At 45.7% G+C, this 72089-nt stretch overlaps 2 non-coding genes and 1 pseudogene across 2 annotated transcripts; 2 read left to right on the top strand and 1 right to left on the bottom strand.

Moving 5' to 3' along the window:
- Window positions 1–7390: 7390 nt before the first annotated feature.
- On the bottom strand, window positions 7391–7463 carry TRNAG-UCC (transfer RNA glycine (anticodon UCC)). The gene has a single exon. It is a non-coding gene; the product is annotated as a tRNA-Gly (tRNA).
- Window positions 7464–18855: 11392 nt separating this feature from the next.
- On the top strand, window positions 18856–39619 carry LOC100297633 (nuclear cap-binding protein subunit 2-like; annotated as a pseudogene).
- A 22733-nt stretch (window positions 39620–62352) lies between these two features.
- MIR759 (microRNA mir-759) lies at window positions 62353–62448 on the top strand. The gene has a single exon (NR_031380.1). It is a non-coding gene; the product is annotated as a microRNA mir-759 (primary transcript).
- The last annotated feature ends 9641 nt before the right edge of the window (window positions 62449–72089 follow it).

Below are 72089 nucleotides of genomic sequence, written 5' to 3'. Positions count from 1 at the left end.
AGAAGGATGAAAGAGTGTGTGGGAACTCATCGGGGTCACACATGTTCACCTAAGGTGATTAAATTGATGCCAAATCTCAATCCTATTACTTTTGGCCCAAACTTCAAGATTTATTTGACATTCCTCAGAGTCCTTAATCATGTCTTCGGGCTTCTGGGGAGGAAGCAAGCCCATAGGGCAGCCTGTCCCTTCCTTTTTCAGATGGAGAGGAGTGTAGGAGCTTCAGAAGGAACGGGCAGCAGAGAGCTGGGGAGGGAGCTGGAGCTGGCTGGTGGCCACGGTGATGGTGGAAGCAGGGAGTGGGGGCGGATGAAGGGCAAAGCGGAAGGGAAGGTTCCAGTTCAGAGCTAACTCCGGGTCTAGGCATGGAGCAATGTGAGTTAGTTATGCATATATCCATTCTTTTTCAGAGTCTTTCCCCCATACAGTTCTTACAGAGTACTGAGTAGAGTTCCCTGTGCTACACAGTGGTCCTTGTTCGTTATCTACCTTCTATGCAGCAGCATGTGCATATTAATCCTAAGCTCCTGATTTATCCCTCCACCCGCTTTGGTCACTGTAAGCTTGTTTTCGAATTCTGTGAGTCTGTTTCTGTTTTGCAAATAAGTTCATTTATAGCATTTATTTTTATTTAAAATAAAAAAAATCTTGCCATGCCATAAAACACACATGATCTTAGGTCCCCAACAGAGATGGACCCTCGCCCACCTGAAGTGGAAGTGCAGGGTTTTAACCACTGGACTGCTAGGGAAGTCATTAAAAAAAATGATAGATTCCACATATAAGTGATCTCATGTGATATTAGTCTTTGTCTGACTTACTTCACTGAGAATGATAATCTCTAGGTCTATCCATGTTGCAGCAGGCGGCATTATTTCATACTTTTTTGTGGCTGAGTGATATTCCATTCTATGTATGTATGACATCTTTTCCCATCCCTGTGTTGACGGACATTTCGGTTGCTTCCATGTCTTGGCTACCGTAAATAGTGTTTCAATGAACACTGGGGTGCGTGTACTGTTTTAAATTATGGTTTTCTCCAGACAGAAGTGAGATTGCTGTAGTTCTATTTTTCAGTTTTTTAAGGAATCTCTGTACTGTTCTCTATAGTGGCCGCACCAATTTGCATTCTCACTAACAGTGTAGGAGGGTCCCCTTTTCTCCATACCCTCTCCATCATTTATTGTTTGTAGACTTTTTGATGATGGCCATTGGTGATACTTCATTGTAGCTTTGATTCTGGCTCGAGGCATGGATCATTGGAAGCCAAGCCTTTTAATGAGCAGGAGTTGATAGAAATGTCTTGGTTGCTGGAGCAATTAGATGACTCAAAAGGGCTAGCAAGAATAGCTAAGGAAGCAGGTAATGAGAGATACGTGAGTTTGTGAGACTATGACGGAGGATAAAAGTCATCTGCCTACCAGAGGGAACCTGAATATTTAACGCTGTGAATCTATAAATATTTAACCACGTTCAAATATTTAGCTACTGAAATTGCCTCTTTAAATAATGAGATTTTTCTGAATACAGGGCCATTTTTCTCAAGGCACAAGGTAGCTTAAGCAATTCATTTAAAAAATCATTTTTGACAACTTCCCATGGATCACAGAATACAGCCCATTGTGTGTAAGGATCCCTTCTGATACACTGATCAGACGGAGTGTAATGAAAGCCTGATCTGGCTATTTTTCACCACACCCAGGATGTCAGAAAACCTCTCCTGGCTTCTTGACATTTATGAACACATTCATTTCTCGTTCTCCCTATGGCAATCTTGCAAGACTTCCCCTCTGTGCAAAATCGTGCCCCAACATAGAAAATACAAGCACTTAGAGAGTGGTTAACAACGACAAAATAAGAGCTAAAAATGGGAGATGGGCGCTTGGGAAAGGAGAGGTGGGGAGTGAAAACCTCCAGGGTATTTAGCTGCAGAAACAAATTTGGGCAGACTAGTTCCAGGAAAGAGTTTGCACAGCAGTGGCCAGCACAGAACTGCATTCCATCTAAACCATCTGTGCCCACGTGCCCTCTGGAAGTCTTTGTTTCACCCAAGACTCAGGCTCCATGGTAAAGAGGGCTCTCTGCACACACCCTATCTTCAAAGTCCCTCTGCTCAGAGACCATATGCTCCCAAGTATTCATATCATCACTTACACCTTGTCTCTCAAATTCTCTGTCTCTAAGGACTTTCCCTTTTCTCTCAATACCTTCTCCTCCTTCACATTTAAGGAAAGACCCTTTACACAGCCCTCAAGCAAAACAAGGGGGCTAGGTAAGCTTCCATCTGTCTCATTAACCCTTCACCATGGCCTACATCTCCTGTGACAGACAGGGTTCTCCAGAGGAGCAGAACCAGCATGGTAGAGATACAGGTGAATGTGGGCTTCCAAGGTGGCTAGTGGAAAAGAGCCTGCCTGCCAATGCAGGAGGCGGAAGACATGCAAGGTTAATCCCTGAGTTGAGAATATCCTCAGGAGGAGGAAATGGCAACCCACTCCGATATTCTTGCCTGGAGAATCCCATGGACAGAGGAGCCAGGTGGGCTTCAGTTCATAGGATCCTGCAAGAGTTGGACACAACTCAGTGACTAAACAACAACAACAATAGGAGACTTAGAGGAATTGGCTCATGGGATTATGGAGGCTGAGAAGTCCTACAGTCTGCTTTGTGCAAGCTGGAGAACCAAGAAAACCAGTGGTTTAAGTTCAGATCCACAAACTTGAGAATCCCAGTGTGTCTGAATGCCGGATGAACTAGGAGGGCTACTGTCTGACGTCCAAGGGCGAAAGATGGATATCTCAGCTCAAGTACAGACAGCAAATTCTCCCTTTCCCCATTTTTTGTTTTGTTTTGTTTTACTGAAACCCTCAGTGGATTAGATGATGTCCCCTGGCACTGGGGATGGTGATGCATCTACCAATTCAAATGTCAGTCTCTTCTGGAGACACCAACACATACTCTCAGAAGTAATGCTTTTACCAGCTGTCTGGATAGCCCTGAGCTCAGCCAAACAGACACATAAAATTAGCCATCATGCATCTAGCACCTCTCCACGTCCACTGTCCTCAGAGTGATCACAGCTTAGTGGGTATGAGCTGTGATGGTGGGTGTGAGTTTCGAGGAAAAGGCAGGGATGGAAATGTCCAGTGAGGAGCTGTAAGGGTCCCAGTCCTTCCACATACAATTAACCCCCAAACTACAGTTTTGTTCTCATCAGCCACTGCCCTAAATCATAGGTCACAGGAGTTGGCTTGTTGCTTCATCTTTCAGCTCTGTCCTTTCTCATATGCTGACCTAAGTCTGAAAAATCTGATTCCCCTATTTCTTCTGATCCTCAAGACCAACTTAAAATTTATTTCCTCTAGTCTGACAATGTTAGTTACACATAAAATGTCTGTATCTTTTGATCTAGCAAACCTACTTTTAGGATTTTGAACTAGAAAAAGACACGTCCTTTCAAGGGCGTTCACGGCAACTTTGTTGGAAATGTCAAGAAGTGGGAACAACCTTAACATCCATCCCTAGGGGAGAGTGAAATAAGTTACGGCACCTTCTCACAACGGAAGACCACGCACAGTCAGAGAAAAATGAGATTGCTACAGAAGAGACAAATGTTCAAGATGTATGGTCAAGTGAAAGAAAAACACGCTGTAAAACAAGATGGGCTATAAGAACAAATTTTCTTAAAGAATAAAAGCATAGGCAAAGTCTAGAATGCACTAAACTATTGGTAACATGAATCATCTTTGGAGGTTAAGACTGGCAAGCTTTTTCTTTTCTCAATATTTGTGTAATATTTGATTTTTTTTTTACAAAAAGGCAAAAATTTTATTTCCTTAGGGCATCTCCATCAACTCCCCAGACCCTCAGCATGCTGCCTGTACCTAAGTTCTTACATCAAAATTTTTTTTCTTGTTTATGTCCTTAACTTCTTTTTAAAAATAATGTTATTTATTTTTGGCTGTGCTGGGTCTTCGTTGCTTTGTGCAGGCTTTCTCTAGTTGCGGCGAGCAGGGGCTACTCTTCACCGCAGTGTGCGGGCTTCTCACTGCGGTGGCTTCTCTTGTTGCGGAGCACAGGCTCTAGGCACACGGGCTTCAGTAGTTGCCACACCATGGGCTCAGTAGCTGTGGTGCACGGGCTTAGCTGCTCCAAGGCATGTGGGATCTTCCTAGGGATCAGATCTGTGTCCCCAGAATCGGCAGGTGAATTCTTATTCACTGAGCCACCAAGGAAGTCCCAAATTTGGCTTTTTAACAGGGATCAAGACCATCCCCATGCAAAAGAAATGCAAAAAGCAAAATGGCTGTCTGAGGAGGCCTTACAAATAGCTGTGAAAAGAAGAGAAGCAAAAAGCAAAGGAGAAAAGGAAAGATATAAGCTTCTGAGTGCAGAGTTCCAAAAAATAGCAAGGAGAGATAAGAAAGCCTTCCTCAGTGATCACTGCAAAGAAATAGAGGAAAACAATAGAATGGGAAAGACTAGAGATCTCTTCAAGAAAATTAGAGACACCAAGGGAACATTTCATGCAAAGATGGGCTCAATAAAGGACAGAAACTCTATGGACCTAACAGAAGCAGAAGATATTAAGAAGAGGTGGCAAGAATACACAGAAGAACTGTACAAAAAAGAGCTTCACGACCCAGATAACCAGGATGCTGTGATCACTGACCTAGAGCCAGACATCCTGGAATGTGAAGTCAAGTGGGCCTTAGAAAGCATCACTACGAACAAAGCTAGTGGAGGTGATGGAATTCCAGGTGAGCTATTTCAAATCCTGAAAGATGATGCTGTGAAAGTGCTGCACTCAATATGCCAACAAATTTGGAAAACTCAGCAGTGGCCACAAGACTGGAAAAGGTCAGTTTTCATTTCAATCCTAAAGAAAGGCAATGCCAATGAATGCTCAAACTACCGCACAAGTGCACTCATCTCACACACTAGCAAAGTAATGCTCAAAATTCTCCAAGCCAGGCTTCAGCAGTACATGAACTGTGAACTTCCAGATGTTCAAGCTGGTTTTAGAAAAGGCAGAGGAACCAGAGATCAAATTGCCAACATCCGCTGGATCATGGAAAAAGCAAGAGAGTTCCAGTAAAACATCTATTTCTGCTTTATTGACTATGCCAAAGCCTTTGACTGTGTGGATCACAAAAAACTGTGGAAAATTCTGAAAGAGATGGGAATATCAGACCACCTGACCTGCCTTTTGAGAAAGCTGTATGCAGGTCGGGAAGCAACAGTTAGAACTGGACATGGAACAACAGACTGGTTCCAAATAGGAAAAGGAGTACGTCAAGGCTGTATATTGTCACCCTGCTTATTTAACTTATATGTAGAATGCATCATGAGAAACGCTGGACTGGAAGAAACACAAGCTGGAATCAAGATTGCCAGGAGAAATACCGATAACCTCAGATATGCAGATGACACCACCCTTATGGCAGAAAGTGAAGTGGAACTCAAAAGCCTCTTGATGAAAGTGAAAGAGGAGATTGAAAAAGTTGGCTTAAAGCTCAACATTCAGAAAACGAAGATCATGGCATCTGGTCCCATCACTTCATGGGAAATAGATGGGGAAACAGTGGAAACAGTGTCAGACTTAATTTTTCTGGACTCCAAAATCACTGCAGATGGTGACTGCAGCCATGAAATTAAAAGACGCTTACTCCTTGGAAGGAAAGTTATGTCCAACCTAGATAGCATATTCAAAAGCAGAGACATTACTTTGCCAACAAAGGTCCGTCTAGTCAAGGCTATGGTTTTTCCTGTGGTCATGTATGGATGTGAGAGTTGGACTGTGAAGAAGGCTGAGTGCCGAAGAATTGATGCTTTTGAGCTGTGGTGTTGGAGAAGACTCTTGAGAGTCCCTTGGACTGCAAGGAGATCCAACCAGTCCATTCTGAAGGAGATCAGCCCTGGGATTTCTTTGGAGGGAATGATGCTGAAGCTGAAAGTCCAGTCCTTTGGCCACCTCATGCGAAGAGTTGACTCATTGGAAAAGACTCTGATGCTGGGAGGGATTGGGGGCAGGAGGAGAAGGGGACGACAGAGGATGAGATGGCTGGATGGCATCACCGACTCCATGGGCATGAGTTTGAGTGAACTCCGGGAGTTGGTGATGGACAGGGAGGCCTGGCGTGCTGCGATTCATGGGGTCGCAAAGAATCTGACACGACTGAGTGACTGAACTGAACTGAATCTTTTCTCCTGAGCCACTGACTCCTTGAACCCAGGGTTTGTGTCATTCACTTTTGTGTGAAGTTGAAACGTATTAAATGGCCGATGTCTGACCCTGTTTTGCTGCAGAAACAGCAGTTCCAAGTAAGCTAATCTACGCTCTCCTTACCCCGCAGCACAGCACCAGGCTCTCGGATGGACCCACTGAAGTGATTGCGCATTGGCATCTGGTATTTACAAACAGGTCCATTTATTGTCTCACTCAAACATCCTTAAGTGTATTTACATTAATATGACGTGCCAGATAATTTATATTCACATTTTGTAAATACAGTCGAGGTGTGTGTATCATTGGACGATTATTGATATGTTTGTGCAGGGTGTAAACAGAGCTTCAGGATGAACCTCATGTTTCCTAGGAGCAGGAAAGCCTCTGGATGTGAGGAAAAAAATCGGCAAACCTCTAATTCTTTCTGGTTTTTGATTTCTTTTTAAAATTCTCAGCTAAAGAGAGTGAGGAGGCTTGAACGAAGGCCAGTGTAATTTTTTCCACCCAAAGCGAGGCTCTGGCTGCCTTGCTGTGAGGCTGGATGCTGACAGCGGTGTTGGACGGACTGACTGTTCAGCAGATGCTTCATTAGGGACCGTCCATCTGTCTGGAGAGCTGACCACATTTCTTCATGAAGCATCGGTCCTTCTTTTTTTTCTTTGATACCGACAGCTATGATGTTAGCCCTGAGTTACTGATCTCTGACCTCAGATTTTCCACAGGCTCAGGTAAGAATTCTCTCTGTCAACACAAGCAAATAATTCAGGTGGTCCATATACAACTGGAAAAAAAAAAAAATCAAACCTGCAAACTTGAGAACCTAGATGAAACCTCTCCATTTCAAAGGATGAATGTGGTGAAAGATGAGATGGCCTGCTTTCTCAGGTCACCTCTGGGAGGAAAGCCTGAGAAACAGATACCCACACTTCCCAGGGATGAAGTGATGGGAGTTCGGGGCCTGTCTCTGAGACTTCCCACCTGCCAAGCCTGGATGGAGTCTGTCGTTCCACGGGCCCTTGAAGGAGGTCAGCCTTCTGTAGCATGCAAGAGGAGGGCCAGTGTTTAGGACTAGAGGATAATTTAGCTATGAACAGGCATCACATAAGTTTCTTTCTTTCTTTTCTTTCTTTTTGCTACAATGTGTGGTGTGTGGGATCTTAGTTCCCTGACCAGGGATTGAACCCAGGCCCTCTGCATTGGAAGTACAGAGTCCTAACCACTGAACCACCAGTAAAGTCCCAGTGGGACTCAGGTCCAGTTGCCCCCAGTGGCAACTGGCTTAATAATGCCTCCTTCAAGGATGCCCTCCCTTCCCTATTTGCTTCTCAATTTCCTTTCCTTGTTTACCTTCTCTTCCCAAATCAAATACTTTCACTCAAATCTTTGTCTCTTCATCTGCTTTCGGAGCCCCAACTAAAATTGCTGGGTAAAGAAAAAAACCAACAGATTTCTTTACTACAGAACTTTTCAGAGTCTTTAACATGCTAATGTACTTTGTGACTATCCAAGAAAGAGATTCAGTCTGCAGAATTTCCCAAATATTGACTACGAAACCATATTCCCTGCCCCGCCCCCACAGATATCTCTTGAGACCAGTATCTCCAGCAAAATATTTTGGAAGACATTCTCTTCACTTTGCTGATGAGAATGTCATCGGTCTCTGTATTTTACCGAGAAGAGGACTCTCCCAGCAAAGTCCAGGGTTCATCTAATGTGTCACAGTCAACAATGGCAGAATTATACCTGGACTCTAGACTTCATTTTCTCTCTTCCCTACACAAGCTTGCGTCTGTGCACCATTCGAGACCAGCATAGCATCAGAATTCTGAGGTCAGACCTTGGACTTGGGAGTTAGGTCTCAGGGTTCCATCACCAGCCAGCTATGCCTATTAACTGATCTAAGCCATCTTCTTTGTCATTCACAATAATCCTTTGTCTTTCCTGCTTCACACATGAAACTGGGGGATTAAATTGGCTAACCTTCTTTTTTTCCCTGTGGTAAAATTTAAAGAACAGAAAACTCACCTTTTTAACAATTTTTAGTTCCAGTGGCATTAAGTATATTCTACAACTGCTATTATCATCCATCTCCAGAACTCTACCGTCTTCCCAAAGTGAAGCTCTATGCCCACTGACCTCTAACTTCCATCGCCCACTGCTGTAGCCCCTGGCAACTACCACCATACTTTCTGTCTATGCCTTTGACTACTCTATGTACCTCATACAATTGGAATCATGCAGTTTATGTCTTTTTGTGACTGGTGTATTTCACTTAGTGTAATGTTCTGACGGTTTATCCATGTCGTAGCATATTGCAGAACTTCCTAGCTTTGAAAAGCTGAGCAGTACTCCACTGTAAGTACGTACTGTCTTTCATCAGATTTGGGCAGTTCTCAGTCATTATTTCTTCCCATATTTTTCTCTGCCCCTTTCTCTTTTCTTCCTTCAGGAACTCCCACAGTGCGTATATTGATCTGGTTGCTGACATTCCACAGGTTCCTTAGGCTCTGTTCACTTTTTATGTTCCTCAGTTTCGCATCCTCTCTTTAAGTTTGCTGCTTCCTTCTTCTGTCTGTTTAAACCCGCCTTTGAATTACCTCTGCGTGAGTGAAAGACAGTCATGTCCAACTCTTTACGATCCCATGGACTGTGGCCCTTCAGCTTCCTCTGTCCATGGAATTCTCCAGGCAAGAATAGCCATTCCCAGGTAGCCTTTCCCTTCTCCAGGGGATCTTCCCAACCCAGGGATCAAACCCAGGTCTCCTGCATTGTAGTCAGATTGTTTACCATCTGAGCCACCAGATAAGCCCCCAGGTGATTTTTTCAATTATTGTATTATTCAGCTTTGGGATTTCTTTTTGGTTTCTTTTTAGGTTTACTATTTATTTTTTGATATTTCCATTTTATTCTTACATCATTTTCTGAACTTTGAGCATTTTTAAGGTAATTGTTTTAGTTGATTAGTTATCAGGTCTGTCTCAAGAACAATTTCTGTTGATTTTTTTACCTCTTTGAATGGACCATGTATTTGTGTTTCTTTGCATGCATTGTGGGTTTTTTTTTTTTAAACTGGACATTTGAATCTAATAATGAGGTAATTCTAGAAGTCAAATTCTCCCCTTTCTCCAGGCTTTGTTATTGCTTTTTATTATTGCAGGTTGTCTCTGTGGGGAGAAGCAGCCTGAGGTGTAAACTAAAAACCTTCTTACGTCTTTTCTGAGCCTCTTGTAGAGTTTACTTTCTAATTTTCCTCATATATGCAGTTGTTTTTGAACATCCTACTCTTTAATGGCTGGCTCCCAAACACGAAAAAAGAGAGAAATGAAGGACATGGGGAAAGAGCCTTGGCCCTTTAAATTCCCTGGTTACTTTAACTGGAGAGGGAGGGGCTTGCAACAGTGGGGGTGGGGAGGTACAACTATGGCTGCCTGTCTCTTACCTGCACCTCTGTGATCAGAAGCAGCAGTCAGTGACCAGAGCACAGAGCACTGATATTCGGAGGACAGGCTCCTTTTTGCCCACCCTGGCTCTAGGAAGTTGTGTCCAAGCTCTGCCAGGAACACATGCACAGCTGCCTGCCTCATGGCTGGGGTTGGCGGATAGGTAGCTGCTACTGCTGCTGAAAACTGAAATTGACTGCAATTAACTGCAATTTACCACCCAAGTCTGCCCCCAGAATTTGCAAGCCTTCAATCGACTCCAGAGCTCCAAATTAGTTATATCAGATAGATTCTGCCAGTGCTGTTGTTGTCTAGGTGAAGAGAAATATTCCTGGTGCTTCTTTTTTTTTTTAATTTGATTAAAAAAAATTGAAATATAGTTAATTTACAACGTTGCGTTAGTTTCAAGTGTACAGCAAGATGATTCAGATATCTATCGATCTATATAAAAGAATCTAAAAAAGAATCTGTATGTTCTTTTTTCAGATTATTTTCTCCTGATGCCTCTTTGTCATCATTCAGTCGCTAAGTTGTGCCCCACTCTGTGACCTCATGCACTGCAGCACGCCAGGCTTCCTTATTCTTCACTATCTCCCGGAGTTTGTTCAAACTCATGTCCATTGAGTCAGTGATGTCATCCAACCATCTCATCCTTTGCCACCCTCTCCTGCTCTCAATCTTTTCCAGCATCAGGGTCTTTTCCAATGAGTTAGTTCTTCATATCAGGTGCCTCTTATCTCTCCATTTCCCCCAAATCCTCTATGTTTAATTTTTTGAGAAACTACAGAATGTTTTTCATAGAAGCCATACCATTTTAAATTCCTGACAGCAAAGTGCAAGAGTTCCAGTTTCTCCACATCCTTCCAAGTATTTGTTATTTTCTGTTTTTTTTTTTTTTTAAATAACATACCCTCTAACATATATGAAATGGTGTCTCACTGTGGTTTGATTTGCATTTTCCTAACGATTGGTGATAACTGTTCAAGTTTTAACCCATTTAAAAATTTTTGTTGTTACTGCTGTTGAGCTGTAGGAGTTATTTACATACGCTGGGTAGTAACCTGACTTATCTTTCTTAAAGGTTCCTCTCTGTTTTAACCTTCAGGCATTTTAAAATCACACCTACTCTTAATTCAATAAACCTTATGCTCAATCATATTGGAGAAGGAAATGGCAACCCACTCCAGTGTTCTTGCCTGGAGAATCCCAGGGACGGCAGAACCTGGTGGGTTGCCGTCTCTGGGGTCGCACAGAGTCGGACACGACTGAAGCGACATAGCAGCAGTAGCAGTGTGCTCAATCACAGATACCCGAGAACCTGGCTACTCAAAATGTGGTCCTGGACTGGCGGCATTGGCATCCCCAGGAAACCTGGTTTTGGGAGGGTAACAGGCAGAAAGGCCAGGGGTCTCCAAACAGAGGAAATAGCCTGCAAGCGTCAGACATTTTTCTCTCTCTTAAGCGGCAGGAGGAAACAAGCTAGTGATATTTTTTTCCTTCTCTATACAAATTTAAAAAGAGGTTTCTCTTAAAATACTGTGTTGCCATAATGACACCTGGTTTCACCTGAAGTTAACTATTCTCAAACCTAGAGATAACCAATGCATTTCTCTCATGGAAATGTTTGTCTTAAGCTATGCTAATGTGCTATGCATTTACCCCAGACTCTGTCTTCAAGTCGTTTCCGCCTCTTGGCTCAGAACCTACTTGACAAACCAGCATGTTATACTCAGATATTGTTCCCCTAATCTATGTAAATAAAACTATTTATATGGTGATCTGCCCTTCTTCAAGATTCAAGTTAATCATTTTATGGCCCAGGATAAACCATTTGATGCCAAGATTATCCCAAAATGCATGAGGGAAAATGCAAGATTATCCCAAAATGGGTGAGGGGCCTGGTGCCATTCTGAGTTTTAAGACATTCCTTTCTTTTATTAACAGACTGCTAGTGACTATATAACATCCAGCTGAAGACTTGCAGGGGGGTACTCTTTCTGCTCCCTTCTGATGCCCATGTCGGAAGCTTTCTCTATCTCCTTTATACTTTAATAAAGCTTTATTACACAAAGCTCGGAGCGATCAAGCCTCGTCTCTGGCCCCAGATTGAATTCTTCTCATCCGGGGGCCAAGAATCCCAGCGTCTTTGTGTGATTCAACAACAACCTTTCAGTTTCTTTCTGACCTCACAGTCTGGCTTGTGGGATCTTAGCTCCCTGACCAGGGACCGAGCCCAGGCCCTCAGCAGTGAGAGTGCAGAGTCCAACTATTGGACTGCTAGGGAATTCCCTGGGAACAGCTACAAAGGCAAAATCCTGGGTCTTGCTCCACATCTGAGTTGGAATCTGCATGTGAACAAGGTCCCTGGGTGATTTATACATTAAATCTTGAGGAATACTGCTCCAGAACACAATGTGGCTGTGTAAGGTGGAAGATGAACCAGGCATTCGTATGTTTCCGTTTTTGATTCCAGAATGACCTCATGCCAGCATTCTTGCTCTTTCTGCTATTAAAAAGCAAGACTAAGCCATGCATTTCTGATAGCAAGGTCACGAGTATGTGACCCTTCTTAACCGTGACACATGGAGATGAATGTTTTTCTCCAGGGTTGAATCAGATCAACCCATATTCTACATCTTTTTCTATATATTCCCTTTCTTTCCCCTTCTCCCTGCTCCAAAAATAAATGTAGCCAGTGGCTGTACCTTCTGTTTCTTTCCAGAAAAAAAATAAAGGAACAGATTCCCACATTGGTTTTCAAAGGCCCATCTGACATCATGTTTTATTTCCTAGCTGCTCCTTGTAAATTGCTTGTAGGCAATTCTCTTCTTAACCTCTAACTGGGGCTCTGTGTGGCAGAGGTGGTTGTTATCTCAGCCAGCCATCAATCCATCCCCTCTCCCAGGGGACTGTATGCCTTTAATGAGAGCACTCCCTAAGCGTCCACTTCTGAGCTGCTAGGGAGGGTGCAGTTGCTAAGGGTGAGACCTTTGGTACAATGAACCTTTGAGTCAATGAGACTCTTTTCTGACACCTGAATCCTACACATTTCATCTGACACATTTCAGTAGCCTTGAAAGATATCTTTGGCTCAGGTAGATTTCTGGGAAATGACAATAATGAACATGGTACCCATCTTAATAGACACATTCACCTTGAACATGGGCGGGCAGCCTTCTGTGTTCCCTCATGGTGAATCTTGCTTTTAATGGCTTACTAAACTTCCACTTTTTCCATCTAAGTTGCTTTTTTCAAGTGATGTGAGCTTTGTCTTTCTTTTTGCAGATTTCCCTGGTGGCTCAGTTGGTAAAGTCTGCCTGCAATGCAGGAGACCTGGGTTCAATCCTGGAAGATCCCCTGGAGAAGGACATGCATGGCAACCCACTCCAGTATTCTTGCCTGGAGAATCCCATGGACAGAGGAGCCTGGCGGGCTACAGTCCATGGGGTCACTAGAGTTGGACATGACTGAGCGACCAGACCTACCTATCACATGGAGCACACAGGTAGAAGGGACTTGAACACAGGCTCAGCAGCTGTGGCCCACGGGCGTGGTTGCCCCAGGGCATGTGGGATCTTCCCAACCAGAGATCAAACCCATGTCCCCTGCATTGGCAGGTGGATTCTTATCACTCAACTACCAGGGAAGTTCGAGGTTATTTTTCAGTCTCTTATAGTTTCGTTGTACTTTGTTGCTTGAGGAGATGTTTGTCTAGGTGCAGGCACTGCAGCAAAGGGTCCCAGGTCCCAACCCATCTCAGAAGGACGTGGGAGGGAGGCATTTCAATCTAAACTGATACTTGCTGCTACTGCTGCTAAGTCGCTTCAGTCGTGTCCGACTCTGTGTGACCCCATAGACGGCAGCCCACCAGGCTCCTCTGTCCCTGGGATTCTCCAGGCAAGAACACTGGAGTGGGCTGCCATTTCCTTCTCCAATGCATGAAAGTGGAAAGTGGAAAGTGAAAGTGAAGTCACCCAGTCGTGTCCGACTCTTAGCGACCCCATGGACTGCAGCCTACCAGGCTCCTCCATCCATGGGATTTTCCAGGCAAGAGTACTGGAGTAGGGTGCCATCGCCTTCTCCGAAACTGATACTTATTGTTATGCAAAAACCTCAGCCTGTTCCCATGTGACACCTCTCCTGACGTGGCTGTAGGCAGGGGTTTCTTGGGGGAATGACGGACGGTGTAGGCAGCAGATGCTGTGTTTTACAGGCCAGCATCCATTCTCCTCCCTTTGATTAGTCTAAACCCATCACAGTGACCCCATTCCCCCACTAGTGATTGGCTCTGGCGCATGAGGAAACGAGGCCTGCGGGGACGTCTGGGGTAATGTGGGGGCGGGAACATTCTGGCAGAGGCTTCCCTGTTCTCTGGAAAGATGGGATTTCTCCTTGTTCTACAGAAAGACGGCTCCACTTTTTCCCCTTGAACCCATCACGTCTGGAGAAGATGCCGGGAAGTCCTGTCGAAGCCTGAGGAGGAGGCGGCCCAAGGACAGCAGAGCAGAGGGATGGGCCTTGACGTTGCGGAGCTGCTACTTCAGCAAACCGAGACCCTGACCTGTGTTCTCTCTGTTTTGTGAGACAGTAAATATCCCCATTGCCTAAGTCAGCTTCTGTCAGGAGTTTTGTTTCCTGTAGCCAAGAGCATTTTGATGAATACAAAGGAAAAATATGGACAGTGTTCCAGTATTTCAGTGTTTGGGTGGGTTTTTTCTTTTTTTTTTTAGTTTGCAATGTTTTAAGTTCAAGGCATGAAACAGATGCATATTCCAAGGTGTACAGAGACATCCCAGTGCAGAACATAAATTAAATATAACTTTTAATCTGCATTCATTGGAAGGACTGATGCTGAAGCTGAAGCTTGAATACTCTGGCCACCTGATGGGAAGAGCTGGCTCATTTGAAAAGACCCTGATGCTCGGAAAGATGGAGGGCAGGAGGAGAAGGGGATGACAGAGGATGAGATGGTTGGATGGCATCACTGTCTCAGTAGACATGAATTTGAGCAGACTCTGGGAAATGGTGAAGGACAGGGAAGCCTGGGGTGCCACAGTCCATGGGGCCACAAAGAGGCTGAGCGACTGAGCAACAACATTTAAACTACCAATGCCAGGACTTTTCTGCGCTAACACAGATAATCGAGAGCTGGCTATTTTATTTTCACTGAAGTATGCACCTTTTAGGATGTAGAGGGGTCCCTCTGGGTCCAGGCTCTCCTGTCCCAGTCTTTCCCTTTGAACCTGACTGTGGGCCCTCCCAGGCACGGCTCTAACCAGACCTAAGGATCACAATATTCACAGTGTATGTTTCAATTCCATTAGTTTGGGGGCAGAATAAGATTGATTTATAAAAGGAAGTTTTAAAATTACATTTAAATTTTAAATTACATTTAAGCTAACATTTAAAATTAAAAGTTAGTTATTTTCTGAAGAGTTGGTTCGTACATATGGTACACAATTCAAAGGCGGAGAAAAAAGTCTCCCCCTCACCCCAGGCTCCATCTCCCCAGTTCCCCTTTCATCAGCAATCACTGTTACCGTTTATGAGAGGAAACCTGTCTCCCTAATCCTCTCAGGTCTCAGTTCAGCTCAGGACAGGAGCCCTGCTGATACAAAGGGTATTCTGGAAAGTTGGATAGAAACCTAGACTCACCTAGATTGTGCTCTGGTCCTGATCTTGCGAGAACAGCTGGGCCTCTGACCTTGGTTATGTCATCGGGGCTTCTTTTATAGAATGGGGGTAATCATGCTGATTCTTTTCTTCTGATGAGCTTAATTAAACTTCAGCCCAGATATAATAGTCAAAGTTCTCTGGAAAGATAAAAAGGCAACAACAGTGGAATGCAGACAAATGAAAGTAATTTAACCCCTTGGGGGATACACAGTTTTCTCTCACCTATTAAAAATTCTGCTTAACGCTTCCATAATTTCTGCATGAAACAAACTATAAATGTAAAGGAACTCCTCTGGTGCTCCAGTGGCTGGGACTCTGAGCTCCCAATGCAGGAGGCCTGGGGTTTGATATCTGGTCAGAGAACTAGATCCCACAGGCAACTAGAAGATCTGCATGCTGCAGCTAGGACCTGGTGCAGCCAAATAAATAAGTATAAATATGAAAAAAAAATTTGAATGTAATATAATGTAAAAGTAAAGGATGATGAAACCTATCATCAGCAGGTTCTAACTAGATGGCGTCCGTCAGTCCTTTGGACCCCTCTGAGATACAGGAACCTTTAGGACTTGGGTAGGTTTTCATCGTTTTTGTCTTTTTTTTGCGGTCTAGGCATTGAGTACTTTGTGCTGGCACCTCACTGCAGGGAGAAAGGATGTTAGCGCAGGGCAGGGTTTATGCAGTTTCTGGGAGGTGGCCGTGCCCTGGAGCAGCATGGTGGGTGGCGGGTTCCTCCAGTGTGGGTCCGAGTCTTGAGAGTCCCCTCCGCGTGTGTGTACAGTGCTGTCTGTGCCTGGCGATGAGCAGGTGACCTCGGGGACAGGGCGGTGGCCCCAGGACTCCACATGCGGGTCTTAATCGGGGAACCGTTGCTTGAGAGGAATTACAACCGGCTTCCCTGGTGTCTCGGACGGTAAAGAATCTGTCCGCAATGCGGGAGACCCCGGTTCGATTCCTGGGTCAAGAAGATCCCCTGGAGGAGGGATAGGCTACCTACTCCAGTATTGGGCCTGGGAAATCCCATGGGCAGAGGAGCCAGGCGGGCCACAGTCCTTGGGGTTGCAAAGAGTCGGATACGACTGAGCGACTAACACTTTTCTGTTGAAAAGTGCAGGCGTTGAGCTGCAGGGAGGGCTGAAGAGGGGGTCACCCGGGGCTCCAGGGCTTTGCCGGGTGGGGGAAATGCGGGTTGACGTGTAGGGAAAAAGCCAGCATTGTGAGGAGCCGGCCCGGCGGCTGCTGCGGGAGGCCCACGGCTGGAATGTGGGCCGCTCGGAGAGGTGCGCTGTGTTTACCCTGGCAGCCGCCTGGCAGAGCTGTGCTGAGCCCGGGCCTTGGGACTTCCCGGTATGAAAGGATGCTTCACCCCTGCGCAGGGTTCCTCATCGACCTCCGGGCCTCTGAGGTTCATCTGTTTAGACTTGGGGCCCGACGGAGACACTGTGTCTTTGTGGACGGCTGCCGTGGCCGAGAGAGGCTGATTCTTTTCAATTTCATTTTATTTTTCTGAAATCTCTGGCTACTGCCCCAGGATTGGGCCAAGGTTTTGTGGTCGCCATGGCAACGGCGCCTTCTCCTACCTGAGAAGGATTCCTTTTTCTCAGGAGGCCTGCGGTGCCTGCAATCCCCACCCCCAGCCCAGGTCGCTGTGGTTGCAGGCGGTCATTTCTGGAACGTTGCGGGTGGGGTGTGCCGCGGTGCCGGTGGACAGTGTCCTTCCTGTCGCTGCTCGCTGTCCCCTGCCCAGGTCCAAGCTGAACGCAGTCTTTGTGAATTTTGCAAAATGAGACTCTGGCAGTTTACCTCCCTGCTTTTTACATCTGTCCTTTTCCAGTTTAAGTCAGTAAACTCTGAAGCAGCGTGGCACAGGGCTTAGTGTATGTGCCACCCAAGGGGGCGCTGGCATAGCGGTTAGGCTCAGGCTTCCAGAGTCAGGGTTTTGTGCTTGGATTGCAGCTTCAACGTTTTCACTAAGTAGATGCCCTCAAGTAAGGTTCTGAAAAGACCCTGATGCGGGGAAAGTTTGAGGGCAGGAGAAGGAGGTGACAGAGGATGAGATGGTTGGATGGCATCATCATCTCAATGGACATGAGTTTGAGCAAAGTCCGGAGGATAGTGAAGGACAGGGAAGCCTGGCGTGCTGCAGTCCATGGGGTTGCCAAGAGTCGGACAGGACTGAGCGAGTGACCAACAACAAAATGTTCTGAGTCCTCTGTTTTCTTACCTCTAAAATGGGGATAATAATTGTACTTTCCTCACAGGGCTTCAGCGAAGATCAATTGGGATTGTGTGTGCAAAGGTTTTGGCACAGTGTCTGGACTGCAGTAAGAAATAAGCTCTCCATTGTTATTATTATGTGTTAGAAGCTGTGCTAGGTCTTTCAGGCTGAAACAACACAAAGGCAGCCGGTAGAAACAGGTACCTTCGGCCACACGCCTTGCCTGACCGAGTCTCGGGGCGGCCATACACATACATACCTGGATCCATCCACACTTGCCTTGGTTTCTAACCCGTTTCTAGTAGCTGGATCATCAGTTGCTCTTCCTCTGTTTATTGATGGAAAAAAAAAAGCACAACCTGAAAGTTGAGAGTTATGTTTTATTCGGTGGACAACTCTGAGGACTTAAGCCTGGGACGTGGCATCTCAGATAACACTGAGAATCTCTTCCAAGAGGAAGAGGGGCGGGAGGGGGGTGGTGACGGGAAGTCAGGATATATAGGCCTTTTTGCAAAAACACCAAGCGGTCAGAACATCAAAAGATTGCTTTTAATTAAAGAAAACCAGATATCTCAAGTTAAGGAATTGAGCGCTTTTCTATGAATATGGGAAGACCTGAGAGTCTGGGCCGGCTGAAGTCATTCCTTTGGCACGCACCTCAGCTGTCAGGGCCAGTACCCCCAGTGTCCTCAGGGCTCACTGTCAGGGGCGGCTGCAGCGGCTGCTGCTGGATGGGCTTGACAGCGGGCAGCCCGTTTGTCTCGTCCTGAGTTCCCTCAGGGCTTACCATCAGGGAGGCTGTAATGTAATGGCCTGATGGCTGCAACATCCTTTGTTTACTGGCGTGGCGGGCAGTATTTCAGTTCTCCTGTTCTTGGAGTCTAGCGTCTACATGCATCCATCCTGGCTGCCCCTGACCTTAGGGAACTGTGGCTCTTTCCAGGATCCATCCCACACCTTTTTGTTTTCTTTTTCTGATTCAGATTCACTGTTGGCAAGAGAGGCCTCCACAGCTGAGTTTCTCTTGCTCGTGCAGTTGGACTTACCTCTAAATAAGGCTCTTGCTTTGGGCGGATGTGGCCAGCTCAGCACCTCTCGGCACAAGTCTTGTTGACTTTCTCTCATTGCACCACCTGTTCCCAGAGGGCATGACAGAGGCCCTCACACCGGTGCGTCTGCTGTCTCAGCGCAGAGCCACCCAGCTCAGGAGCTGCCCCATTCCCACCTGGACACTGAGCTCATCCCAGACCAAGGCAAACCCGTCTTGGACCTAGGTCCTGGCTCCTTCTTGTGCAATGCCGTTTCTCATGCAGTTTGTGGGCATTTACAGCGCTCCCATCCTTCCCCACACAAAAGGCTGCCTTCGATTCAACCTGGGTGAGAACCAGATCTCATTTGACAGACACCTGATGGACTGGGTAGGGAGATGGAGCCAAACCCAGCAGCAGAAACACAGTCCTCTACTAAGCCCCAAAGTTCATGCAAATAGCAGTACAACAATCTGCTATCATTTATACTCTAGTATCTTATATAGTGAAGTCATTCAGTTGTGTCTGACTCTTTGCGACCCGTGCACTGTATCCTACTAGGCTCCTCCATCCATGGGATTGTCCAGGCAAGAATACTGGAGTGGGTTGCCATTTCCTTCTCCATGGGATCTTCCCCACTCAGGGATCAAACCCGGGTCTCCTGCATTTCAGGCAGACTGAGCCAGAGGGTCTTTGTTGCTGCATGGGCTTTTCTCTAGTTGCAATGAGTGGGGGCTACTCCCTCGTGGCGGCTTCTCTTGTGAAACGCAGGCTCCAGAGTGAGTGGGCTTCAGTAATTGCTGCAGGTGGGCTCAGCAGTTGCAGCTCCTAGGTTCTAGAGTACAGCCTCAGTAGTTGTGGTCCACAGGCTTAGTTGCTCTGGGGCATGCAGGATCCTCCTGGAGCAGGGATTGAACCCACGTCTCCTGCATTGGCAGGCAGATTCTTTACCACTGAGCCACTCAGCAAATCCTGAAAGATGATGCTGTGAAAGTGCTGCACTCAATATGCCAGCAAATTTGGAAAACTCAGCAGTGGCCACAGGACTGGAAAAGGTCAGTTTTCATTCCAATGTAAAAGAAAGGCAATGCCAAAGAATGCTCAAACTACCGCACAATTGCACTCATCTCACATGCTAGCAAAATAATGCTCGAAATTCTCCAAGCTAGGCTTCAGCAATATGTGAACTCTGAACTTCCTGATTTTCAAGCTGGTTTTAGAAAAGGCAGAGGAACCAGAGATCAAATTGCCAACATCCGCTGGATCATGGAAAAAGCAAGAGAGTTCCAGAAAAACATCTATTTCTGCTTTATTGACTATGTCAAAGCCTTTGACTGTGTGGATCACAATAAACTGTGGAAAATTCTTCAAGAGATGGGCATACCAGACCACCTGACCTGCCTCTTGAGAAATTTGTATGCAGGTCAGGAAGCAACAGTTAGAAGTGGACATGGAACAACAGACTGTTTCCAAATAGGAAAAGGAGTATGTCAAGGCTGTATATTGTCACCCTGCTTATTGAAGTTATATGCAGAGTACATCATGAGAAACGCTGGACTGGAAGAAACACAAGCTGGAATCAAGATTGCTGGGAGAAATATCAATAACCTCAGACAGGCAGATGACACCACCCTTATGGCAGAAAGTGAAGAGGAACTCAAAAGCCTCTTGATGAAAGTGAAAGAGGAGATTGAAAAAGTTGGCTTAAAGCTCAACATTCAGAAAACGAAGATCATGGCATCCGATCCCATCACTTCATGGGATATAGATGGGGAAACAGTGGAAGCAGTGTCAGACTTTATTATTTTGGGCTCCAAAATCACTGCAGATGGTAACTGCAGCCATGAAATTAAAAGATGCTTACTCCTTGGAAGAAAAGTTATGACCAACCTAGATAGCATATTCAAAAGCAGAGACATTACTTTTCCAACAAAGGTTCGTCTAGTCAAGGCTATGCTTTTTCCTGTGGTCATGTATGGATGTGAGAGTTGGACTGTGAAGAAGGCTGAGCGCTGAAGAATTGATGCTTTTGAACTGTGGTGTTGGAGAAGACTCTTGAGAGTCCCTTGGACTCCAAGGAGATCCAACCAGTCCTTTCTGAAGGAGATCAGCCCTGGGATTTCTTTGGAAGGAATGATGCTGAAGCTGAAACTCCAGTCCTTTGGCCACCTCATGCGAAATGTTGACTCATTGGAAAAGACTCTGATGCTGGGAGGGATTGGGGGCAGGAGGAGAAGGGGATGACAGAGGATGAGATGGCTGGATGGCATCACTGACTCGATGGACGTGAGTCTGAGTGAACTCCGGGAGTTGGTGAAGGACAGGAAGGCCTGGCGTGCTGCGATTCATGGGGTTGCAAAGAGTCGGACACGACTGAGCGACTGATCTTGATCTTGATCTTGAGCCAGAGGGCTTCCTAGATGGCGCTAGTGGTAAAGAACCTGCCTGCCAAGGAAGGAGAGTTAATTGATGTGGGTTCAATCCCTCGGTCGGGAAGATTCCCTGGAGGAGAGCATGGCAATCCACTCCAGTATTCTGGCCTGAAGAACCCCACGGGCAGAGGAGCTTGGCAAGCTACAGTCCATAGGGTCGGAAAGAGTCAGATATGACTGAAGCAACTTAGCACGCATGTATACCTTATATAGATCTATGTTTAGAAATTAGGTGAGCCGCTAGTCACGTGTAGCTATTAAGTGCTTGAAATGTGGCTGGTCTGAAGAGTGCTTTACATATAAAATATGCACTGTATCCTGAAGACAGTACAAAAAGGAAGTGATATAATTAATATTTTCATATTGACTACACATTGAGATAATATTTTGGATATATTGGGTTAAATAAAATATATTGTTGAATTAACTTCACCTGTTTCTTTTTACTTTTTTTAATATGCCTGATGGAAAAATTCAAATTACAAGTGTCTCCCATGTGTGACTTACATTAGTTTCCTACTGGGCAGAGCTGTTCTAGATTGTTGCTTCTCTGCAATAAGTTAAGGATTAAGGAAAATATATTTCACTCTAGGTATTTGAGTCAGAGAGGGATTTGACACAGGGAATTAGGAGCTTACAAAGCTAAGACTGGAGGAATAAAAATCAACAGCAGGGAAGTGGATGTGGGGGATGGGTTTTCTTGGTTTTCAGATTTATTGCCGACTTTCAGAGAATCAGGGGGTACTGCTTAGGGCAAAGACCAGAAAGCTGCAAGAAAATGCTAACGGTCCCAGCTGCCCCACAACACCCAGGTAGGTGGTTGCTAAGAGCTTCACTGGTTTCTGCAAAAACTCACATCTGACAAAACCCATGTGTCCACTCTGGAGAAAGGAGACTAGGTCCTCTTGCCTCCCTTCTGCCTCCCAAATCTCATACAAACACACGTTGTTGGCAGAATTCACATTGCATCCAGGAGCCCATATGCCATGGAGTTCCCAACCTCCCAACCCTGTAATACACCAGAGAACCAGAAAGAAGTGAATACAGATTTCTCAAAATAAACAGACAAAAAACAAAACAGCCTCATTCTCCAAGTGGCACCCTTGACCACCTCTGCACTGAAGTCAGGTGGCCTCCTGAAGGCACTGCCCAGCAACTTCTATGTCGACCTGAGCCAGGACCAAGACCAGCCCTTCCGGGGTGACAGTGAAGAACAGGGAAAATTACTGAGGAAAAACTGCACGTTGTATGTAAGGAATCTTTCCTTTCACACAGCTGAAGAACAAACCTACGAGCTCTTCAGCAAAAGTGGTGGCATAAAGAAAATCATCTTGGGCCTGGATAAAATGAATTTTATCCACAGCATGTGGGTTCTGCTTTGTGCGATACGATTCAAGAGCAGTTGCAGAAAATGCCACGCAGTACATTAATGGAACTTACTTGGTTGATCGATCACTAGCACAGACTGGGATGCAGGCTTTAAGGAGGGCAGGCAGTATGACCGTGGGAGTTCTGGGAGCCAGGAACGAGATGAGTAGCCTTAGGACTATGATGCTGGGAGGGGCGGCTATGGAAAACCAGCCCCAAACCAGTGGGTGGTGAGAACTCCATCATAAAAACTTGCACTCCTTTGGTCTGTTGAATTTGACCTGTGTTACCCAGGATCTGCACGTCTGCCCATTTTTCACCAAGCTTTAATCAATGTCTCTACTGAGCCGGAAGCCCCTTCTTGGTTTTCCTCTGAAAAATTATTAAAGAACAGGATCCAAAAGAAAGAAAAACAGCCTCCTATTCAGCACAATACTTTAGGAGACTCATGTTCGCTGTGTTGGGGTCCAGCATGGTGCCTGGCGCAAAATAGCTGTTCAATAAACATTGAAAAAATTGTGTTTGTGTTACAATTTTGCTATTGTAGATAATGCTGCAATGGACATTCACATGTATAACTCTTCCTATTGTGGTTTTTTTTTTAATTAATTAATTCGGTTTTGGCTGCACTGGGTCTTCATCGCTGCGTGGGGGCCTTTCCCTAGCTGCAGCGAGCAGGGGCTGCCTTCCAGGGTGGCACGCACGCGTCTTCTCTTGCTGTGGAGCACAGGCTCAGTAGACTCGAGGCACGTGGGATCTTCCCAGACCAGGGATTGAACCTGTGTCCCCAGGATTGGCAGGTGAACTGGACAACCAGGGAAGCCCTCTTCCTGCTTTTATTGATGTATTGCTATGATATATTTTCTAAGGATAGACATTCAGGAGTGGCCTTGCTGAGAATTGTTTAGTTTTGTCATTTTGCTTTCCAAAATTTGCACCAATCTAGTGATATACATATTATATGCCCAATAATGCTATAAGGAGGGTGGCTTTTTATGGCAATGTCACCAACCTAGTGTGTTGATATTTTTTGCAGATATTTGCTCTAATTAGGATGTATAATGTGTTGCTAATTTTCCTTGGCTTGGATACTGGTGAGACAGGTAGCAAAAAGGTTACGGATGGGGCTGACTTGGATGCAGGTCAAGATTTCTCTCATCATTGAAAGCCTCTAGCTGCCAAGAACTTAGCCCAATTTAAGTCTTTCCCACTGTTTTATGTGTCCTCCCTTTAAGATTAACTAAAAAAAAGTGGCAAACTTTGAATCATTGAATTCTTCCCTTCTCCCCGTGAGAGTTAAGGATAATTACACAGACACTTAATGTTTGTCTCAGAGAAGGAAATATTAAATGGTACTAGCTAAATGAGCCTTTTATTTTCTTTCCTGCATCTTGCTGTGTTTCATGATGGAGACCCACATGGTGATGGCTTATGTGTTTATGAATTACATTCTAAGAACAAATACACTCCTTATTTCTCAGTAAGGGGAAGATGATCTGAAAGATACAAAGATGATACAGAATTGGACCAGAGAAGGGTTTGGGGTTCCTTACTGGTAAAGGGAGATAAGTAACAGATGATATCTCATAGGGTTATCTGGTGGATCAAACAATTTAATCCACAGAAAGTGTTTTCAGTGTGCCTGACACACAGCAAGTGCTGGGTAGGTGGTGCCTGTTTTTGGAACATGTGAGGCAATGCATGTTCCTTAGCCTGAGCCCTAATCCTTTCAGCCCTTTTGCATCTTTTTTTTTTTTTTTATAAAGTCAGTAGCCAAATGAAGAGCCTGTTGGCCCTTAGCTGGGAAGTGCAATTATCTGTAAAAGACCTGTGGCCGTTTTAGGATTTATGAGCAGTAACACATGTGCAAGGTGCCTAGAATTACAATGTGTTGAGTCAAAGAATGGCTGAGCTGGCAAGAGTTTTTGACACCTTTTGTGAAATCATTTTATAGTTGAAGTAACGGAGGCCCATGAAAGTGAAGTGAAAGACCCAGGATATTTTAGCCAGTCAAGAGCAGACCTCAGAGTAGGAGCTCAGTGTTCAGATGTGCAGACAGTAGCTTGCCTGTTCCTCGAGGGCACCATACCCAACACGAGGCCAATGACACAAGTGTGAGCCAGTGCGGGGTGGAGAAGGGACGTTGTCCCTGGCATTTTCCTTCCCCCAGATGGGGGGAGAGGCTGTTTGCTACCGATCCAGTTTCCTTGAAACAGTGATTCCCAGTTTAAAAAAAAAAAATATTGAACTATAATTGATTTATAATGTTTTAGGTGTACAGCAGACTGATTCAGTTATACATACATATTTTTTTCAGATTTTTTTCCATTATAGGTTATTACAAGATATTGAATATAGTTCTCTGTGCTACACAGTAGAACTTTGTTTTCTATCTGTTATGTAAGTGTGTATCTGTTAATCGTAAATTCTCAACTTATTCCTCTTCCCTCTGCCCCTCTTTGGTAATCGTAAGTTTGTGTCCCATGTCTGTGAATGTATCTCTGTTTGTAAATAAGCCCATGTGTGTCATATTTCAGACCCCACATACAAGTGATACCAGAGGATATTTGTCTCTTTCTGTTGGATCCACTTAGTATGATAGTCTCTAGGTCCATCCCTATTGCTGTGCATGGCATTGTTTAATTGTCTTTATGGCTGAGTAGTATTCCATTGTACAAATATGCCACATCTTCTTTATCTATTTATCTGTCAGTGGACATTCAGGCTGCCTCCACATGTTAGCTACTGTAAATAGTGCTTCTCTGAAAATTAGGGTCACGTATCTTTTTGATTTAGAGTTTTCATCTTTTTCTTTTTTGGATATATGCCCAGGAGTGGAATTACTGAATTGTACGGTAACTCTATTTTTATTTTTTAATTTTATTTACCCATTTACTTATTTATTTATTTTTATTATTTTGGCTCCTCTGGGTCTTCATGGCTGTGCATGGGCCTTCTCTGGTCGCAGTGAGAGGGGCTGCTCCTGGCTGGGGTGCTGGGCTCCTCCTGTTACGGGGTGCAGGCTCCAGGATGCACAGGCTCAGCAGTCATGGTGCACGGGCTGCTGCCTCTCGGCATGTGCAATCTTCCCAGGGCAGGGATCAAACCCATGTCCCTGGCGTGGGTGGGTGGATTCTTAACCACTGGACCACCTACGAAGTTCTTTTTTAATTTTATTAAAATAATTTTTTTTTTTTATCACATCATGCTGCTTGTGGGATCTTAGTTCCCTCACCAGCAACTGAATCCCTGACCCCTGCAGTGAAAGCTTGGTGTCCTAACCACTGCACTACCAGAGAATTCCCTATTTTTATTTTCTTTTTTTAAGGAGTAGAGATTCCCAATCTTTTTGAGAGTGAGGAATACTTTCTATTAATAACATCAATAAGTTTCAGTCCCCCACTTCCAGGATGATACAGATTCTGCAGACTATGTATAGATATCCAATGTTAGAGAAAATGTAAAATAATACCAGCTACTGTATACAGACCAGCACTTTATAAAGGAGATGCTTATGCATTCAAAAAGCAGTTGTACCTATATTATTAATTCAGACTTCAAATAATGTCTGGCTGGCATTTAGATTCATGAACAGTTTGCAATAACTCATCACTTTGCTAGATGCCTTTCATGTCCACTGCCATTGGGGGAGGGGGTTGTTGCTGTTTTCCCTTATTTTCTGAGCATTCCAAAAGGAAGATGCTAATACAGAGATAATACAATAAAAATAAAAAGGATCAGCAGGCTAAATCCCTCTGGTCCTCTCTCTGAAATGGTCCAAGGAGAAGCTCTCAGCCAAAAGGAATGAGGATTAAGTAGCTAAAACACACACACAAAGCTCTTTCTTGTTCTTTCATATAAATGCAATGGTAAATCGATATCCAGTTGGGAATGCTGGCTCCGATAGTCTGAAAGCCAGAGTATTTGGGGGCAGTTAGGGTTCATTAACTGCAGTCAAAAACACAGAGTGACAGTCAAAGCTGAAGCTTAGGCAGCCAGACTTGTGTGTTTTCTAAGGTTGGATAATATGCATATGACAGAAGGAATTCAAACGACAGAGTCCTGCCTACCCCACGGCAGAGCTGGGAAACGTGGGGAGAGAAGGAGTTCCCAGCAGAAGGTTCTGAAGGGCAGGGACCTCTTTGGAGCAGTTTTGGGGCAGATCTGGGCAGATGCAGAGGCACATGGGGCAGACGGGGAGCCCCAGTGCTGCTGGTTCCTGAGTCTTCGTGGCTGCATTCTGAGAGAAGCTGGGGGGAGAGACTTCTGGAAACAGTGGCGTGGGCATCGGTGGCTCCTTTCTATGAAATGTGCATAAAACTGGAAAAATTGTCCAGAACTATTTCAAAGCACTGTAAATTGACCGAAAGCACACGACAAATTGAAAAGCTTTTACTCTTGAAAACCTGCTGGAGTTTTGGGGGAGCACAGCAGGAGACTGTGGGCTCCTGGCCCGGGGCTCCTGTGGTCCTTCTGCCAGCCAGACTGGCCAGAGCACTGTGCTTTTCAAAGTGCGGGGCCAGCCATGAAACGGGCAATTTTCTTGCAGGAAGGACAGACTCCATTTGGTGTCCGTGTGCGTGCGTGTGTGTGTGTGTGTGTGTGTGTGTGTGTGTGTGTATGTGAGCATGTGTGTGAACCTGTTTTTGCTGGTTGAAAGTGGAGGACTTTAATGGGAATGAATGAGGAAAACCTGAGATTTTGCCAACCCCAAATTGAGCTCTTGGTTGGAGTGAGTGGCAGCCCTGCCAGAGATTTCACTGGGAAGTCCTGGAGATGAAAGAGTGTTACAGAGAAGTTCAGAGACTTCTCCATGTGTTCTTGGACTGGGCCATTATGCAGGCACGGGGGAGATCCAGGAGAGGGAACACTGAACATCAAGGAGAACTGAGATCTGACTGTAATTCCAATTTGTTTCTCAGCCCCACACAGATCTAACTGGTAGAGGGATGGACATGGCCAGCTGACTCCTGGTTCAGCGCTCACCCCACTGCCCCACACACTGGAGGCCCTAGAGAATCTCGAGGCCATGATGCGACACTGGCTGTCAGTTATAGCTGCTTATTGGCTTGGGTTAGCAAGGCTGTGGTCCATGTGATGAGATCAGTTAGTTTTCTGTGATTGTGGTTTTCAGTCTGTTTGCCCTCTGATGGAGAAGGATAAGAGGCTTATAGAAGGTTCCTGATGGGAGAGACTGACTAAGGGGGAAACTGGGTCTTGTTCTGATGGGAGAGGCCATGCTCAATAAACCTCTAATCAAATTTTCTATTGATGGGCGGGGCTGTGTTCCCTCCCTTCTGTTTGACCTGAGGCCAAGGTGGAGGTAATGAAGATAATGGCGACCTCCTTCAAAAGGTCCTGTAGGGAAAACCACTAAACCATTCAGGTTTGACCTGAATCAAATCCCTTACCATTATACAGTGGAAGTGACAAATAGATTCAAGGGATTAGACCTGATAGACAGAGTGCCCGAAGAACTATGGATGGAGGTTCATGACATTGTACAGAGGCAGTGATCAAGACCATCCCCAAGAAAAAGAAATGCAAAAAGCCAAAATGGTTGTCTGAGGAGGCCTTATAAATAGCTGAGAAAAGAAGAGATGCTAAAGGCAAAGGAGAAAAGGAAAGATATATCCGTCTGAATGCAGAGTTCCAAAGAATAGCAAGGAGAGATAAGAAAGCCTTCCTCAGTGATCATTGCAAAGAAATAGAGGAAAATAATAGAATGGGAAAGGCTAGAGATCTCTTCAAGAAAATTAGAGATCCCAAGGGAACATTTCATGCAAAGATGAGCTCAATAAAGGACAGAAACTGTATGGACCTAACAGAAGCAGAAGATACTAAGAAGAGGTGGCAAGGATACACAGAAGAACTATACAAAAAAGATCTTCACGACCTAGATAGTCACCATGGTGTGATCACTCACCTAGAGCCAGATATCCTGGAATGTGAAGTCAAGTGGGCCTTAGGAAGCATCACTACAAACAGAGCTAGTGGAAGTGATGGAATTCCAGTTGAGCTATTTCAAATCCTAGAAGATGATGCTGTGAAAGTGCTGCACTCAATATGCCAGCAAATTTGGAAAACTCAGCAGTGGCCACAGGACTGGAGAAGGTCAGTTTTCATTCCAATCCCAAGGAAAGGCAAAGCCAAGGAATGCTCAAACTACCGCACAATTGCACTCATCTCACATGCTAGCAAAGTAAAGCTCAAAATTCTCCAAGCCAGAGTTCAACAGTATGTGAACCATGAACTTCCAGATGTTCAAGGTGGATTTAGAAAAGACAGAGGAACCAGAGATCAAATTGCCAACATCTGCTGGATCATAGAAAAAGCAAGAGAGTTCCAAAAAAAAAAAAAAATCTACCTCTGCTTTATTGACTACACCAAAGCCTTTGGCTGTGGGAAATTCTTCAAGAGATGGGAATACCAGACCACCTTACCTGCCTCTTGAGAAATCGGTGTGCAGGTCAAGAAGCAACAGTTAGAACTGGACATGGAACAACAGACTGGTTCCAAATCAGGAAAGGAGTACATCAACGCTGTATACTGTCACCCTGCTTATTGAAGTTATATGCAGAGTAGATCATGAGAAATGCTGAGCTAGATGAAGCACAAGCTGGAATCAAGATTGCTGAGAGAAATATCAATAACCTCAGATACACAGATGACACCACCCTTATGGCAGACAGTGAAGAAGAACTAAAGAGCTTCTTGATGAAAGTGAAAGAGGAGAGTGAAAAAGCTAGCTTAAAATTCAACATCCAGAAAACTAAAATCATGGCATCTGGTCCCATCACTTCACGGCAAATAGATGAGGAAACAATGGAAACTGACAGACTTTATTTTGGGGGGCTCCAAAATCACTGCATATGATGACTGCAGCCATAAAATTAAAAGATGCTTGCTCCCTGGAGGAAAAGCTATGACCAACCAAAACAGCATATTAAAAAGCAGAGATATTACTTTGCCAACAAAAGTCCATCTAGTCAAAGGTATGGTTTTTCCAGTAGTCATGTAAGGATGTGAGAGCTGAACTATAAAGAAAGCTGAGTGCTAAAGAATTGATGATTTTGAACTGTGGTGTTGGAGAAGACTCTTGAGAGTCCCTTGGACTGCAAGGAGATCCAACCAGTCAATCCTAAAAGAAATCATTCCTGAATATTCACTGGAAGGACTGATGCTGAAGCCAAAACTTCAATACTTTGGTCACCTGATGCGAAGGACTGAGTCATTGGAAAAGACCCTGATGCTGGGAAAGATTGAAGGCAGGAGGAGAAGGGGATGACAGAGGATGAGATGGTTGGATGGCTTCACAGACTCAATGGACATAAGTTTGAGTAAGCTTCAGGAGTTGGTGATGGACAGGGCAGCCTGGCATGCTGCAGTCCATGGGGTTGCAAAGAGTTGGACACAACTGAGGGACTGAACTTAACTGATTGTCTTGGGTGCTTTCACAGTGGTGCTGTTGAGTGTGGTAGAAAGAGCAAGCATTTGGGTCAGACAGAATAGCTCTACCTCTTACTGTTTGTGTAAATTTGTATCAATATCTTATTCAATCCTTAGAAAAGTCTGATGAAGTACGCATCAGCACTCTTCCCATGTTCCAGGATGCAGTGATATGCAGAGCCTTTTAATCTGTTAAAAAGATTTTTTTTTTTTTTGGTGATGATTTAACGTGGTAAAGGCTATAAAGTACTTAACACATGATAGGCCCTGAGTAAATACTTTTTTGATTGCTTTTAAAAAAATTGTTATTGCTGAAGATAGGGCTTCCCTGGTGGCTCAGCTGTAAAGAATCTGCTTGCCAGTGCAGGAGATACGGGTTCAATCCCTGGGTTGGGAAGATCCCCTGGAAAAAGAAATGGGAACCCACTCCAGTATTCCTGCCTGGAGAACTCCATGGACAGAGGAGCCTGGAGGGCTACAGTTCATGGGGTCACAAAGAGTTGGACACGACTTAATGACTAAACAAAATTGGCAACTGTTGTAATTGCCGAAGATGCAAAAGAACTATGGCCAGGTTGATAAACCCAGGGAGCTTAACCTGCCAGCTTGTCAGCAAGAAAATCATAAGATGAAAGTATGAATGCTGCAGAAGGTGAAACATCTGCAAGAGCTCTGTATTGATTTTCTATTGCTGCCAGAATAAATAGCCACAAATTTAATGGTTCAGATCAGATCAGATCAGTCGCTCAGTCATGTCCGACTCTTTGCAACCCCATGAATCGCAGCACGCCAGGCCTCCCTGTCCATCACCAACTCCCAGAGTTCACTCAGACTCACGTCCATCGAGTCAGTGATGCCATCCAGCCATCTCATCCTCTGTTGTCCCCTTCTCCTCCTGCCCCCAATCCCTCCCAGCATCAGGGTCTTTTCCAATGAATCAACTCTTCGCATGAGGTGGCCAAAGTACTGGAGTTTCAGCTTTAGCATCATTCCTTCCAAAGAAATCCCAGGGCTGATCTCCTTCAGAATGGACTGGTTGGATCTCCTTGCAGTCCAAGGGACTCTCAAGAGTCTTCTCCAACACCACAGTTCAAAAGCATCAATTCTTTGGCGCTCAGCCTTCTTCACAGTCCAACTCTTATATCCATACGTGACCACAGGAAAAACCATAGCCTTGACTAGATGAACCTTTGTTGGCAAAATAATGTCTCTGCTTGTGAATATGCTATCTAGGTTGGTCACAACCTTCCTTCCAAGGAGTAAGCGTCTTTTAATTTCATGGCTGCAGTCACCATCTATAGTGATTTTGGAGCCCAGAAAAATAAAGTCTGACACTGTTTCCACTGTTTCCCCATCTATTTCCCATGAAGTGATGAGACCGGATGCCATGATCTTCGTTTTCTGAATGTTGGGCTTTAAGCCAACTTTTTCACTCTCCATTTTCACTTTCATCAAGAGGCTTTTGAGTTCCTCTTCACTTTCTGCCATAAGGGTGGTGTCATCTGCATATCTGAGGTTATTGATTTGTTACATGTTTCTGTAGGTGTGGTTCAACGAAGTCCTCTGCTTAGAGCTTCAAAATGATGAAACATGGAGTTAGCAAGCTCCTTTTTGGAAGTTCTGGGTATGAACCCTCTTCTAGGACCATTCAGATTGTTGGCTAAATTAAGTTCCTTGAGGTTGTAGGACTGAAGTCCTTGTGTTGGCTGTCAGCCAGAGGGCTATCTTTACTAGAGATCCTTGCTAGAGGCTGCTGGAATTCCTTTTTGTATTTTCTGTGTGATCCCTATTGCAACTACAGGGGATCAAGTCCCAACCATAGTTAAGAATTTCTCCAACTTCCTCTTCTGCTGCACCTGTCTGATTCATGTGATGAAATAGGCCCACCTGGATAATCCAGGCAAATCTCTGCATTTTAAAGTCTGTTAATCACATCTTCAAAGAACCCCATTCACAAACCCTGGGGATTAGGACATGGAGGGATACATTCTGCCTCCTGCAGCCTCTAGAGTAGAGTAGGCACAGGCAAACTTTTGGGACAGGAAGCCATGCTCTTATGAAACCACGAGCAACTAGACACTAGGGAATGTGACTATGTATATATTGGGTTGGTGAGGTTGTCTCTAGTGGACTCCTGTTGTTGTCCACACATTTCTTTCTTTGGTGGAAATTCCCCTGCTTCATTCTCTGGGGCTTTTAGGGGCTGCCAGGCATAAGATTCACAGGATTCACCCACATGGCCACAGGGATAGACCCATGACCCCAGATGGATCAATTAGGTCATTTCCTCCCAGCATCTGTCTCCAGGGTGGAGACAGACAGGCCCTGGAAATGTCTAGGGAGGAGCCAGAGAATGTCTAAGCCCTAGAGTTCGCTGGGCCAGCCCCGATTCAGTGCTTCCGGGGCCAGCACTGAGACCTACTAAGAATTCTTTCAATACACCCCTTTTGTGGTTTATGTTACTCAGAGTTGGTTTCTGTTGCTTACACCAAAGAATCTTAGCTGATACACATACTTACTATCCCTCCTTACTATGGCTACCACCATTATTATATAAAAGAACATTTTTTTCATGTGTCCTTGGAGACTAATGTCTAGCACAGTTTATAATCTCTGTAATGGAGCCTCTTACCTGTGCTATGTCTTTTTAACACTTGCTTCACGAAACCTGATAAACCTGAAGCAGACATAGAGAAAAGAATTTAATAACACGTGATGCCTTCGAAATCAAGTTATTTACATGAAAGCATCAGCCAGTCAGGCAGAAATCACCACTGCTTTTAACCTTTTATTACCTACCATATATGAATTACAACCACAGCATGTAGTTCTCAATCAAGATGATGGCCTGAGTCATAAAATTTCAAGTACGAAAGGTACTGTTTATTCTAGCAGCGAAGTATGCAGTACAGCCAACCTTCTTATTTTTTTATGATTAAGTGCTTTAACAGGTAAGCCTAAACTACAAGGCACATTCACTCCCGCAGAAGGCCTCATCCCCTGACAATGAAGGGATCAATGAGGTGTTATAGGAGGTGAGAATTAAGATTTGAATTGTGTACAAGCCACCGACAGTTGTATTTCTGTCTTGAGGACTGAAGGCAGTGTTCTGAGTGGCTCACGTTTCTTCACAGGAGCGCTGAAGCAAGCCAGCTCTCCTGTAGCCTTGAGTCAGACCATGATTGTTGACTTTTTCGGCATCTGATCCGGTCATTTGAAAGGCAGCTACTGTGGATGGGCAGGAAAGTGGCCGTTGCTTGGTGCTCCTGGGGGAAGCTTTGATAAGAAGAGTACATTGTTGTTGGATCCTTTCTGAGGAGAGTTACAGCAAAATGAGTTCCACCCAACTTCTCACAAGGTCAGGCATCCAGCGCTCAGGCTGGTTCTCTGTGAAGATTAGGAAACAACGAATATGCCTGCTGAGGTATCTGCGAGGCCCTCCTACTACGTCTCTTCAGACCCCGGGGGCCCGATTTCTCTAAAGAAGAAATGCTGGGAAACAATTCACTCCTGTCTAATTTCTCTCTTCGTCAGCAGAACAATCTCTCAAAGGCAATTCAGTCCACTAATAATAGTAATACAGGCACCATAACTGCCTCCTGTCTTTATGTCACACTGCCTTTCCAGAAGGATGGGATGCTTTGAAGACTCCCTCTTATTCCAGAAGGCGAGGCACCTGAGAATTTCCAGGAGGCTGGGTGCAATTAACCTGATGGTCTTCGATCTTCACAAAACCATCCCCACACACTGATCTTCTCGGAGCTAGTAAATGGGAGTTTTTGATGCTACCTTCTATTGAGAGTTTTTCTTTTCTCTTCCTTCCCTTCCATTTCTCTTTTTTGAGGCTTTTTAAAAAAGAGAAATTTTAGGTTCACAGCTAAATCGAGAGGAGGGTATAGAGATTGCCCCTCACACTTAGCCTCCCCCATTATCACCCTCTCCCATTAGGGTGGAACATTGGTTCCAACTGATGCACTGACATCGACACATCATAATCATCCAGTTAATTAGTTTACCTTAGGGCTCACTCTTGGTGTTGTTCATTCTATAGGTTTGGACAGATGTATACTGACATCATTATGCCATCAGAGTATTTTCACTGCCTTTAAAAAATCCTCTGTGGAGACTTCTTTGGTGCCTAATTGTTAAGAACGCACCTTGCAATGCAGAGGACTAAGATCACACATGCAACTAAGCATCTAAGCCTGTGCACGGCCACTACTGAGCCTGCATGCTGTGGAGCCCATGCCACAACTAGAGATCAGTGAGCTGCCATGAAAATCCCACATGGCGCAACTGAGATCCTGTGTGCCACAACTAAGCTCTGACTCAGCCAGATAAATACTTTTACAAATCCTCTATGCTCCACCTATTCATTGTTCCCTTCCCCTCCAGTCCCTAATCTTTTTACTGTCTCTATAGTTTTGCCTTTTCCAGAATGTCATGTAGTTGGAATTATACGGTATGTAGCCTTTTCAGCTTTTCTTTCCCTTATCAATATGCATTTAAGATTTCTTCATGTCTTTCTTGGCTTGAGAGCTCATTTCTTTCAGCACTAAAATTCCATCATCTAGATGGACCCCATTATCCCTTTACCTACTGAAGGGCATCTTGGTTGCTTCCAAGTTTTGGCAATTATGAATAAAGTAGCTATAAACATCTATGTGCAGATTTCATGCTGATATGTGTTCAACTCCTTTGTGTAAACAGGAAGGACCCCAATTGCTGGACTGTATGCTAAGAGTATGTTTTAGTTTTATAAGAAACCACCAAGAGGTCTTCCAAGACGGCAGGACCGTTTTGCATTCCCACCAGCAATGGGCCAGAGTTCCTGTTGCTCCACATCCTTGCCAGCTTTTGGTGTTTGCAGTGATCCGGATTTTGGCCATTCGCGGTATCTTATTGCTGTTCTGATTGGCAGTTCTCTGAAGACATATGATGTGGCGCACCCTTCCTTCCTTCTTTCATTCCTCCCTCCATCCATCCTTCCCTTTCCTCCTTTTCTTTCTTTTTCTTCTTAATAACATGCTTCCCTGGTGGCTCAGTGGTAAAGAATTCACCTTCAATGCAGGAGACGTGGGTTCAATCCCTGGGTCGAGAAGATCCCCTGGAGAAGGAAATGGCAACCCACTCCAGTATTCTTGCCTGGGAAATTCCATAGACAGAGGAGCCTGGCGGGCTACAGTCCATGGGGTCGCAAAAGCGACGGACATGACTGAGCGACTGAACAACAGTATGCTTATAGCCATCTCCCAAGCTGCTTCTTTCTAAGGTTTTCAAGATGCAGTGGTAATTTTCCAGTCTCGGGGGCTCTCAGCTCTCCTCCGGCAGCCTGGGTAGTGACTCGGCTGCCTCCTGAGCTGTGGATGTATTGTCTTCCTCTGCAGCCAGGAGTCCAGCACTCCATTCTTTTAACACAAAGGCATTGTTATTGACTAGTTTTGAAGTGAAATTTATTTTCCTCCGCCCTCCTAAGCCACAACTTCGACACCTCCTCCTCCTCCTCCTCCTCCTCTTCATAATAGTCTCAGTAGGATGTTCAATTATAGCTGAAAGCTCTACATTTAAGTGACAGATTAAGAGGCTTGGCAGGTTGCTGCTATAATGTTCATTTCACCTGTTGGTTTATTTTTCTAACCTGCAGGCACTGGGCTTCAGGTGAGGCTTCTGACAAAGTGCTGAGTGCAGATGTGTCCTGTGGTCAGCCAGCCCTCTCTGCTGGGTGCTCTCAGCGTGGTCTCTCGCAAAGGTCATCTGGAGGGAGCCTGTCTGCAGGGCACCGCCCACGGCCACGGCACCTTTGATCCAGGTCCCCGTGAGGCCCCTTCAACCCCAAGTGATGGGAGAGCAGGAAGAAGCCCTCCAGACACCCCTGCTCCTGCCTCCAGCCCCTGGCACAAAGCCTGGCACACGGTGGGCGCTGCATAAAGTCTGCAGGATGAAGTGCTCTGAAGCAGTGAGCCTTAAGTGTCTACAATTTGCTTCAGGTGGAGATAAAGGGGAGAACTACAAACTGCCACCCACGCAACACCTCTTGAAATTATAGAAGAAAAATGCCTTTTCTTTTCATGTTGGCTTCCAAAGGAATTGAGTTGGCTGAAAAGTTCTTTTGCGTTTTTCCATAAAGATTGAAGAGAAAACGCCAATGAACTTTTGGGCCAACCCAATACACGTCTAGCCCCACCCACTCTGCCCAGCTTCCTGTTTTCCTCCAAGGACCCTCCTAGGCGTCTCTGACCTCCCTGGGGTCTCACTGTTCTCAGATCACCTCTTCAAGGGGCATTCTCTCTTAACTTGAGGCCAAGGCTTTCCAGGCAACTTTCCTCTATTAAAGGCTTCTTATTAAAGCAAGGCTTCTCCCTTCCAAAGAATGACATTCCAATGGTGGAACTTCAGACGGAACAGCAGTTTCCACCAGGTTTTCAGCATGCTGTCACCTTCCAGATGCGGGAGGTCGCTGCTTCGGATACCTTGAAGCTTTCTGGTAGAGGTACTGGGTAGGGCTGGTGCAGTGGTTGGGCACTGCCGATTTTTTTTTTTAATGTTTGTTGACTTATTTGACTGGGCCAGGTTTTAGTTGTGGCATGTGGGACCTTTAGTTGAGGCATATGGGATCTAGGTCGCTGCCCAGGGATGGAACCTGGGCCCCCTGCATTGGGGGCGTGGAGCTTCTAGTTACTGGACCATCATGGAAGACCCCACTGCTGCTTTTGACTGGGCTTTGTCTCGCCTTGGAGGTTGGGTTGAGGACACCGAGCATCTTCCTGGTGATACCTCTGCCTTCTGCCTCTGCTTCCGAGATCTTTCAGAGCCTGGAGCCCTGTGCTCAGAGAACTCAGTGCAGGCTTGTCCTTCCAGAGCCTTCTCAGGCTGGGGCCTTCCTCAGGGGCTTTCTCTTATGCCAGAGCTGGACCTTACTGTCTGATTAGGGTATCTTTCTTCGGTGTTCCTGGAGGTCTCCGTACTTCAAATGGTATTTGAATTTCCTCTGTGTCTTTTCCTCCTAGTAGCTGCAAGTTCCTCAAGGGCAGGAATAGCTATTCTTATTTACATTCCTACTGTCTCGTACAGCATCCACCTAATTATAAACATGGGCAAAAACTAAGGAGAAAGAGGGAGAGGTAGAGAGAGACACTGAGAGGAGGAGGAGAAACATGGAAGGAGGAGAGGAGGGAAGGCAGGAGGCTGGAGGAAAGAGAAAACCATGGGTCAGGCACCCAGTGCCTGTTCTTTCCAACTAGTCCAACAGCAATTTGCCAACGTGGCTCTAAGAACTGCGTGTGTTGTGTGAGTCACTCAGTTATGACTCTGTGTGGCCCTGTGGACTGTAGCCCGCCAGGCTCCTCTGTCCATGGGCTTCTCCAGGCAAGAATACTGCAGTGGGTAGACATTCCCTTCTTCAGGGGATCCTCCTGACCCAGGGATCAAACTTGGGTCCATCCCACATTGCAGGTAGATTCTTTATCGTCTGAGCTACCAGGGAAGCCTAAGAGAACTGGTATTATATACACACCCTATGGATTTGAGTTGCCATCCAGAGAGTGGGTGATAGTGGGTTCTTTTGCTGGGAGCTGGGGCACATTATTAGAGCTGTGATGCACTCACAGGTCATTAAACTCAAGGTTTTTCCTTCCATCTCGTTGGTGCTAGTAGTTACTGTTAGTAACCACTCTGATCTTAAGCCCCACTTTGAAGTTGGATACTGTGGGTGTTTTACATTTAGCCTTTATCAGCAACCAGTTGGTGTCTTGTAATTGCAAATTATTTGAGCAAGAGGCGAATTGTGTAGCAAGAATCTGAAAAGGTCAGGGGAGCTGTGTCTAAAAAGATGCAGTGGGAGGATTAAGAGCCTTCACTTGAAACATTAATTTTAGACAATCACGAGGCCCCACTTAATTAAACTGGAGGAAATGCGAGTGGTATTCAGTCCTTCTGCAATGAGTAAGCTGGGGTAGCGCTTCCTGGCATGAGTGCTATGAATGTGTGTCTGAATGTGTGTGCATGTGTGTGCAGGGCACATGTGCAGCCAGGGCTAATGTGGGGTGCCACACCCTGGTTGGCCGTAGGGCTGTCAGGTCCAGCATGGATCCTGAGTGGTCAGTGCCCAGGCATGCAAATTATTCAACACAAGAACCTTCTCTGAGCAGGGAGGCTTCAAGGTGTCCTAGAGACAAGGAGGGAACTACAATACCCCCACTTCTGAAGAAAAATGACAACCCACTCCAGTTCTCTTGCCTGGAAAATTCCATGGATGGAGGAACCTGGTAGGCTATAGTCCACGGAGTCGAAAAGAGTTGGACATGACTGAGTGACTGCACTTTCACTTTTCTGAAGAAAAAAGCTTCTCCCCGCCTCCCCACGGCTGAAGCACTGAGCACACAAGCTCAGTGACTGTGTATCCCAAGCCCTCCACGCCTTTCCCAGGGCAGGCCTTTTTTCTCTTCCTCCTTCACCTTCCTCTCCTCTGTCCCTGCCACTCTTTGCCTCCACCTTCTCCTTGCTCCTCTATTTTACACTATTTACCTTTTGCCCCTAAACCCTCTTTTCTCCCAGAGTCATTTGCATCCCTGGGACATGCCACCTTCCCCAAGAAAGTGGAGCACAGCCTTATTGAAGGGCTGATGACACCCCGTCCCACCTACCCACTTCCGCTTGCTGCTGACTCTCCAGGTCAAGGCCTGGCCTCAGGGCCCTGCTCCAACCACCTTCCTCCACATGCTGCTGACTCTCCAAACAACACTTGCCTGGCCCCCCTCCAACCCAGCCCCGTGGAACACAGTGCCCCGTGGAACAGTGCCAGCCTGGTTTCTTTTGTTTCCACGTGCCACTCTGTGCTCCCCATCCTGACATCACCTGTTTAGACTCAAGCAACACACCATCACTTCTTTTTGATTATCCTCATAGCCTGGAAGGTGCTTTGGAAAAAAAAAAAAGATCAGTTTTTTGTTGAGCAGTTGACGCAGATACTGAATTAGCTAATCTTAGGCTGGTCCACTTCCTGCAGGGCTAAGGTAAAGGCTGCAGTAAGCACTGAGCCTCTGAACTGAACTGTCTTTTGGGCAAGTCCATGGGGAAGCTCAGTCAATCCGAAAGGAAATCAATCCTGAATATTCATTGGAAGGACTGATGCTGAAGCTGAAGCTCCAATCCTTTGGCCACCTGATGCGAAGAACTGACTCATTAGAAAAGACCCTGAGGCTGGCAAAGATTGAAGGTGGGAGGTGAAGGGGACGATAGAGATGGTTGGTTGGCTTCACCAACTCGATGGACAGGAGTTTGTGCAAGCTCCAGGAGCTGGTGATGGACAGGGAAGCCTGGCGAGCTGCAATCCATGGGGTCACAAAGAGTTGGACATGACTGAGGGGCTGAACAACAACATGGGGAGGATGAGAATGGGACTGGGGCTCTAGGCTTTGGAGCCAGAAAATTGAGGGTTTAAACTCTGACTCTATCACTGACCAGCTAGGAGACACTGGACAAATGATCCCACCTCTCTGAGCCCCCATTTCCTCATCATTAATGCTACAATCCCCATAATAGCCTCCCGGTTGCTATGGAGAGTAGACGGGCAGATACTGCCAAGTGTTACCGCATGCTATTTTTCTTCTCTCTCCTGATTGCTGTAGACAGGGGACCCCGGTGCCCAGCCCTGCAGCAGCGTCTCTGGACTGCTGCCTCTTTATACCAAGCGGGCACACGTGAGTCCTGGGCAGGGAGGCATCGTGCCCAGGCCCAGCTGGCTGGGGCTGCTCACAGCTGCCCTGGGATACTGGGGAAGTTAAGCTGACACCTCGGGGGTGGATGGCAACCTGCTTGTGCTCAGATTTCAAGTCTAGTCCACCTTATCTGTTTCCTGTGGAGTCCCACCCCAAGGTCATAGGTGCGAGGCCTTGTACCAAGGCCACAGGAGCAGAGCCCAGAAGCAAGGTCATCTCTGGAACTGACTGAGACCCTTTGTGACTATTGCCAGAAGCTCCCCCCCGCCACCCTCAAGAGTCACTGGCTAGGTCCTTACCCCATATTAGGCAAAAATGCCCACCCTGGTATTCATCCTATAGGCCCTAACCTAATGCTACCCTTCCAGCAGGCTATAAAAATTGGCTACTAACCCAATGAAAAGCATCGGCTCTCCCTTGAGAGACACTCTAACAGTGTCCTTCGGACACACCCTGGTCTGTCAGGAGGTTGGCCAGCTGTACTCACAGTGCCCTCATTATCTCTGCTCTTTGTTCTTAAAAAACCCACTCCTTTTCTGCATTACTGTGGCTCTGGAAATTCTTTTCCAACCGGTGTTCGGACTGCCAGGACATCTCCTTGGGCAGACGCTATGACGCTGGGGACCCGGGATGCAGACAGCTTTGGTGCCCGCCAGGGGCTGGCCTTTCGTGGGCGGACCCACTACTACAAGACGGCGCTCCCTCACCCGCTAGACTTCCCTGGAGGCTCAGATGGTAAAGCATCTGCCTACAAAGCAGGAGACCCAGGTTCAATCCCTGGGTCGGGAGGATTCCCTGGAGAAGGAAACGGCAACCCACTCCAGTACTCTTGCCTGGAAAGTCCCATGGACAGAGGACCCTGATAGGCTGCAGTCCATGGGGTCGCAAAGAGTCGGACACGACTGAGCGACTTCACTTTCACCGGCTAGAAGATCCTAGAGAACCTGACAAGCTTTACACAGTATCTTCGGATAGCTTTCACCTGGATGTGGCCGCGGAGTCCTCGGAGGGCACAGGGTGCTGGGTTTCATACACCCCCACCCAAGAAGAGGACCTACCACCCACCCCCGACCATGGTATCATGATTCCAGAGCATAGGAGCTAAGAGCAGGCACTTTGGAGCCAGGAAGACATCAGTTCAATACTTCCCCCCACTGGTTATCTCCCTGAGCTCCAGTTTCCCCGTCTGTGAAAACGGGGATGATAATACCAACCTCATGGGATGGTGGTGAAGATAACATGAGCTCATGTAGACAAAGCTGAGAGCAGAGCCTCCCAAGAAGTCCCTCAACATAAGTTAGCAATCCCGCAAGGAGCACAGCCCATACTCTACTGCCCGGAAAGAATGCAGAGGCGGCAAAACGGAAGACCTTCACAATACTCTCCCAAACCGGCGTTTGGAGCTAAAGCCAAGAGCGCCCCCTCTGGGCTGGAGGACTCTCTGAGCTTAGGGTCGATGGTCTTCCACCTGAGACTCCTGAGGGACAACAAGGGACAAAAAAGCCAAATGTGCACAAGGGTCTGGGCATCACGGTGGTTCGCTGGAGCGGCTGAGTTCTCCCAGCCTGGGATGCTGATGTGTGTGAGCCGTGAAACGGGGCCTGCACCGACAACGTTTTAATAAGGCTCCAGCACTTGCCCGGGTACTCCAGAGTCTCCACTGAAATAGTTTTGCTGTCAGAAGCTGACATTATAACGACATTGCAGGAGAGATTCCCTGGGAAATCATTGCTCATTTCCTTTCAGGCAGTTCGTTCACCTGCAGAAATCCGCCTTTTCGGCTCTGCTCTGCGGCAGCTGGCGATTGACACGATCCCCTAAGTCAATTTTGCAGCTGAGTGGACTGAGGTCCCAGAATGCCAAGGGCCTGAAGTGGAGAATATGGAGCAGGTGACTCATTAAAGCTTGAGTCCAGGGCATGAGCCCAGAGGAGGGGCCGCCCATGTGTGCCTGAGTTTATTGGCCATGAGGAGGCAGGATTGGATGGTGGCCTCCTTGGAGGCCAGTGTGAGAAGGGTGGGGAAGTGTGGGGGGAGGCGGGGGTAGGGGTGGGGGGAACCCGGGAGTATTAACTGCTGAGCTTTCGAGTTTTTAAAATGTATTTATTTTCCTACTCAGCTCCCTTTGATTCTTCATCTGATCCTCACCATCTGATGCTATAACTTTCTTCTGGTACCTTCCATTCTGTTCCATCCAAGGTGTTTGGAGACTTGTTCCCTTCTCACCATGTACTTCTCACTCAGTCCCACCTCAGCAGAAGACCTTGCCTTTGGTTTCCCAAGAAGATCGAGACTCACTGGAGTGATCCCTGGACATCATCCTTCCACTTCAGTTCGTCTCTGGTTTGTCAATCCCCCCCGCCCCATCCCAATGTTTCCAGGTTTAGATGATGAAGCAGGCCTTCTCTTCACCAGAGGCAGCCTCTGATGCCATTCTCTGGCCTGGGTCTTGGGTTTTCTGCTCTAGGCTGAATAGTCTCACTTTCTCTCTGGTTAACTAGTCACCCGCATCAGTCGCCACGGCTTTCTCACCCCTTGGTGTCCATGCTCAGTTGCTCAGTGGGGTCTGACTTTTTGTGGCCCCGTGGACTGTAGCCTGCCAGGGTCCTCTTCCCATGGAATTTTTCCAGGCAAGAATGCTAGAGTAGGATGCCATTCCCTTCCCCAAGGGATCTTCCCAACCCAGGGATCGAACCCAAGTCTCTTATGTCTCATGCACTGGTAGATGGATTCTTTACCCCTTCAGACCCTCAATGGCTACCTCCCCTAGAATCTACTCAAATGGCACCCCTGAAGGTCAGAGGTGTCCTTCCAAAGGTCAAGCTGCCCCATGCTCATCACTCAGTGCTCTATAAACATGAACACTCTTAACAACCCATCTTCCTTGAAACTCTTTCCTCCATGGGCCTCTATGACACTCAACTCTGAGCTCTCTCCAAACTTCTGACTGGTTTTGTCTCTCATTCAAAACTCATGTCTACAAGCCCTGTGGGAGGGTGACCGCCCAAGCTGTATCTCTAGTTTGACTTATTTTCCAAGTTATGGGCTTCTGTCTCAAAAAACTCCAAGAGTCTTTCCACATGGGTAGGCTTCCAACATGTTACAAGGTGCGTGTGGTCAAAGCTGAGCTGACTTAATCTGCAAAACAGTTATCACGTCAAGGCAGGAAGAGGAATGGTTGAGTGTGTAAGCGCTGAGTCAGGCTGTTTATGTTCTACGACTGTCTTGCCCTTCTAACCATGTGATAGAGGCCAAATTATTGAACCCCTCACTGCCTCAGTTTTCCTATCTGTAAAATGAGAATAATAGTCAAACTGACTTCATAGGGTTGTTGTAAGGATTAATTGAAAAAATACACATAATGTTCTTTGACTAGTGCCTGGTCAATGTTACTGACCATATATTCCAAAGACTTGAGTTTCCTGGACATATTTCTCTTTCCTCCATCCCATCTTGTGTCCGCATCTCACACCTCCTTTTCTGAGCCTTTCAGCTTTACCTGGTGATTCAGGCTGGGCTGGTGCACTTGGCTTTGAACTGGTATCCTTATTTCTGGGCTCTTCCACTCAATCTAGCCTGCACTTTTCTGAAAGACTAATATTCTCCAAGCCTTAGTTTTATTTGCTCTTCATGTCTTCACTGTTTTTTGTAGGAGAAAGTTTTCCACAATCTGAATCCACACCTGTCTTCTCCATCTGCTATCCCATCCCTCACCTACTCACTCTGTTCCAGGTGGGCTCCGTGTTCTATAGATACACCCTGCTCATATCCATCTTCACCTTTCACCCACGAGGTCTCCTTCTCATGCTCCTAGTATCTCTTTGAGCCCTTGGTAATTCACCAACACTCAAATGCCTACAGGACTCACACTCCAAGACTTTTGTTAGTGGACTTGATCATGTACAATTGTCTGGTCAGTGGAAGCCCAGCCTTCCCCAAAGACTGGGAGCTCCTTGAGGGTAATGACTGCGTCATGCATTCCTTTATACCCCCAGAGCATCTAGCATAAGGTTATGCTACTTCCAGTACAATCTCAATACAGATTTGTTGGTGATAAACAACAGGGTCCTACTGTATAGCCCAGGGAACTATATTTACTCAATCCTTCACTATTGGATGAACCATAATGGAAAATAATATAAAAAAGAATGTATATGTGCATCAGTGAGTCATTTTACAGCAGAAATTAACACTACATTGTAAGTCAACTATACTTCAATGAAAATACATTTTAAAAAAGATTTGTTAGCAATTTGGCCAAATAATAAAATATCAGATTTCCCATTCACTGCGAATATATACAAAAAGTTGAGAAGGGAAATCCTTGCATTTTCCATGAGATTTGGTCTTTGCTTTCTTCAGACAAAGAGGTGTATGTGGGTAAGAGGGCTGGACTGGGACTCAGAGTTGGTTTAGGAAGACTTAGTTGGTAGAGGAAACTGAGATATTGACAATACCGAAAGAGCTAGTTTACATTTGAGTTTCTCGGCACTTTAAGGGATTGTGCCAGTGTATCCCATAGTTATTCCTGCCCTGGATTCCTGTTTCCTGTCTTACATTATGCAAGTATTGATTAAACATTCCATTTTATTGGCTTCTGGAACCATAGTCTTAAGCTCTGTTGTTTACTGGTTGCCTGAGTGCTGAATGACAGTTCCAAATCCTTCCTCTTTGGTTTGGGAAAACGCATCGTTTGTGCCCCAGCCATGTTGATTAGATGTGATGTAGGATTGGCCTTTGAATAGCCAGGGGAGAATTCTCAGACCCCCGTTTGGGCAGTGACCCACTGTGTGGTATGCAGAGCCATCCTTACTGAGGATGGCTGAAACTGACAAACAAGTCAGGAGTGTTCCTGCTTCGGGGCCAGAGAGGCACCTGGGATGAGGGGGTGTCAGTGATCCCCTCTTCACTACCCTCCCGTCTCTTCAATGGAGCAATGCGATCCAACAGAAGCATCCCCGAGCCTTGTCCTCAAGACCCAGGGGCTTCCTTTCCCAGTGAAAAATCAACCTCGTTTTAAAGCAGCCTCTGTGTCTGCACTTGCCCTGCAAGATTTTTGTGAACTTCATCAACACCGCTGACAAACTGAGAGATGCCCAAATCTCAACAGAAATCAATCAAGTGTTAAGATTTTGGGAGGAAAAAGTTGCTTTGTTTTCTGACTTGTACTGCAAACAGCGGCTCCAGTCTGTCATTATGACTGAGAACATGTCACAACAATCTGTTTTTATTCTTTAGGAAAGAAGAACAGCATCTTGCTCTCCTCCAGCTATGGCTAATTTGGAAAATTTGCAAGCTGACATGCAACTTGATTAAAATGACCCGGAGCCACTAATTCTTTTAAAATGCAACTCAGTGCTCACAACCCCAGACCTTCTGTAGCCTGGTTATCTCCTTCACAGCTTGCTTTTAAAGGGAGGAAGAGGGTAAGGGAGAGAGAAAGACCTGTATTATAATCTACAGAGAGATTTAAAATTATTCTTTATTTTCCCCCTTCAGCTCTACCATCACCATGGATTTCCTTGACAGCCCAGAGGAGAGGAAAAGCAGAGTGACATTTCTTAGATACTAGTGTGGGTTTCGTAGTCCGGAGTACAGAGCAGGCACGTGACTCAAGTGAAGCATCTATAATGGCGTTGGAGGCTGTTTTGACATTGTGATTTCAGCCCCATTGCATACTTTTAGGAAATATGTAAGAATCTGTCCTAGATTGAATTGGCTCCCTTGGTCTTTGTCAAACCCTGGCTACACCAAGAGCAATGTTATTTCCTTCTAGGGAAAGCAATGAGTAAAAGAAAACAATAACAATTTTGGTCCATTCCAGGACCAGGGGTCATAGCATTTCACATAATAGAAACTGAGGCAGTGCTCAGGGATCAGAGTGCAGGCTCGGTCTGTAAATACACTCTTAGGAATATCTCGCTTTTCTTCTTGGCATCCAAAAATAGTGTATTATTGGCCCATTGGAGGGAGGGTGTTAATGTAGGAGGTGTTAATGTGGGCTGGCACGGGTGCCCGCAGCTGTTTTGTTCACTAAAACAATGTATAATTATTAGGAGACAATGTATAATTACACATTGAATTGTGTGCTGCAAACTGTAAGTGCTGGCATTCTATCTCAGAGAGGGGAGAGCTAATGCCTGCTGAGACCACGCAAATGCAGACACTCATTTGTTGGGGAATGTACAGTAATGAGAATCATTTCTGTATCCTGTTCCCTTGGCAACCTATTCTAAAATGATGTAGATAAAGAGCCAGCAACACTTATCAATGAAGCCAGTGTGTCTTGGGAAGAAAAGCTGCCGAAAACAAGGCATCAAGCATCAGACCAAACTGACCTTGTTTGGTAGATGGCTGTGTTCAAAATCGGGTCAAGGTGGGGAATGAGGGACCAGGCCTTAAGGATGCCACTATCATCGGTGCTCCACATGACACCTGGTCAGACTCACAGCCGCTGTCAATTCTGAGGGCCATTAATCAAGTCAGGCTCCTTGTTCACGGTGGAACTTCTGAATGGGTTGTCTCTGTGTGGATGGGTAGAAACAGAGATGCCAGAGGGGACACTCTAGGGTGGGTGAGAGTGGCATGCACCCCCGTTTGGAAGGCTATCTGGACATTGCGCCTCTTCTCTCTGGTCTCTCTTGTGTGCGTGTGTACTAAGTTGCTTCAGTCTTTGTGATCTCATGTGACTCCCTCCAGGCTCCTCTGTCCATGCGATTCTCCAGGCAAGAACACTGGAGTGGGGCGCCATGCCCTCCTCCGGGGGATCTTCCCGACCCAGGGATTGAACCCAGGTCTCTTATATCTCCTGTATTGGCAGGTGGGTTCTTTACCACTAGCCCCACCTGGGAAGCCCCTGGTCTCTCCTGACTTAGTGTAAATTTACAGTCTGATTTGGAAGAAACGATATATTAATGGTTAGCTTTCTTTTTTTGGCTGTGTCACATGACTTGAGGGATCTTAGTTCCCTGACCAGGGATTGAACCCAGGTCCCGGCAGTGAAAGCACTGAGTCCTAACCATTGGACTGTCAGGGAATTCCACATTAGCTCCTTTTTAAAGATGAGGAAAATAGGGCCAGGGAAGCCCAGGACCAAGGCCGGGACTTGATTTGTTCTCCCTGCCACCAGTCTGAGTAGAATCCCTCAGGAATCCCATCGCCCACCTCCCTGGCCTTGGGACCTGCACTTTTTTTCATTTTTAACTCAGTGTAAGCCCTGACAAGGGCTCACTCTGTGGTTTTGGGTTTGAATCCTGCTTGATCTGTATGCACTCTGAATCTGGAACAAGGCTTCTGGGGGATGGAACGGGTGGGGACAGCCAGCTCCCACATCACCCTGGGTTGAGGCAGGCAAGGTCACTGGGTCGAGTGCCTCTCTGGTAAGTGGGGAAGAGACTGACATCCCTCTCTGGGGGTAATGTTTTATCTCAAGAATATCAATCAAGAGATTGTGAGAGTGCATTTGGAAGGTTTCTTTTGGTAGCAGTAAATCTTGTCCAGATTTTTTTCAAACTCTTTTAATTATGTTTTTCTTTTCTTTTCAAATTTACATACCATCAGGTTCAGGCTGACTGCATTCAGAGCAAAACAATAACCCAGGCATCGTCCAGATATGGAACTTCAATAATTGTTTACTATATTTGTATCTATCACGAGTTTAAAAGAAAAAAGGGGCACTCATCTCCATCCTGTTAAAGGCCATCTATAAAAAAACACACAGAAAAAAGGATGAGAGCATAAGTTTCCTACAGTGGCATATGCTTAACTCCTGGGCTCTTAAGCAGAGCAAAACTCTTATTTAAAACAATGCTTTGCCCTTGTTAATTACAGAGTAACAGATAGGAGGTTGCTCCCTCCTTCCAGGTTTCTTCATTTGTTCTTCCTTTCCTTCCTTCCTTCTTCCTTCCAGGCTTGCTGTTTATCAAACACAGCTCTGGGCACTGGCAATATGAAGGTGACTGAGGTATAGACCCTGTGCATATGGGAGTCCCGTTTTGATTGGAAATAGACGCAAAGCTTTGATGGTCACTTTCCAAAGTCTTATAAGAACACAGAGAAGAGAAATGGAGTCAAAGTCAATGAAGGGCTCCCAGAGTAACTGACCTCTCAGCTGGCCCCAGAGATGGGTAAGAATTTGCCCACTGGAGAAAGAGGATTTGTGGGAGGTGAAGGCCTATCTGGGCTTCCCAGGTGGCACTAGTGGTAAAGGAACTGCCTGCCAATGCAGGAGACGTAAGAGATGTGGGCTTGATCCCTGAGTCGGGAAGATACCCTGGAGGGGAGCATGGCAACCCACTCCAGTATTCTTGCCGGGAGAATCCCATGGACAGAGGAGCCTGGCGGGCTCCAGTTCATAAGGTCGCAGTGTCAGACATGACTGAAGCAACTTAGCACGCATGCATGAAGGGCGGGCTATCTAGGTAGGAGGAATGACATGATTAAAGGCAGGATGAGAAGAAGTGATGGTTTAGGGAATGTATTCAGTTGCTGGACATGGTAGAGATAGGACATTAAAATTTGTGCTGTCTCTTTAATACCATAGATTAGTTTAGCCAAGGACTATATTTCCCTATAGCCTTTGCATATAGATGGACCACATGATTAGTACTCAGTTAAGGTGTTCAAGCGGAGAAGGCAATGGCACCCCACTCCAGTACTCTTGCCTGGAAAATCCCATGGACGGAGGAGCCTGGTAGGCTGCAGTCCATGGGGTCGCAGAGTTGGAGACAACTGAGCAACTTCACTTTCACTTCACTTTCATGCATTGGAGAGGGAAATGGCAGCCCACTCCAGTGTTCTTGCCTGGAGAATCCCAGGGACGGGGGAGCCTGGTGGGCTGCCGATGGGGTTGCACAGAGTCGGACACGACTGAAGCGACTTAGCAGCAGCAGCAGCATGGTGTTCAAGAGCTGAGTCTGCTTCTCTTTTCTTCCACATCTGTTTAACTTGGATTCTGAGGATTCTGCACCCTACGGAAGAGAAAAGCCATAAAATGGAAGTAATCTGGGGAGGGATAAATTAGGAGCTTTGGATTAATAGATACATGCTACTGTATAAAAAAATAGATGAGCAGCAAGGATTTACTGTATAGCGCAGGTGACTCCATTCAATATCTTGTAATCACCTCTAATGGAAAAGAATCTGAAAAAGAGTATGAATGTATAAAAAATATGTGCATAACTGAATCACTTTGCTGTGCACCTGAAACTCAGATAACGTTGTAAATCGACGGTACTTCAATTTTTTAAAAGCATGGAAGAGGGCCTGGGCCTGGGTCACCTCGTGAAGGGCGCCCACTGAGACTATCGCTTTGTGTTGTGCTAAAAGCACCGTGTGAGTCAGGAGGAAACTTTTATTGAGGAAACCACCGAAATTTTAGGGCTTCTTGTTACAGCAGCTGTAACGTTACCCTAACAAACGCACTAGATGTGACAGGGCAGTACCTTAGTAAGTACCCAATAAAAAAAGAAAATAAAAAAGATGTACTGGTCAGCTACATTTGGGAAACACTGACTTTAGCGGATTTCCTGGCTGCAGGACGGTACCGACTTTATAGGCTAAAATGGGCTACGAATCTCCACGCGATCCAGCGGACAGTGTTTTGTAAATGTCTTTGGCCGTGTGTGGGTTTTTTTCAGCGCTTATGAGCACGTTGTGGTTCTGTAGAAGTGAGGGCGAGCTAGCACATGGCGCAGGGGCAGGTGTTGAGTGTCGGGGTGAGCAGAACCAAGGAGGTAGTCTGTGTGCGCTTTCCCCCTGCCCACCCTCTGCTCCAGCTTTTTCGTTCTGCGCTCAGTCTGCACGTGAGCTGTGCTCCATGGTGTGTTTCTGGCCCTCGCACGCATAGCTCTGCTCGTCTGTTCTTTGTGTTTTTCTAGAGCCCAGCTTCCTGCGTGAACTGCCTCTCCTCTAAGAGCAGCCCTTCCCCATCCTTGGTCTTCTCAGTGCATCACTTGCATGCGCTTTTTGCTGACTTTGCTCCTCCTTACAGCATGGCCCGTGGCCCGTGTGTCTGTCCCTCTCCTAAGATGTAACTTCTTTTTTTTTTTTTAATTAACTTATTAAACTTTTTTTGTTTTTTAGTACAGTTGATTTAATGTTGTGTTAGTTTCAAGTGTCAGAGAAGGCAATGGCACCCCACTCCAGTATTCTTGCCTGGAAAATTCCCTGGACAGAGGAGCCTGGTGGGCTACAGTCCTTGGGATCATGTGGAGTTGGACACCACTGAGCGACTGAACTCACACACAAACAGTAGTGTCAGGGGTACGGCAAAGTAACTGTCACCCGTACACGGACGTCCATCCTCTCTTAGATTCTTTCTCCACATAGGTGATTACCGAGTGCTGAGGAGAATTCCCTGGGCAGTAAGTAGTAGGTCCATGTTAGCTCCTGCTGTTGCTAAGTCGCTTCAGTCGTGTCTGACTCTGTGCGACCCCATAGACGGCAGCCCACCAGGCTCCCCCGTCCCCGGGATTCTCCAGGCAAGAACACTGGAGTGGGTTGCCATTTCCTTCTCTGATGCATGAAAGTGAAAAGTGAAAGTGAAGTCGCTCAGTAAGTGTCCGACTCTTGATGACCCCATGGACTGCAGCCTTCCAGGCTCCTCTATCCATGGGATAGATACCTATTTTATATAAAATAGTTTGTGTATGGCAATCCTAACCTTCCAATCTCCAACCCTCCCCCACCCTTACCCCTGGTAAGCATAAGTGTATTTCCTACACCTGTAGCTCTATTTAGATCTGAATTCTTTAAAGTAAAAATGGATACTTGCTATCTGCCTCTTCAGAGATTAAGTCACTAGCCACTGCAGTCTCTGACCTTCAGTACACCTTGAAAGGAGTTCAGGGCAGAGATCAGGAATGAGGCACTCTGTGTTCTGGGAAAACCTGTCAGAACAGGTCTTCAGACAGTTAGATATTTTCAAGAGAAGATTTTATAAGTTCAAATTCTTGAATTTCTTCATATCTAGAAAGGCACTGAAATCATTGCCAGAGACATCTGCTCCTCATGGCTAGCTGCAACTCTTGGCCAGAATGTGCTGATTACATGTATCTCACTTCATCAAAATCACATATATACTGACTTACCCCCTACCTCTTTGGAGCAGCTCCTCAGACCTATCTGAGAGGCTGTCTCCTAAGCTATAGTCCTCATTTTACCCCCAAACAAAACAACTCATAACTCTCATACTGTGCATTTTTGTTCAGTTGACAGAAGGAAGTTGCCACATGCAATTCATTAAAAAACAACAGCAACTTGGAAACAGTGTCAGACTTTATTTTTTTGGGCTCCAAAATCACTGCAGATGGTGACTGCAGCCATGAAATTAAAAGACACTTACTCCTTGGAAGAAAAGTTATGACCAACCTAGATAGCATATTCAAAAGCAGAGACATTACTTTGCCAACAAAGTTCCGCCTAGTCAAGGCTATGGTTTTTCCAGTGGTCATGTATGGATGTGAGAGTTGGACTGTGAAGAAAGCTGAGCGCCAAAGAATTGATGCTTTTGAACTGTGGTGTTGGAGAAGATTCTTGAGAGTCCCTTGGACTTCAAGGAGATCCAACCAGTCTATCCTAAAGGAGATCAGCCCTGGTTGTTCTTTGGAAGGACTGATGCTGAGGCTGAAACTCCAATACTTTGGCCACCTCATGTGAAGAGTTGACTCATTGGAAAAGACCCTGATGCTGGGAGGGATTGGGGGCAGGAAGAGAAGGGGACGACAGAAGATGAGATGGTTGGATGGCATCACCAACTTGATGGGCATGAGTTTGAGTGAACTCTGGGAGTTGGTGATGGACAGGGAGGCCTGGCGTGCTGTGATTCATGGGGTTGCAAAGAGTCGGATACGGCTGAGCGACTGAACTGACTGACTGATGTTAAAAAAAAAATTGAACTGAGTAAATTTGAAGGTTTAACTGGTTTTATTTAATGATTCCTGAATGGGTGGCATACAACCTCGTAAAGGGCTTTCCTGATGGCTCAGCTGGTAAAGAGCCTGCCTACCAAAGCAGGAGATGGAAGAGACCTAGGTTTAATCCTTGGGTTGGAAAGATCCCCTGGAGGAGGGCATGGCAACCCACTCCAGTATTTTTGCCTGGAGAATCCCATGGACAGAGGAGCCTGGCGGGATACAGTCTATGGGGTCGCAGAGTTGGACATGGCTGAGTGTGTGCGGATGCGTGCATACACACACACACACACACCCCATCTAGTAAACAGCAGGGTGCTCCAGGCATTTGTACAAAATAGAAGGCTTCTATGGGAAGAAGGGTGGGGCAAAGGAGCTATTAGCAAAGAGGAGAGAAAGGATTAGTTTTAGCTCAGGCCATCTCTTCGTGGGGAGACGGGAGGAGGGGATGGCATGGATGTCAGCAGACAGAGTGCTTTTCCTCCTCTGGGTGGGGGGCAGGGAATGGAGAGGGCCCACACGGCACTGCCCAGAAAATTCCAGACTGGTTGACTAAGATGACATTTCTGGTTAAGTCATGTATTAAGCCTTGGTTTGGTGTCATGGGCTTTAGCGCAGATGACACCATTTTGGATCTGAGGTTTTCTCTTAACAAGTATAGTATACTTACCAAAAAAAAGTTCACATAGTGTGAGCAGCTACTTTGATGAACTTTAAGAAGCTTATCCCACCTGTGTAAGCAGTGTTCAGATCAACAAACAGCATAACCAGTACTCTAGAATCCCCCTCATGCTCTCTTCCGGTCACTACCCCATCAGGATAAACATCATTCTGACTTTTACTCCCACAGATTAATTTTGCCCACTCTCATAATTTGCTCATAAAACCACATTAGTGTATGCTCTTTTGTCTCTGGCTGTTGAGAGAATCATCCGTTCTATATTTTTATGTAGCTGTAGGCCATGCTTTTTGTATTTCATTGTGTGAATAGACCATCACTTACTTATTCATTCTACTGTGGATGGGTAATTATGTAGTTTCCAGTTTTATGATATTACAAATAGTGCCGCTGTGAGCAGTCTGACTTCCTGAGTGTTGGTAAACACATCGGCACACTTCTGCTGGAGACACACGTAGGCGTGGGATTGTTGGGCCATGGGGTGTGAACGTGTCTGCTGTTAGAGGGTACTGCCAGACAGTTTCCCACGTAATTGCCCCAATTACTGTAGAGTTCCAGTTGCTCTGATCTCTCGCCAACTCTTGGTAATTTCCTGCTTTTAATTTTTGTCATTCTGGTGGAGTCTAGTGGTATCACATTGTAGCCGTAGTCAGCACTTCCTTTATGACTAATGGACACCTTCCTTATGTTTATTGCCCATTTGGACATCATATTCTGAGAAGCGTTTAAGTCATTTGTCCTCTTTTCTATTGGGTTCTATTGGATTTTCCTTTTTGGTTTACAAGAGCCCTTTATATATTCTGGTGTGGACTCAACTAAAAATTTCTCCATAGTCCTGACCACTGCACTACTGGTTACCACATTCAGTAAAATTTTGCTGCATAAAATAGAACAAAAGGGCACCATCAGACTTGAAGCCTTGGGATGAGCTTCATCCCTAGACTGCCTCCTTTCCTCCTCACCATAGCCTCTTGAGCAGTTAAACGGGGAGTATTCATAAAGGGTAAGTTTGAACAAGGTTCAGAAAAGTCTCGGCATCTGGGTGAGCCTCTCATCATACTGGCTAGTCTATGAGAAGGGGTCTGTTGAAGGTTCCTACCAACAGTGATTTCCTGGCTGTTCAGCCTGGGTCACACAGACAATGCTCGAGTAACAGGATGGTCTTCATTCCTTCATTTATTCAACAAATATTTATCAAGCATTTTCTAGGCACTTGAGATACATTAGTGAATTAAAAAAAGATCTCTATAAGCAAAAGGACAAACATCCATACAAATATAATAAGTTCTTAAATAGTGTAGTATGTTAGAAGGTGATTAGTGCTGCATGAGGGGGGAAAGCAGAGAAGAGCCGACTCCCTGGAAAAGACCCTGATGCTGGGAAAGATTGAAGGCAAAGGAGAAGGAGGCTGCAGAGGATGAGATGTATCACCAACTCGACTGACATGAATTCGAGCAAACTCTGGGAGACAGTGGAGGACAGAGGAGCCTGATGTCCCACAGTTCATGGGGTCACAGAGAGCCAGACACATTAGAAGCTGAACGACCACAATAGGAGAAGGGCAAGCCCAGTCAGGAGTGTTCAGGGGACAGTTGGCAACAGGATGAGAGCAGGCAGTTGAGCAGAGATTGAAGGCGGTGAGGCCAGCGCCAGGAGGATATGCGAGGAGCACCCAGAGAGGGGTGGGCTGGCGCAAAGGCCCTTGCTGAGAGCGTGTCCATCATGTTCAGGCTGCAGCAAGAAGGACAGGAGGTCACAGAGGTAACAGGAGTCCCAAGGCGGTCTTAAGTGGGCTTTGAGATGAAGAGTCATTGGCGGATTTGCCCAGAAGCATCACACGATCTGACTTACATTGTACATGGTTCTGATTGCTGCTGTGCTGAGAATAGATGGAAGGGAGGAAGAAGACAAATATGGAGGCCCCCTGGGTGGTATGTAATAAACCAAGTGAGAAATGCTGGTGGCTGGGACCAGGGTGGTAGCAGTGGTGGTGAGAGGTGGTCAGATCCTGGATCCTTTTTGCAGGTAGGTCTGGATTTCCTGATGGAGTCAGTGTTGGGTGTGAGTGAAGACAGGAGTCAAGGAGAGCTTGGCTTCCATGAGACTCCGTGGGTCTGGTCCCCACTTATGACAATGACTGCTTTCCCGGGGTGCTGTCCCCTCCCACCTGGCCTGCAGTCCTCTTGACCCCATCTGACATCTGATCCCAGATCTTGATCCCTATCCCAGTTCAGGTAACTCCTCACCCAGTAACCACTAGTCCTCTTTCCAACCCATTGTTATAACAAAGACTCTTCCCAATTTCCCTGAGAGCTTCACTTTGAGATCTAAAAGCTTGTTTTGAAAGTAAAAAGATATTTCTTTCCTTTTGCATCCACACGAATGCATTCCTAATTCTCCCTGGGGCCACACGGATGACTGTGACTGATCAAGAAAGAGTCACAAAAAAGAAAAGCGCGACTGATTAATATTACAAACTCACTTGTTTAGCCTGCTTACCACTGGTATGTTTCTTTCTACTTAGAATGAGGGACACAACTGGTGTGAGAGCTGAAAAATAACCAAAAGATGGTAGAGTTGAGGGTTTGCCTTTTATGTATGAGAAACACTGAGACCCATTGCGTGGGCCAGTCTTTTTAGTGACTGGACTGCAGGCTTTCTACCAGGTGAGAAATGATCTTTCCATGACAATGGTTAAAAACAAGAAAACTGACCCCCAAATGAAGTCACTTATGCTAAATCCTACTTGACAAAACCCAGACTTAACTTGATTAGTTTCAGCCTCTCCAAGAAATGAAGTCTTAAACCAGTCAATTAGGAATCAGCATAATTGTGAGGTCATTTGCCTGATAGACTCCTGTGCATGTGTGCTCAGTGGTGTCCAACTCTTTGTGACCCCAGGGACTGTAGCCCACCAGGCCCCTCTGTGGGATTTCTCAGGCAAGAATACTGGCGTGGATTGCCATTTTCGACTCTAGGGGATCTTCCCAATGCAGAGCAGATTCTTTACCACTATGCCACTTGGGAAGCCTGATAAACTCCCACCTTCTCCTAAAGGAAAGTGACGTTGTCACAGCCTAGCGTAATAATTTTCTAGCAGAACTTCCTCGTCCTGCTCCCTTCTGCCTATAAAGGTCTTTCATTTTGTAGAGCTCCTCGGAGTCCCTTTCTCTCTGCTGGATGGGATTTGATTTGACTGGGACTGATTTTTCCCTTTTTTTTTTTCTCAAACAAACTCTTATCATCTGTAATATGCCTCAGTTTATCTTTTAACGCAACGACCTTTCACTAGTCTGTGAAGTTTTCTGGGCTTTTCCTCTGGGCTTTATGATCCCTTTGGCCTTTTCTTCTTCCTCATTATCTGCCCTCAGGCAGGCTCTGCAGTTGAGGTCTCCTGGTTTCCATAGTTGACACATTACACAGACACGTGGAAAGCAGATATGACCCCCAAAGGCCTGGGGCATCTCTGGGTCCTCCGTGGAAACCTGGCCTAACAGTGGGGTCTTAGAGGGCTGTGCTTCAAGAAGGGCAGCCAGCCGTCTTTTGTCTGCCCCCGCGCCCAGGGGCATGGCGGGCCCCTTCCGGCCCACGGGGGACCACCGCCTCTGCAGGCTTACCCCTCCACACGCACAGCAGAGCCCAGCCACCCGCCAGGACTGTTTAGCGCATTCTTTCCGCTAGTCTCATGCTTCCTTACAAGAGCGGCCGTGTTTTTCCCTGGCTTGGATGGTGTTTGAATTAACTTGAACAAACATAGGCAGAGCAGCTGGTTGGCGGGAGGGAAAGCTTGGTCTGGGGGTCCAGGCCAACACTGTATAATCTGTGGCCACCTCTGGTTGCAGGAATCCAAGCCCAGCCTCATTTCTGTGAGTCAGAATTTGCTGCTTGTGCCCTTGCAATGAAGGCAAATCGCAGCTGGTTGGCTGGTTGCTGACTGCATGATAAAAGCTTACAAACGTAAGCCACATACTAAAAGGCACACATCCCCAGCTGTACAGCACACAGAACTGGCTCAGTTTGCAGATGGGGGTGCTGAGGCTCAGAGGGATATGGTGAAATCATGGCCCAAGGTCACAGGCAGGGCGAGGCAGAGGCAGGGTTCACAGTCACGGCTCCCAGGACCCCACGTCCCAGTGTTTCCACACGGCATTGCTGGTGAAGGGCCTGGCAGCTTTGTGATCAGATGCGCGTTCTGGATAAATCTCTGTTTCCAAGTGGGTCACCAGGCTTGGTCTCCACCTGAGGTGTCAAGTACAGGCTCAGCCCCTGCCTCTAGCTGCTCCCCTCGTCTGCAGAGCCTCCCTGTATCGGATCTATTTACCCTTTTCTGGGGGTCTGACAAGTACCACGGGACCTCCATCTCTAAACTCAGAGATGACAACTAATACATTGTCCTCTGAGGCTCCTTTTACACTGGCTCTGTCCTTTTGTGGAACACGACAGCTGGCAGAATGGGGAAAGTGAGGGGCTAGGAGCCAACCAACTGCTCTGAGTACAGGCTTTGTATTGTTTGGTAGGTGTGGATTTGAGGGTGCATTTGTTTAGGGAGGTAATTTGGAGACACTGGAGACACTCCTGTATCTGGGACCTCATCTATAAACAAGGGGATTGGGTAGAAATCTACCTCATCCTTCCCAATTCTAAAATTCTATGCCTGTCTTTATAAAAGTAAGCAAACAAGCTAAACAGTAAAGCCAAAAATTTTTTATTGTTCATTCACTAAGTCATGTCCAACTCTTTCCCTGTCCATCACCTACTCCCAGAGTTTGCTCAAACTCATGACCATTGAGTCAGTGATGCCATCCAACCATCTCATCCTCTGTCTCCCCCTTCTCCTCTTGCCCTCAATCTTTCCCAGAATCAGGATCTTTTCCAATGAGTTGGCCCTTGCAGCAGGTGGTCAAAGTATTGGAGCTTCAGCTTCAGCATCAGTCCTTCCAATGCATTTTCAGGGTTGATTCCTTTAGGATTGACTGGTTTGATCTCCTTGCAGTCCAAGGGACTCTCAAGAGTCTTCTCCAACACCACAGTTCAAAAGCATCAATTCTTCGACACTCAGCCTTCTTTATAGTCCAACTCTCACTTCCATACATGACTACTGGAAAGACCGTAGCTTTGACTAGATGGACCTTTGTCAGCAGCCTGAAGAGTTGGCAGTGGTGGCCTGAAGAAGCCAAAATTATCTCCCTAGATAATTGCACCCTCAAATCCACATCCACCATGGCTGACATCTGTGATTTAGGCATTGGCATTTATGGTTATAAGATTCTAATATGGTTGCTGCTGAAGTTTTGTCAGAAAATTTAAAGCAGTGCATGCTGGTAGACTTTAATCCCAAAAAGTCCTCTAAGCAATATTTCTAAAATATGTTTTGTCAAAGATGTGATGCTCTCTGCTTAGGTATTTCTCACAAGCGCTCTCTCCAAACAAATCTCTTTGAAAATGCATTAGATAGCATGGTTCCTTCAATTCCATATCTTCCTTTCTGTCTAAACTGAAAAAGCCAGTGCACGTTATTAATGACAAGTCATTTTGCGGACTGCCCGGGTTAATAGAAGAGATAACTGGCAAAATATAAATGTGTAATACTAACATGCTGAAGATAAAACAGAGGTCTAATGCTGAATGCATAATGTGGAGGATGGAAGGAAAAGTTCCTGGCTGCACAAAATTCCTGCAGAATAAACAGGAAAGCTATGGCCCCAGCTGCTCCTTTGGTTTCCCAACTTGCTGTTCTCTTGCCTCTTTTTTTCAACTCAATTACCCTCTTTGAACCTCAATCCTAGAATTCTAGAGTTTAAAAAGGGTCCTTAGGGAATTTGGAGGATGAGAAATCAGAGACCCAGATAGGTGAGGGGACTCAGGTAAAGAAACAGAGTCATTTTATCCATTTCTGTGCTTTGCCTAAACTCTACCACTGCAGCTGTCCTTCTTTGTCGTCCATGCATCAGTGCAGCCGAGGGAAGGGAAGCAGGGATTTAACAGATTAAATACAGAGCAGAATGCATTTGCGGGCTTTCCAGGTGGTGCCAGTGATAAAGAATTCACCTGCCAAAGCAGGAGATGCAGGAGACGCGGGTTCAGTCCCTGGAAGATCCCCTGGAGAAGCGAATGGAACCTACTGCAGTATTCTTGCCTGGAAATCCCACGGACAGAGGATTCTGGCAGGGAATTCACAAAGAATTGGACACAACTGAGCATATACGTGCATGCGCACGTGCACACACGCACACACACACGTGCACACACACATGCGCACACACATGCGCACACACGCACACACACGCACACACGCGCGCGCACGCATGCACACATGCACACACACACGCACACACGCACACATGCACACACGCACACATGCGCACGCACACACACATGCACGCACGCACACACATGCACACACACATGCACACACGCGTGTGCGTGCACACACACACACATGCACACGTGTGCGCGAGCGCACACACGCACACACACGCACGCAGGCACACATGCACACACACACGCACACACACACACGCACAGTGCATTCACGGCCCCAGCTTCACCACTCCCTATGTGTGTGCTTTTGGGAAAGTGACTTCACCTCTCTATACCTCAATCTCTCCCTCTGTAAAATCACAGTTAAAGTTCTTTGCATTCTAGTGAATGTTCAGAAAAGTTAGTAGTTATTGTTAATATCTTGTAATTTGTAGGTTTGTTTTTGGTTATACAGTCTCTATCTGGAATCAGAAAACAGAAGACAGGACTGGAGGACCTCTTGACATCATATCTGGCTCAGGATTTCTGTATTTTCTTGATAGTATTCAAGTTCAGTATTAGAAAGAATGTGATAGTTGGTGGTTCTCTGTGTCCTTTGAATAGTAAGACAAGAGGATCAAAAATGTTTGCCTGCTCAGTCATGTCTAAGTCTTTGTGAACCTAGGAACTATAGCCTGCCAGGTTCTTCTGCCCTTGGGGTTCTTCAGGCAAGAATACTGGAGTGGGTTGCCATTTCCTTCTCCAGGGGATCTTTCCAACCAAGGGATCAAACCCATGTCTCCATTAAGACAAGAAGAAAAGGCACTTAACTGATAGCCAAGTCCACTGGTGGGTGCTATGATTTGGATGTTTGTTTCCCCTCAAATTCATATGTTGAAATCTTAATGCCCAGTGTGATGGTATTTGGAGATGGGGCCTTTGGGAAGTGATTAGGTCACAAGGGTGGAGCCCTCAGGAATGGGATTAATGCCCTTATAAAAGAAACCCCAGAGATCTCTCTCCTGCTTTCTGCCATGTGAGAATACAGTGAGAATTTGACAGTGTGCAACTGGAAGAGGGCCTTCACCAGGCACCACATCTGCTGGCACCATGATCTTGAACTTTGCAGCTGCCAGACCTGTGAAAAATAAACACTTATTGTTTATAAGCATGGTACTCTGTTATAACAGGCTGAATGGACTAAGACAGAGTGGATTCCTTACCTCTGAGAGTGTGACATCTCCTTCAGTGGTAAATTTGAAGCAAAGCCAGGGACCAACAGCCATCGCATGTAACTGGCACCAAGGCCAAGAATTACCCTAAGTAACCCTTGGTATCTTTTTCACCATAAGTCTGGGCTTCCCATTGCAGAGCTTAATGAGTGGGTGTCACTTTAGAAATGTTAAGTGAATTCAATTCCCAAGTCCCAGAAGAAAAAGGAACTCATCCTTGAGGATTATGAGAAAAAACTAAAAATTGGAGCTGAATAAATTGCTAAAATGCAATCAGGTGTGCATACCTGCTTTCCAGTTGCATGACCTTGGGCAGGTCACATCATCCCCTGAAATCTCAGTTGCTGCATCTATAAAAAGGGGAAAAAGTCAATTTCTTCTTGGCAACACTGTAATGAGAGTTGATGAGGCAGTACATTTCATGTGTTTAACATACCACCTAGCACATAGTAAGGACTTAATGCTAATTATTATTACAATTAATTTTTGTAAAATGGTTTTATAAAGCTAAGGCCTCATTTATTTATAACCCTTAGACATTTAAACTTAGCAAAAAAAGAGGGTGTGCTAAGTGGCTTCAGTCGTGCTCGACACCTTGCTACCCTATGGACTGTAGCCCTCAAGGCTCCTCTGTCCATGGGATTCTCCAGGCAAGTATTTCTTCCTTCTTGGGATCTTTCCAACCCAGGGGTCGAACTTGCATCTCTTGCATTGGCTGGCGGGTTCTTTACCTCTTGCACCAGCTGGGAAGCATAAAGAGTGATACAACTGAGTGACTAATGCTCTCACTGTCAAAAGAGTGGATGTGTGGGTATGTATAACTGATTCACTTTGCTGAGGGCTTCCCTGGTGGCTCAGAGGTTAAAGCGTCTGCCTGCAATGTGGGAGACCTGGGCTCAATCCCTGGGTCGGGAAGACCCTCTGGAGAAGGAAATGACAGCCCACTCCAGTACTCTTCCCTGGAGAATCCCATGGACGGAGGATCCTGGTGGGCTACAGTCCACAGGGTCGCAGAGAGTCGGACACGACTGAGCGACTTCACTTTCACTTTTCACTTTCATTACCGATTCTCTTTGCTGTACACCTGAAATTAACACAACATTGTAAATCAGCTATACTCTAATAAAAAAATTTTAAAAGCCTCTGTGTAAACGTTCAATGAGAAATTATTTGCATCCTTTATTTCTCAGTTAACTCTCCCAGCATTTAAATGGTAAATATGTGAGGAGGGGCAGGCATTCACCTTCATCTTACAGAGCCTTTTGAATGAGTAGTTTCTGGAGCTGCTCTGTGAGAAAATTTTCTTGTGTGTCTAAAAATCGCAAACTATTTGGAAAAACAAACAAAGCTGGACTGATCTGAGTTGATTGTTTTTAGAAATAACAAATTCAACTTTTTCCTCCCTACTCCCATCAGCCAATTTTGGGATAGCTATAATCTCATTATGAAATCTGACCGAGCTTGATTCTATGTGATTCAATCTCCAGGTTTAAACAATCTGGAATGCTCTGTGGAAGACCTTGAAAGATTTCCCAGCAGGACATGGAAGGCTGACATGCCAGAGAATGAATGAATTCAGGTTTTCAGTTTCTGGTGACCTTGATTAGCACCCAGCGAAGTTTCTTGGCTGTCTGTCTCCTGGCATTCACCCTCTTCCTCTCTCCATAGTTTGATCGCTCCTATTCTGTCTGGAAGGACCACTGCAAGAAATTTCAGGGACGAGAAGGGTCAACAGCCTCACCCGGCTGATGAGGAAGCTTAGATTTAATGAGTTTGCGTGACCAGCATCTATTACTCTTTGATGCTTTCCTCATGGTTCCAACACAATGCTCCATTCTCTTCAAGCAAGAGCTATTGAGGGAATTTCCAACCATTTTCCAGTTTCCATGTTCTTCATATCAAAACAGAAAAGTATCTGTATTAAAAATGTAAAAGTGTCAGCTCTTTAGACCTGGGTACACCTATCTGTGGACGTGAGTCTGAGTGAACTCTGGGAGTTGGTGATGGACAGGGAGGCCTGGCGTGCTGCGATTCATGGGGTCGCAAAGAGTCGGACACGACTGAGCGACTGAACTGAACTGAACTGACACCTATCTACTTCCCTGGGAGACCAAGGGAGGGGGCCCGGTGTCTGGGGTTCAGGGGTTGGGGGGCGGTGCCAATGGGCAGGGCGAAGAAGACCTCCACTGCCACCGTGTGGTCCCCCGGAGCCGCGGAGAGGTAGTGCTTCTGAAGCATCTGTCTGTCAAACTTCGGCTGCTTTGAGGTCTTCGTCCGTGCAGTCAGCACGGTGTCAGCGGAGCTTTGTTAGCGTTTTTCTTTCCAGAGCATTTTTCTCTTTCTTTGGCCCCAGGAAAGGGGAAGCTGCTGAAAGCCAGCAAAATTCAATATCCTGAAAAATTATCTGTGGGGAGGTAAGGGGTCAGGATCTAGGAAAGGACTCTCAGGATCAATTGCTGACGAGGCTTGCAAGATCCTTGTCTCAGCTCTCTAGAGAGTGGAGATTTATGGGGCAAAAGTCAGGCCCAGTGTTGGAACTTGTCATGGTTATCACCTAGTCAATTGGGGAAGTCAGGACAGATGAAGATTCGCTTCTTATCTCATTTATCGCCCCTGATTGCAGTTCAAATTAGTTCTCACATCACATTCTGATAGTCTCAGACTCAATATCATCAGTTGAAATACTAACGGTGTTTTTCAGTGCAAAAAATGACTTTCAAGGCATGTATTACGGAAAGGATTATAATAAATTAAATGCCTAAACTGGCAGACTGCAAACAATTTTGACTTAGATCTAAATGTTTGCACTGGCTGTTTAAACATTTAATTTGTTAGAATGGAAGTTCCACCACAGAATAAGCATATTAATTAAACTTGGGCCTTAGCAACCGGAGTCATTCCGCACACACAGAGCGTGACAAACCCGGACGGCAAGAGCCAATGTGCGTTGATTTCTCATTCTCCAAATGAACATGTTGCTTCTTTAAACCCTGCCGACATTAGTGACTTTTAATGAATTATTCTGTCTTTCTGAGGTTACTTTTAGCTGATGCTGTAGGATAATGTTGGTCTAGGAAACAACTTTGCTAATTAAGTTTCAGGGAAGTTGTCACTCATAGATAATTGATTCAAGTGGTTACGTGGATGATCCGTTGTGTGACTTTACACCAAAAAAAAAAAAAAGAAAAATGTAAAGGAGATTCAAAACAAAACCGCCAAAGATCAGCTTATCAAAAAGAAAGACTCTCACCACGACCGCCACCATCATCTGCACCATCATTTTACCACCATCATCACTAACATTGTCACAATCACCGTCTTCACCATCATATTACCCTCATCACCATCACCTTCACAATTGCTATCTTCGCCAACACCATCCTTGTCACACCCTGCGAGGCTTCTGGGATTGTAGTTCCCTGACCAGGGATTGAACCCAACCTTGGCAGTGAATGCACAGAGTCCCGACCACAGGACCAGCAGGGAATTGCCCCATTACCACATGTTTTGAAGCAGAGGGCTCTCCCAACTTAAATTTTCTCATCTGGTCCTGGTTCTGCCACGGATTGGTAACACGATGCTAGTGAAGGCACTGGTCATCTCCAAGCTTCAGGCTCCTCATTTGTAAAAGGAGGACATTTTTGTTAGCATCAGTAAAGCTAAGCTGTTGTAACAAAGAGGATCCCAGATACCATGATTTAAATAAGATAGCTTATTTCTTCATGAGAGGTAACCCAGTTGAAAGTCGTGTACGCATTGCTATATTCAAAATGGATAACCAACAAAGATCGCTTGTATAGCACATGGAACTCAATGTTATGTGCCAGCCTGGATGGGAGAGGGGTAGGGGGAGAATGGATACATGGATATGTACCGCTGAGTTCCTTCGCTGCGCGTCAGAAACTACCACAATATTTTTGATCGGCTACACCCCGACACAAAATGTTTTTGGTGTTAAAATAAATTTAAAAAAGAAGTGACCCAGTTGTTTCAGGCTGACAGGCGAACAATTGACTCCTTCCTTTTAAACCCTTGATAGCTCCCCACTGCCTGCAGAGCTAAATTCAGGGTCCTTTTCAACCTGACCCCAACCTGCAGTTCTGATTTACCCAGTCTTTGCCTTTCTACGCCAGCTTTGTCCTTGCTATGCTGCCCGCTCTGTCTGGAATCCCCTTTTCATCTTCCTCTATTGATGCTCTGTTCATTCTTCATGGCCCAACTCAAATGCTGTCTCCTTGATGAAGCTTTATACTTTGCCTCCCCTGCTATTGCCATCCTGTTAAAACACTACTTGTTTCTTCCCCTGTCTTCTGATAACTTTCTCTCTTTGGTAGCATCTAATTCCATTTGCTTTATAACTAAGTGAGTTATTTATACAAATGGACTTTATGTTCCTGGAGGCAACAGACCACATACCATCTATCTTTCTTCCCCAACTCCTCTCTCCTTTCTTGTCTTGACCAACAGCCAGCATTGTTCTTTGCCCACAAACCTATGTTGAACTAGATGGAGTAAAATGTTGTTACTGAAAGGGAAAACTCAGTCATCAAAACAGCAACCACTTGCTTAACTCAAGGGGCCAATTAAGCAATGGGTTATTCATTGGAAAATTCGAGATGTGGATCAAAACAGTTCCAATTAGACTCACATCCTGTGCTAGACCAAGAATAGCACACAGAAATACTCATTGGGCCCTACATCCAGGCGGAAAGTGTCTCATTTGTGTTCATTAGGAGGGAGGCTTTTCCTGAGACCGCCATGATTTTTCTTAAAACCTCTTTCCATGAACCATGTGAAAAAAATAGTTTAAACGTGTATATGTGCATGGATGCTATACAACACATGTTTTAAATCTCTCTCTACCTGTGGCATTTCTGTGTCTATCCTCCCCACTGCTAGAATCTAAGAATTAATTGCCTGAGGGAGTTTCATTTCAAGTAGGAAGCCAGCTCAGGGGATGGCAGAGCTTTGAGACTCATCATGAGTTGGCTGTGCAGTTGGGAAAACTCAGCTCCTTTCCCCAGATCTCAACCTTCTCATTTGTAAATGGAACTGATGCAGTTTCCCTCCTTCTCACAGGGTTATTTGCACAGCTGATGGCAGCTCATTATGGAAGTGCTTTGAGAAGATGGCATGGAATCCTGTTGAGTACTGTTGGGAGGCTAACCTCCAGGCTTATGAAAATGGATATTAAAACCATGCATCTGCTTGTTCCAGTCACTGGGTGCGCAAGAAAAGTCCCTTAGTTGTATTTATAACACTGCAGTGTTTTTTTTCCTTAAGAAAGAAATTAAATTTGCTTTTTCAAATTTTACAAATACAACCACGAGTTCATCTGCTTGAGTGCATTTCCCATCATAATTTGGATAATGTCAGGACAGGAATGAAATTTACAAAACAGAGCCAGGGTAGGAAAGGAGAAAGCAGGAGGGGAAGATTCTGACAACTCCGTCTTTCTGCCTGGCAATTCTCCTTTTATTTCCGCTCTGCCTTTCAGTCTCCTAGAACATGTAAACCTTTCTGCTCCTCTTGGTTGAAATGAATCTGGTCAGGTGACGTTAATGCTTTGTAAGAGTAAATGGAAACCGCGCGGATGACTGTAGAGTCTGTCACGTAGTTCAGGGCTTTTCAATTCTTTGTAACCGTCGTCTGACAGCTCCTCTATGATTGGAACTAACCCTGCTCAAAATGGTAAGCTGAAGACATCTGAGTTTGTTGCTGCCCCCTTTCCCTCCTGCCCACATTTCCCTACTTGATTCATTTATTCCAGCAGGAGTGTGTACCAGGCTCTACTCCTGTGCAGTCCTACATACAGTGAAGACTTAAATATGAACAGGGCCAGTCTCTGCTTATCAGAAAGCCACTGTATTTTGGGTGTGCTACCAGTTTTCAGGAAAGCAGGGCTTAAGCCCAAGAATTAACCTGCAATGGTGCAGCTTAAAAAAAAATTTTTTTTATTGAGGTAGAGTTGATTTACAATGTTGTGTTAATTTCTGGCATACAGCATAGAGATTCGGTTATACATATGTGTGTATACTTTTTCATATTCTTTTCCATTATGGTTTATCACCACATTGAATAAGTTCCCTGTCCTCTGCAGTAGGACCTCATTTATAATGGTGCCATTTTTGTAGTGGGAGGAGTTTGGGAGAGGGCAAAAGACCTTTGGGATCTCGGCACTCGTAGCCTATGGCTTACATTGCTTGTGCGTAAGACAGCGCTTGATTGCAGGAAAACATCTCATCACATCCATCTGGTGAATAGGGAGGCCTTTGGAGTGAAGTTGAATAGTCCCTAGCTCAACACACACACGCACAGAGGAAGGAGGTGAGGAATAGCAATCACTTTACATTTGTCTTCATTAGGGACCGTTTGCTCGGTCTGCTCAAACTGGCTTAGGCAAACAGGAGAATTTGTCTCACAGAGTCCAGAAGCAGGGACGGCAGTGGGGCTCCCAGGATGGGGTCAGGGGGCTGAGTTGAGGAACTGAGACGCCCCAGGAGTCATAGCAGTTCTGTCGCTCAGCGCAGGGTCTCGGCATCCCTCTGCCGGCCTGACTCACTTTTCTCCTCTGTTGGCTGCTTTCCTTAGCTCACACGTGTACCAAGCGTACCTGCCCCTTCCCTGGTCTAGCACAGGGTTCCAAGGCCAAATTCCCCAAATCAGTGGCTCTGACTGACCTTTGCTGCTGCTGCTGCTGCTGCTAAGTTGCTTCAGTCGTGTCCGACTCTGTGCGACCCCATAGACAGCAGCCCACCAGGCTCCCCCATCCCTGGGATTCTCCAGGCAAGAACACTGGAGTGGGTTGCCATTTCCCTCTCCAATGCATGAAAGTAAAGTGAAAGTGAAGTTGCTCAGTCGTCTCCAACTCTTTGCGACCCCATGGACTGCAGCCTACCAGGCTCCTCTGTCCATGGGATTTTCCAGGCAAGAGTACTGGAGTGGGGTGCCGTTGCCTTCTCTGGACTGACCTTTAGATTGGCCTAAAGATGGTCATTCGACCAAATTGGTCCAACCATCGTGGTCCAGTCAGGTGACCAATGTTATTTTACTTTAAAATATTTATTGATTAATTTTTGACTGCATCAGATCCTAGTGGTGATACGTAGGCTTCTCTCTAAGTGCAGCACATGGGCACATGGGATTTTGGCTGCCTGTGGTGTATGGGGTCTTAGTTCCTTGATCAGGGATCAAACCCACATTCCCTACAATGCAAGGTGGTTTCTTAATCGCCAGACCACCAAGGAAGTCCCATGGCGACCCCTTTTGGACTAATCATCTTTGACTGGGTCTCAGAGGGAGCTGGGGAACAGACTTTCAGAGAGAATGTCCAGAGCGTAGAGAAATGGTACATCTCTGGTACAACATTTAACTCTTGATCATTTCTGAAATGATTTTTGCAGATTTTCCAGGTTCTTTGCTGTTACATCCCTCTGCTTTTCTTAACCTTAACCATACCACTGCCTGTCGGTTTGGGAGAAAACATTTCACTTTATTTCTTAATAACAACTGTGGTTTAACTAATAGTTTAACAGGTTCTGATGTAAGAAATGTAGTTTTCTCTTCTGGAACCTACGAATTAGTGGGAAAGACAGATGAAGAAAAAAACAAACCCTGTACACACACACACACAACAAAAAACTAAAACAAGCAAACAAAATAATTACAAGTTGTGTTAAGAGAGGAAACACTGTGTTGAGTTAGAAGAGACGCTTTGAGGAGGAGGGGAGCCCATCTTAGGTGCAGTTACAGGACTGGGGCTCCCTGACGGCTTAGCAGTAAGAACCCGTCTGTGGATGCGGGAGACCTGGGTTCCATCCCTGGGTGGGGAAGATCCCCTGGAGAAGGAAATGGCAGCCCACTCCAGTACTCTTGCCTGGAGAATCCCATGGACGGAGGAGCCTGGTGGGCTACAGTCCATGGGGTCGCAAAGAGTCGGACACCACTGAATGATTAAGCACTCATGCACAGGAAGACTGCTCCCAGAAGGTGACTCCTTAGTGGAGGTTGAAGGAAACAATCATGAAAAAGGTGGTGGGAAGGATGTGCTAAAAAGTATTTTAAGCAGAAAGAGGATGCTACTGCTGCTGCTCCTGCTAAGTTGCTTCAGTCGTGTCTGACTCTGTGCGACCCCATAGACGGCAGCCCACCAGGCTCCCCCATCCCTGGGATTCTCCAGGCAAGAACACTGGAGTGGGTTGCCATTTCCTTCTACGATGCATGAAAGTGAAAAGTGAAAGCGAAGTCGTTCAGTTGTGTCCAACTCTTCGCAATCCATGGACTGCAGCCCACCAGGCTCCTCTGTCCATGGGATTTTCCAGGCAAGAGTAAGAGAGAGGTTGACCTGCACTCAAAGACACAAAAATCCCCGAGGAGGAAAAGAACTTAATTTGCTTTTAATTCTCAACACTCTGCATGTTCCAACTCTCCTACATGTCAGATAATTGAGAATGGGAAGGCCTGCTTTTGCAGACTCCATTAAGCTCTATTGCAAAAAATTAAATTATTCCATAGCAGACATATATACACTAACTCACTTAATTCAATGAGTAATTCTTTGAATTCAACATTCAGATGGTAGCATTACATTATCATGTAAGGCTGCTCCCCCTTTGGAAAAAAATCTGGCCATGTGTTTAGAGATAGTATATATAGAATTTGGTATTCACTGGAGTGATCTAGGTTTGGGGTGTTTGTCTTTGTGACTTCCTAGTTGCCTAACTGTGGGCAAGTTACACAACTGCTCTGTTTATCATGGGTTTCTTCATCTTCCCCATCTCAGCCTTCATCTCTGGCGTACACAGATTTTTTAAAATGAGAATTACATTAAGTGGGGAAATACATACAAAATGACTAGCGTGACATTAGACACTCACTGCATATTAAAAACAACAACAAAAAGAGCTTGTTCATATCTCCTGTGTATACAAATCAAATTCTTGCAAGCTGGTTTATTTTCAATGCTCCCTGGGGAGTTCAGCGCATAAAATAATTATGTAATGGATACTTTGGAACACACAGAGGAGTGGGTCAGAGCATCGGAGGCTACTTCTCTTTCTGAATGCAGTGAAAGGAGGTTCACACCAGGAACTGAGAGGAGTTCCTCAAACGGGTGGGATTGGAAAGAGCCAAGAAAACCGTAGACCAAACCCACCTCATGGGAAACTACTAAGTTAGGGCTGCACGAGGAAAACTCTGAGCTCAGCTTCAGCAGACGCAATGAGCAGGAAGAGAGTTCTGGAGGCATCATTAGAAGCTGAATTTAGAACTGTTTTCAGACCAGGAAAGCTAGTTGCAGTTTTCTCTGCCCTCTTGCCAGGCAGCAAGTTTGGCTAAAGAATGCAGGAGGGCATGCAGATGGTATGACCAACAAGGGGCCCTTGTAAATTGTTGATGGGAAGGTAAACTGGTGCATCCACAGTGAAAACCAGTATGGAGGTTATCTAAAAATGGAACTGCCAAGGATCCAACAATTCCACTCCTGGGTGTATATTCAGAAAAAATGAAGACATCACTATGAAGGGATCTGTGTGCCCCATTGCTCATAGCAGCACTATTTATAATGGCAAAGGCATGGAAGCAACTCAAGAGTCTTTCAATAGACAAATGGATAAAGATGCGATATACACATTATCCATATATATATCAGTTCAGTTCAGTCACTCAGTCATATCCAACTCTTTGCGATCCCATGGACTGCAGTACACGAGGCCTCTCTGTCCATTGCCAACTACCATAGCTTACTGAAACTCATGTCCATCAAGTCGGTGATGCCATCCAACCATCTCAACCTTTGTCGTCCCCTTCTACTTCCACCTTCAATCCTTCCCAGCAGCAGGGTCTTTTCCAGTGAGTCAGTTCTCATCAGGCAGCCAAAGTATTGGAGTTTCAGCTTCAGCATCAGTCCTTCCAATGAACACTCAGGACTGATTTCCTTTAGGATGGACTTGTTGGATCTCCTTGCAGTTCAAGGGACTCTCAAGAGCCTTCTCCAACACCACAGTTCAAAAGCATCAATTCTTCAGCACTCAGCTTTCTTTATGGAGAAGGCAATTGCACCCCACTCCAGTACTCTTGCCTGGAAAATCCCATGGATGGAGGAGCCTGGAAGGCTGCAGTCCATGGGGTTGCTGAGGGTCAGACATGACTGAGCGACTTCCCTTTCTCTTCTCACTTTCATGCATTGGAGAAGGAGATGGCAACCCACTCCAGTGTTCTTGCCTGGAGAATCCCAGGGACGGGGGAGCCTGGTGGGCTGCCGTCTATGGGGTCACACAGAGTTGGACATGATTGAAGTGACTTAGCAGCAGCAGCAGCAGCTTTCTTTATAGTCTAACTCTCACATCCATACACGACTACTAGAAAAACCATAGTTTGACTAGATGGACATTTGTTGGCAAAGTGATGTCTCTGCTTTTCAATATGCTGTCTAGGTTGGTCATAGCTTTTCTTCCAAGGGGCAAGCATCTTTTAATTTCATGGTTTCGGTCACCATCTGCAGTGATTTTGAAGCCCAAGAAAATAAAGTCTGTCACTGTTTCTATCGTTTCCCATCTATTTGCCATGAAATGATGGGACTGGATGCCATGATCTTAGTTTTCTGAATGTTGAATTTTAAGCTGACTTTTTCACTCTCCTCTTTCACTTTCATCAAGAGGCTCTTTAGTTCTTCGCTTTCTGCCATTAGGGTGGTGTCATCTGCATATCTGAGGTTATTGATATTTCTCCTGGCAATCTTGATTCCAGCCTGTGCTTCATCCATCCTGGCATTTCACATGATGTACTCTGCATATAAGTTAAATAAGCAGGTTGACAATATACAGCCTTGATGTGCTCCTTTCCAGATTTAGAACCAGTCTGTTGTTCCATGTCCAGTTCTAACTGTTGCTTCTTGAACTGCATACAGATTTCTCAGGGGGCAGGCCAGGTGGTCTGGTATTCCCATCCCTTGAAGAATTCTCCACAGTTTGTTTTGATCCACACAGTCAAAGGATTTGGTATAGTCAATAGAGCAGAAGTAGATGTTTTTTCTGGAACTATCTTGCTTTTTAGATGATGCAATGGATGTTGGCAATTTGATCTCTGGTTCTTCTTCTTTTGCTGCTGCTAAATCACTTCAGTTGTGTCCGACTCTGTGCAACCTCATAGATGGCAGCCCACCAGCTCCCCCGTCCCTGGGATTCTCCAGGCAAGAACACTGGAGTGGGTTGCCATTTCCTTCTCCAATGCATGAAAGTGAAAAGTGAAAGTGAAGTCACTCAGTCGTGTCTGACTCTTAGGGACCTCATGGACTGCAGCCTACCAGGCTCCTCCGCTGCCTTTTCTAAATCCACCTTGAACATCTGGAAGTTCACATTTCATGTACTGTTGAAGCCTGGCTTGGAGAATTTGGAGCATTACTTTACTAGTGTGTGAGATGAGTGCAATTGTGCGTTAGTTTGAACGTTCTTTGGTATTGCCTTTCTTAGAAGTTGGAATGAAAACTGACCATTTCCAGTCCTGTGGCCACTGCTGAGTTTTCCAAATTTGCTGGCATATTGAGTGCAGCACTTTCACAACATCATCTTTTAGGATTTGAACTAGGTCAGCTAGAATTCTATCAACTCCACTAGCTTTGTTTGTAGTGATGCTTCCTAAGGCCCACTGGACTTCACATACCAGGGTGTCTGGCTCTAGGTGAGTGATCACACCATCATGGTTATCTGGTGCTGAAGATCTCTTTTGTATAGCTTTTCTGTGTATTCTTGCCACCTCTTAATATCTTCTACTTTTGTTAGGTCCATACCATTTCTGTCCTTTATTGAGCCCATCTTTGCATGAAATGTTCCCTTGGTGTCTCTAATTTTCTTGAAGAGATCTCTAGTCTTTCCCATTCTGCTGTTTTCCTCTATTTCTGTGCACTGGTCACTTAGAAAGGCTTTCTTATCTCTCCTTGCTATTCTTTGGAACTCTGCATTCAGATGCTTATATCTTTCCTTTTCTCCTTTGCTTTTCACTTCTCTTCTTTTCACAGCTATTTGTAAGACCTCCTCAGACAACCATTTTGCCTTTTTGCATTTCTTTTTTTTGGGATTTTCGTGATCACTGCCTCCTGTACAATGTCACGAAACTCTGTCTATAGTTCTTCAGGCACTCTGTCTATAAGATCTAATCCCTTAAATCTATTTGCCACTTCCACTGTATAATCATAAGAGATTTGATTTAGGTAATACCTGAATGATCTAGTGGTTTCCCCTACTTTCTTCAATTTAAGTCTGACTTTGGCAATAAGGATTTCATGATCTGAGCCACAGTCAGCTCCTGGTCTTGTTTTTGCTGACTGTATAGAGCTTCTCTATCTTTGGCTGGAAAGAATATAGTCAATCTGATTTTGGTATTGACTATCTGGTGATGTCCACGTGTGGAGTCTTCTCTTGTGTTCTTGGAAGAGGGTGCTTGCTATGACCAGTGTGTTCTCTTGACAAAAGTCTTTTC

Source organism: Bos taurus, chromosome 12, assembly GCF_002263795.3.
Source record: "Bos taurus isolate L1 Dominette 01449 registration number 42190680 breed Hereford chromosome 12, ARS-UCD2.0, whole genome shotgun sequence".
Lineage (NCBI taxonomy): Eukaryota > Metazoa > Chordata > Mammalia > Artiodactyla > Bovidae > Bos > Bos taurus.
The sequence above is the reverse complement of the archived record's forward strand: the minus strand, read 5'-3'. Positions and strand labels throughout refer to the sequence as shown.